The sequence below is a fragment of the Apium graveolens genome, chromosome 4, assembly GCF_009905375.1.
Source record: "Apium graveolens cultivar Ventura chromosome 4, ASM990537v1, whole genome shotgun sequence".
In the NCBI taxonomy this organism is placed as follows: Eukaryota; Viridiplantae; Streptophyta; class Magnoliopsida; order Apiales; family Apiaceae; genus Apium; species Apium graveolens.
In genome coordinates, this window is record NC_133650.1 from 195,268,807 (window position 1) to 195,340,895 (window position 72,089).

Genomic DNA, 72,089 nt, shown 5'->3' on the forward strand with positions numbered 1-72,089 from the left:
TCCTCGGTCGTTACATTCTCCCCCCCTTTAACAAGATTCTGTCCTCAGAATCACATTATGCAAATAACTGAGGATACCTTTCTAACATTTCACTCTCAAGCTCCCAGGTTGATTCTTCAACCACTGGGTTTCTCCATAAAACTCTCACTAATGACACAGACTTATTTCTTAATACCCTCTCTTGCCTATCTAGAATTCTTATTGGCTGTTCTACATACGACAAATCTGCCTGAAGTTCTACTGGTTCATATTCTATTACATGCCTTGTATCAGGATTATACTTCTTAAGCATAGATACATGAAATACGTTGTGAATGTGCTGCATATGGGGTGGTAGAGCTAACTCGTACGCAACCTTCCCAATTTTCTTCAAAATCTCAAATGGTCCAACGTATCGTGGCTTCAATTTCCCTTTATTGCCAAATCTGGTCAATCCTTTCCATGGCGATATTTTGAGCAATACGTGTTCTCCTTCCTGATAGTCCATATCCTTCCTTGCTTGGTCTGCATATCTGCTTTGTCTGTTTTGTGCTGCCTCGATTCATTTTCGAATAAGTTTAATCTTTTCTTTTGTCTTTTGAATTAATTCTGGACCCAAAATCTTGCGTTCTCCAACTTCATCCCAATGCACTGGTGATCTGCATTTCCTTCCATATAATGCTTCATACGGTGGCATTCCAATACTGGCGTGATAGCTGTTATTATAAGAAAATTCCACTAGGGGTAAATGTTCATCCCAACTACCTTCAAAATCGATCGCACAAACTCGTAGCATGTCTTCAATCGTTTGAATTATGCTTTCACTTTGACCGTCAGTTTGCGGATGATAGGCTGTACTCATATTCAACTTCGTTCCTAGACATTCTTGGAATTGTCTCCAAAATCTTGAATTGAAACGAGGATCTCGATCCGATACAATTGATACTGGTACTCCATGACGCATCACAATTTCTTTAAGATATAAGTGCACTAGCTTGTCCGATGAAAATCTCTCATTAATTGGAAGAAAATGTGTTGATTTCGTCAATCGATCAATAATAACCCAAATTGCATCGTGATTGGCTTTCGTCCTTGGAAGTCCCACTACGAAATCCATCGCTAGATGTTCCCATTTCCATTCTGGAATGTCTAATGGTTGCAATAACCCACTCGGACGTTGATGCTCTGCTTTAACTCGCTGGCATGTGTAGCATTTACTCACCCATTCTGCTATCTCCTTCTTCATATTCGGCCACCAAAAGTTTTCCTTCAAATCGCGATACATTTTCGTGCTTCCTGGATGAATGGAATACTTCAAATTGTGCGCATCTCGCATAATTTCTTCTTTTAATTCTGCCACGTTAGGGATCCAGATTCTTGACGCAAAACATAAAATTCCTTCATTATCTTTCTGAGTTGTAATATCTTCTCCTGTTAAGTTGTCGTCTTGACTCATCACTTTATCTTGACAATGGCGAATCTTTTCTAGCAACCCTGGTTGAAAAGTCATAGCGTAAATATTTCATGCAGATTCATGAGGAATACGAATCTCAATTTCCAATTTGTCGAATTCTTTAACCAATTCTTCACATGAAGTTAACCGATTCAATCTTTCTTTTCTACTTAGTGCATCTGCTACAACATTTGCTTTTCCTGGATGAGAACTGATTGTCACATCATAATCTTTAATTAATTCCAGCCATCGACGTTGTCGCATGTTTAGTTCCTTTTGCATGAAGATATACTTCAGACTTTTATGATCTGTGTAGATTTCGCATTTTTCACCGTACAGATAGTGTCTCCAAAGCTTCAATGCAAATACAATTGCTGACAATTTCAGATCATGCGTAGGATATTTCTGCTCATGAGGTTTAAGTTGTCTCGACGCATATGCAATGACGTTACCATGTTGCATCAACACACATCCTAAACCGCGATATGAAGCGTCACTGTAAATAACAAAATTTCCTTGCTCGTCTGGCAGTACTAATACTGGTGCAGTCACCAACCGATTCTTCAATTCTTGAAAACTTTCTTCACACTTACTATTCCATTCAAACTTTTCACTTTGCCGAGTTAACTTGGTCAGCGGTGTCGCTATCTTCGCAAAATCTTTGACAAATCTTCGATAATATCCTGCCAATCCTAAGAAACTTCGAACCTCTGTCGGCGTCTTTGGTCTTTCCTAATTCAACACAGCTTCAATCTTTGCTAGATCAACTTGAATGCCTTCTTTACTGATGATATGCCCTAAAAATTGCACTTCTTTCAACCAAAATTCACATTTTGAAAATTTTGCATAAAGCTGCTCCTTTCGTAATATCTCCAATGTCGTTCTTAAATGCGCTGCATGCTCTTCTTCCGTCTTTGAGTAGATCAAGATGTCATCAATAAATACAATGATAAACTTATCCAAATACTTCTTGAATATTCGATTCATCAAATCCATAAACGCTGCAGGTGCATTCGTCAATCCAAAAGCCATCACAAGAAATTCATAGTGTCCGTACCTCGTTCTAAACGCTGTCTTTGGAGTATCTTCGGCCTTGATCTTTAACTGATGATAGCCTGATCGTAAGTCGATTTTCGAAAACCATGCTGCTCCTTTTAGTTGATCAAATAAATCATCGATGTGAGGTAAAGGATATTTATTCTTGATAGTTAACTTGTTCAGCTCACGATAATCAATACACAGTCGCATACTACCATCCTTCTTTTTCACGAACAATACTGGCGTACCCTATGGGGATACACTTGGCCTTATAATTCCTTTGTCAAGAAGTTCTTGCAACTGCTTTGCTAATTCCCTCATTTCAACAGGTGCCATTCGATATGGAGCTTTCGAAATTGGTTCGGTCCCTGGCATCAAGTCAATAGTGAACTCGATTTCTCGATCTGGTGGAAGTCCTGGTAATTCGTTTGGAAAAACATCAAGAAATTCACAAACTACAGGAATATCTTCAATCTTCAAATTTCCCTTATCAGCATCCCGTACATAGGCTAAATAAGCTTGACATCCTTGACGTAGCAATCTTCTCGTCTGCATTATTGATAGGAATTTCTGCTTTTGCTTCTCACCTTTAAATATTACCGTTTCATTTTCTTCAGTTTACAATTTCACTCTCTTATTCGCACAGTCAATTTGAGCATTATTACTAGATAGCCAATCCATTCCTAAAATAACATCAAACTCCCCTAACCTAAAAGGTATCAAATCAACTGAAAAATGACATCTCCCTATCTCAATATCACAACTCGGGCATACTCGATCTACTGCAACCTGATCATTATTCGCTAATTTTATGACTAACACTTCATCCAACCACTGAACCTCACAATCTATCTTAGAGATAAAAGCTTCAGAAATAAAAGATCTAGTAGCTCCTGAATCAATCAATACCAAAGTATTTACGGAATTTACAGGGAGTGTACCTGCAACCACATTCGGACTCTGTACCGCTTCCTTCATTGACATGTTGAAAGTCCTTGCTCTGGGCTGATTTTGCTGTGGTAGTGGAGGTGGAGGTAATGCTAAAACTCTTGGAATACTAGCAGCCATTGCAATTCCTCTGCAGTCTCTGGCGATATGTCCTTTTCTCCCATATTGAAAACAAGTAACTTCTGCTTTTCCCATCGGACATTCTCCAGAATAGTGTCCCCTTTGCTTCCACTTGAAACATGTGACATTTGGCTTGTTGTAAATTCCCGTATGCTTTCTACCACACGTTCTGCAATCAGGTACAGGCGGTCGAATAAGCCTTTGCTGAGTTGGGGCAGGTAGTCGATTACCCATCCTCTGGTTGTTTTGTTCTGGCCTCCTAAAGTTTACTTTTCCTCGAGCTTGAAATCCCGGCCTTTTGTTGAAACGATTCTGAAAATTCCCTGGTCCTTTCTCTTTCTGAGCTGCTTCGCTTTCTCCTTCAATAATCATAGCCTTCTGAGCAACAGCCGTATAAGTTGTCAATTCAAACACAGCTACCCTGCTACGAATCCATGGTTTCAGTCCTTGCTGAAATCTCTTGGCCCGCTTCTCGTCCGTATCCACCTGCTCTGGAACAAACCTTGCCAATTCAGTAAACTTGGTCTCATAATCCGCAACCGAGAAGTTGTCTTATTTCAGCTCCAGGAACTTGATCTCCATCTGGTTCTACATAAAATGAGGAAAATATTTTTCCAAGAAAAGATCAGTGAATCTATTCCAGGTCACCATACCTTCTTCTTCCAAAGCTTTCTTCGATTCCCACCAGTAATTAACTTCGCCTTTTAGGAAATAGCTAGCGAAATCCGTCTTTTGCTCTTCCTCAACCTTTACCAACGAAAAAGCCTTTTCCATCTCTTTCAGCCAAGCTCTCGCTTTTGTAGGATCCGTGGAACCCATAAATTCCGGTGGCTTCACCGACTGAAATTGCTTGAAAGTAGTCGTAGGTGCTGCTGGTGGTATTTGATGTCCTGGATGAGCGGCTTGCTGTAACATCTGTTGCTAGAACTGCTGTTGTTGCTGCTGCATTTGTTGTTGCATCATCAACATCTGCTGTTGCATGAGATTAAACATCTGATCCATCTGTTTATTATTGTTGTGGCCCTCGGTGTTTCCATTCGATGAGTCGGGTTGTGCTTTTCTTTTAGGTGCCATCTTTCTGGTAAATAAACAATGAGTCTTCTTTAATAACAGTATATTAAACATGTATTAAAACAGTCGATTTGAGAAAATAAAACAGCTTATTAAATAACTGAATAGATAAAACAATATGATGTGCTTTTTTTTAAATTTTTTTTTTAAAACATAAGGGTACAACATGATCGTAAATAAAACAACATTTGTAAATATGCAATGGTACTGAAATAAATATAAATGCTTAAATAACTGGAAATAAAATAAAGAAAATATGCAAAAGATCATCTCGTATATATATAGGTAGAACACCAGCTACAGGTGTCAGTGCTTGATACAAAAACCTATGATATAACAGTCATACTGCTACTACTACTATCGGTCAAAGTCAGTAACTACACTCATACAAACTAGTCATACAATACTATACTGCCTCTATCTATAAAATATACATAATACAACACTCATCGATCTGCTAATCTCAAAATCCTGGTGGTACGTGGCTCAACTCCTCCTGCAATGCCTCTAGCACTGCCTCGATAAGTCCCAATGTTCTGCGATATGCTGTCTCCGCGCTAAGATCCTGCTGTCTCAAATCAATAAGCTGCTGCGAGCTAATCCGGTGAATCTGATGTAACCTCTCTCTCAGTATATAATCTGGTCGTAATGCTCTGACATGACCATCTGTATGCGTCTCATACAATCCAAGGATCTCTCTACACTAGTTCTTCCATCTAATCCTCTCCTCCCTCTCTGCCTGAAAACGCTGATAAGTCACGGTATGATGCTCACGAAGATCAGTGCTGGAACCTCGAGAAGGTAATGGTCCATCTACCACGATCTCATCCATAAACTCCGGCTAAGGAAACTGATAAACTCCCGGAACAGGTGCATAAATGGCTAATGGGGCAGGAAATAAGACAGGCTGCTCCATAGGCGCATACACTGGCGGCTCTGCCTCTGGCTCCATCTGTGGCATCTCTGGAATCTCGACTGGTGGCATTGGAATCTGAGGCTCTAAATCCTCCCACTGCGGAAGATCAACCATATCAGGAATATCAAATATCGGAAACTCTAATGGTGGAATATCTGGTATCTCTGGCTCAAAGTATGGAAAATAATCTGTAAAACCTGGTACCTCTGGGGGAAGTGGTATCTCTGGTGCTGGCTCAGGTGGCAATGGAGGTAAGATCTGCTCTGACACTGGGGCTACTACCGGTGCATCCACTGGATCTGTCTCGGTCCTCTCCGTAGATGATGATAAAGAAGCCATCTAATATACATAAAAATAATAACACAAAAACAATCAAATCACAATCCTACAACTCATAACTTCTAATCACATAGACAAACAATCCTAACACTCTTACTCTCATCCTATCTCATTTTCCTATCTTATCTTAACCCTAACGTTGTTGTTTTCAAAGGTCAAACATAAGCTCTGATGCCAACTATAACACCCTCCAAATCCGGGGTATAGATTTGGGGCATTATTAACAACAATTACCAACTATACCTGCACAAGCGGAATATAAATATAATAATTACCCCGAACTATCACTACTCAGGATCTTTTAAGGTCTGAGTTTGAAAACAAGAATCACGCACTACACTTTATTATAAACCCAACTAAATAAAACCTGTCTCAAGAACTATCTTTGATACAAAACTTTATTATATCTACAGTTTCACTACACAACTCTTATTCAAACTACACAAGACTTTTATTCAACCCAACATTACTACTTATCCTGCTACACCTGATCTGGCAATTCAAAGCTCTCTTTGGGAATAGGAAGGAACACTCTTGGTATAAGAGGGTCCCGCTGCTTGACTCGCTTCTTGACTATGCGGGTCCTGATGGGTTTCATTCTCTACCTTAACTGTAAAACAATAGGAGTAACAATAAAAAGGGATGAGCCAAAATTGCTCAACAAGCCTGCAAAAATATATATAGTATAGAGAAAGAGAAATGAGAGAAACAATAAGCTGCTGGTTGTAACAACCATCTGTATCTGTATCGAATAGTAATTTGCCAATGATGGCGAGTGCCAAATGAACAAGACTGGAAACAAGAACCAATATATGCACTATAATCTGCTGATCAGTCAGAATATAGTGCGGATCTATACCCAACTGCATAGACCCAACCAACATAAGGAGTACTCAGGCAACTATGGCCTATTAATTAATGGTCTGGGAAAAACCCAGCCTTTATAGTAACTATCCAGTCCAAGGCTGACCATCCGGAATAATCGGTATGCTATTGATATATCCCAACACCAGGATATATCAGAGTATATGTAGGGTAAATGAATTGAAATATGAACAGGGAATTCAATAAATTGGGTAAATCAAGAATTGAAATGAAACTGGAACAAGCAATAATAAATGGGTAACAGTGTATATGAATAATTATTATCAAAGAGAATTGATACGATAGAAAAGAAATATAAATCACTATTCTGAATTTAGAATAGGGGAAAAAACTTGCCCTGCGCGTACTTAACCTGGTTTAACTCACTGCCTTCTAACCCTAGCTTGCTCTGCCTTGCTAACACTGAACAAATCATGGAAAGATAGGTGTTTAGATAACTTACTATATACGTGTATCTTGAATTGATATCACGCAACCTTATCAGTCTACCCATGCGTTTTTATCTGACTCGCATATATATATATATACATTTATACAGCACATCTATTCACATAATCACATAAAGCACGTAGCACGTCAAGCACATAATTAATTTCTAGATTTATAATTATTTTTAGAATCAATTCTAGGCTTATACCTGCATTACTAGTCTTATCTGATTTTATTATAATTTTTCGGGATTTATTCGGCTCAATTATACCCCTATTAGGACTTACGAACTATCAATTATCACCAAACCACTCTTTTTCGGAAGAAATTATAACTTACAACTATTTTTATTGGATTCGTCTCATTTTTCTGATTCTAGGGGTCTTCGTTTCACTTAAATCGGACTAACGGTTGAATTGTTATGAATTAAACACTGATGATTCAATTTATTATTCAATATAAATAATTATTACAACCTTTTAAATCCTAAAATAATTTTTAAATAATTATTTAAGAAAAATCAAAGTCAAAAATAATTTTTTTATAATTTTTGGAGTTAAAATGAAGAAGTTATGATTTATTGAAAATCATGTGATTAATTATCGAAATAATTAATCATTTTTATTAAATATTTAATAAATAAATAACTAATAAATAATTACTTCAGCTGAATCCCTTCTCATCCTTGTTTGTCAAGCTTCTTGTACTGTTGTAGCAAAACCCCTGATAGTTACTTGACACATATGTCTTGTCAAACCTGTAGCTATCAAATCTTGTTTATGTCCCATCCTCAGTCTTGTAATCACCTCTTGAACTGAATCTGTAAGAGTCTCTGCTTCAGAATAGATAGGCTTGATCCTTGGATATAGCTTATGTACTCCTACCTAATCTAATGTGACTAAACTTCCCTGACAAGTGAAATACTGCCCTGACGTCCAGCCCCTCAAGTATTTCTACCTAAGCTTCTTCTGATTCAGCTATCAGTAACTCTTACATTCTATCCTGAGGTTCCAACCTTAATGCATGTAACTGAGATGTTTGTTTGCCCTCGCTATTCTCTCTGACCTCCACAATTCCTGTTCTCTCTGACCTCCACAATTCCTGCCTGTTTGATCTCATTGATTCCCGGATAAATATAGTATTGGTACAAACCACTGTGTGACTGTATAATCTGGAATCATAGAGTTGTCTTAAAATCTTCGAGAAAAATTGTACCCGTAGAAATTTCATTCATTCCCTGCGTCTGAAAACCCAGTGGTATCATATGGAGTAAGCCTTTGAGAAAGTTCCACAATTTTCGTCTATAGGTCTTGAAATCATTTACATTGGAACAAAAAAACCATTATCTATAATTTCCGTATACGGGAATTTTCCGTCTGAATAGGACATGGTCTTCGTTTTCTTCGAAAGATTAAAAACCACTTTAAAAACCCGGAGGAATCTTAAGTCTACCAATCCTTGAGTACCCTTAATTTAATATTTAAGAGAAATTTAAATTTTCAATATATTTAATTTTCTTAGAAAATAAATTAATCAAAAATAAATATTGACATAAAATCTAATTTTTAAGAATTTTGAATTTTTTTAAAAATTAAATGAAACGTAAATTATTATCTAAGAAAAAATTAAATTAAAGAAATTTAAATTTTATAGAAAAAATAAATAAATCAGAAATAATAATTAAGGGGTTACAAAATTTCTAAGTAAGGCTGTGGCGACTCAGGGCATAAACTCCTGTGGCGATCATCTGTATTGCGACAAGGAAACACGGCTGTAGCGACTACAGGTATTTGCCTTGGTCCCAGTTTACCGCGCGAGGCTTGTGCGCGAGTTCTGTTTCTCCGCGCGTTACAGCCTAACCAGATCCAGGCGCGTACAGCTTGCAATCCGAGTGTACTGCACTGTACCTCTCTTTTTTTCTTTGTTTGCCCACGCAGTATACCCCCAATTGTTAGTTTTTTTTATTCCTACGCACGAGCCAAACTGAGCTACATGTTCAAGTTTTGTACACCTGCTCTCTTGTTCAAATGCAGAACTAAACCTGGCAGCTAATTTTTAGTAAAATTGCAGCTATAATTCACTTTAAAAAGAATCGAAAAAATTATTAAATTAAAAACTTTTATTTACTAAAATTTAAATAGTAAATTACTTTAGTTAAACTTATAAAATAAATTTATTTAAATTAAGTTCATACAATAAACTTATTTAAATTAAATTTATAAAATAAGTTTTCTAAATCAGATTTACAAAATAAATTTATGTAAAATAATAATTTTTAAGGATCCTGGTTTGTGTATCAATCAGCCTGCTTAGATACCAATTGTTAGGTTCCGAATTATCGTAGAAGGGGGGTTGAATACAATAATCACTAAATTAAAAATTCTTTCGAATCTTTAGCGGATAAAATATTTAGTGCTCGGTTAGTGTTTCGTGTTCTTGAGAGGAATAGTGTTTGGAACGGTAAAAATAAGGAATACAAGATATTCGGGGAAATATATATTCGTATATAAATCATCAAGGGTGTTGCTACACTCCGGTAAATAAATTAACCAGTTACAATCTAAGAACAATAAAGTTCCTAGCTATTACAAAGATTTACAAATCAAATCCTATACAATAATCTGGCTTCTGTTTGTACTAGGATTTAATTACCGTATAACGATTATAATGCCCCTAAGAATATACAAGAATTAAATCGGGTATTATAACGTTACTCCGGTGAGAAGTTAAACGAATATTCAAGTAGCTTGAACTCCTCTGTAAATCTCCGCTGCCATTTTCATTACTGTCGGTAGAGAAGATGAACATAAAATAAAATTAATAACTCTATATTTTTTGCTGCAAAGTGTAGATTTTAACCAATAAAATATGTGGCTGAGAATTGAGTACTTCTTGATGAGAATCTCACTAACAAGTATAGCAACATAGAGACAAGTGTATAAAGAATTTAACAAGTTTAGGCCAAGACCACAGTTAACAAAACAAAACATGCAGGTAAACAAAATCAGTAACTGAAATAACGTAGAGAGAAAGAAAGATGTACCCGAAACCATAGCTTTCAACAGTGACTGAAATAAAGGTTTACAGATACAAAACGCCAATAAAATGATTACAGCTGAGTCACCAGACCTTGCTCGAAGTCCTGGCTGCTCTTGAAGAGATTATTGCCCCCTACCTGCTGCGTTTGGGATGTGCGCAATATCTCCACCAGGATAAAACAGCTCGGAGTTTATGTTAACAGCAGCAACAAAACCTCCACTTCGACCAGCACCTCAGTCGCCGGAAAATATCAGCACTTCAGTTCTTGTGGGAGAGAAATGCAGAGAGGTTGAAGAGAAGAGATGAGAATGTAGTGTGTTGTATTATTTATTCATTCAGTTTAGCCTCTATTTATAGGAGAGGAAAAATGAAACTGTCAACACACTTAATGTCTGAATTAAACTGCTTCATTAATAAAAAATAAAAACTGATCAGATTTTGAATTCATTAATGAAAAAATCAAAACTGATCAGCTTTTGAATTTAAATTATTTGTAACAGCTTTTCACATTAACACCCACATTATTATCAGAACTTAAGTTAAGTTCTGATTTAACTCATCAGTACTTAAGTTCTGATTCGACTCATCAGTACTTAAGTTCTGATTCTGATATCAGAACTTGTTAAGTTCTGATTTTATTCATCAGTTCTTAAGTTCTGATTCTAATATCAGAACTTGTTACAGATCAGATTATTTGCAGGTTCAATATATTTAGACTACTTAGCCTATTTCAGAACCCAGCCCAATAATCCAATCACCGATAAATAAATTCGAATTAAAATAATTCTCAAATAAATAAAATTCTCGCCCAGGTCGCCTCGCGTACGCGAGACGCCGAGACATTCGCCCTTCGACCCGACCCGGCCCGGCCCGGTCCGGTGCGGTGCGGTGCGGTGCGTGGCGGGGCGGGCGCGCGCGTGTGTGTGTGTGCGCGTGAAGCACACAACAACACAATGGACCATCACACACCTTAGTAGTTGTATACTACTCATGTGGGTAATACCATATAAAGCACACAACCCCCTTTATTTTTTTCAATGTGGGACAAACATTCTCAAATTTTCCAAGCTTTTCCAAGCTACTTTCAACTCTCATTTCATATGGATTTCATTAAGAAAATTCTTAAAACCATACATGAAAATTTAAGTTCAAATATCATTGAACAATTTCCAATCATTAGAATTTAGGATTAACATCAAGAACATAATTAAATTAAGCTCTAAAATCCTAATTTTCTAACAATCCCCCACAAATCCATACAGAAATGTGATCAATTTCCCATCATGACTTGTTTTTCAGAGTCGGTACCCTTCCGGGTTTGAACCCTCCTAATTCCTCTACTTCAATGGCTATCGGACTCAGATGGAATGTTTCACCTTGAATCTTAATCCGTTTAGTATAACCATATTCCATAGACGATGACAAGTCAAAGGTTATGGTGCCAATCTACGGCTTTGAGACATTAATGGTCATGTCTCGATCCTGTTCGTCGAATGCTTCAAGGATTAACCCTATCCTCTAATTGTGACCACACAATTACATTCGCTTAGCTGGGCATCTCCAGAGATATACTGCCTCTATCTCGTCAAATGACTTGATCCCATTCAGAGTTTTAACACTCTTGCTTTTCTGGAAGTGTCAGTACCTTCTAGGTTTACAGGGGATAGACTCAGATACTATAGTATCATCTATGTAGCAAAGGTACTACCAACTCATCCTTACAGCTTGTTATTACCCATTGAATACACTTCGAGGGATCTCATCTCATGTGTATTGGGTTCCCACTGTTGATGAATTATGATGGGTTGACAATCCCATCCCCAACCTTGACTTAAGGACCACTGCAGGTTCCAGTCCTTTAGTAAGAGGATCAGCTATATTATTCTGAGTTCCTATGAACTCTATAGCTATGATCCTATCAGTCACTAAACCCCTTATAGACTTGAGTCTAACTTGGATGTGTCTCTTAGTTTTAGCATTATGCTTTTTACTGCTAATCTTGTCGATAGTTGTTCGACTATCACAGTGAATAGCAATAGCAGGGAGCGGTCTGCTTACTACAGGTATTGCAGACATAAGTCCGTGTAACCATTCAGCCTCCGTCCCTGTGGCATCAAGTGCACACAACTCAGCCTCAAAAGTAGACCGAGTAACAATAGTCTGTCTGCTTGACTTCCAGGATATTGCTCCACCAGCCAAGGTGAACACGTATCCAGTCACTCCATTGGAACCAGACTTCTTAGCTATCCAACTTGCATCACTGTACCCTTCAAGCACACCAGGAAATCTCCTGTAGTGTAAACTAAGGTACATTGTGCCTTTTAGATATCTAAGTACTCTATCAAGAGCATCCCAATGAGTTCTGTTTGGACAGCTTGTATATCTCGCCAATTTAGACACAGAATATGAAATATCTGGTCTAGTACAGTTAGCAAGATACTGCAAGCTCCCAATAATCTGAGAATACCTTAACTGAGACACAGGCACTCCTGAAGTATTCTTGACAAGGGCAACTTTCGAATCATAAGGTGTACTAGCGATTCTACACTGTGAATAACCATATTTCTCAAGTATAGATTTCTCTATATAATGAGATTGAGTCAAGGTTATTCCTTCAGTGGACTGAATCAATTTGATTCCAAGAATCACACTTGCCTCACCCATATCCTTCATTTCAAAATGCCTTTTCAAGAATTCTTTAGTCTCGTTAATAATCTCAATATTGGTTTCAAACAATAAAATATCATCCACATATAGGCACAAGATAACACACTCATTACCTTTAACTTTAGTGTATGTAATAACCCCAATTTTTGGGAAATTTTGAAACCCTTATGAATAGTGTTTTTGCTGAATGAGAAAAACTTTTCATGCCACACTATGTAGGGGTTCTGATATGGATATTCTGGGATATTATTAGTACTCTATGTAGTATATAAGTGTATGTAAAGATCGTCAGAATCCAATTCCAAACACTTTGGTTTTTCCCGGAAATACCCTAGATGCGGAAAGAATTGAGTATAAGGTAACAGGATAAAAAGGATTTAAATTAAAGGATTATAATAGAGGATCATAAAAAGGAATATAATGTACTGAGAAAGGTTAAGGGAACCTAAGTAATAAGATCCCGGGTATGATCCTTCAAACGATAAACGAGAACGAAAGTTAAGCGAACCGTATAACAGATCAGCGGTCATTAGGCAAATGATTAGGAAGTTAAGCAAAGGGATTAGAGGGAGTGATGTCACCCAACCAATGAGAGGAGGACAAGGAGGGAAAGATGACATCACAACATGACATAGGCATGACATGGGAAGGAAGGAGGTGTGGTTGAATGAGAACCACACAAAATCAAGGGCAACTAGGTAATTTACTAAAATAAACACAAAAATCAAACCAACCAAGCCAAGCAAATCATTTTTCATCAAAATCAAAAAGAAACCAAGGCATTGTTCTTCATGCTCTCGGCCAAAACAGAACCAGCACATTAAAACTGCTGTATCTCCTTCATTTCGCACTCAAATATTGTGTTCTATAGCTCATTGGAAAGGTATTGAGATGGCCTACAACTCTTGTTCACAAGTCTCGTCCAAATAATCATGGTAAGACCCTCATTTTTACAGTTCTTTAAATCGGACTTTTAGAAACTTCAAAGCCTAACTTTGTGTTCTTGATTTCTTTGGAAAGATCAAGCTTGTAGGAGGCTCCCTAAGGCTTCCTAGCAACTTAACACCTCCCAAGGAAGGTATAAACTTCAAACCCTAGCCTTTACTTTATTTGTTAGTAAGCTTAATGGTTGGTTTTGTGAAATGAGAAGCATGGATTGTGATTATTAGTAGTTTGGTTTGATTTGGAAGTGTTTTGGTAATTGAAGCTTGATTATAGTTCATAGGTCTTGATTGTGGTTGTTTGAGTTGAAAACCTTGGAGATTATGGACTGACGTGGTATGGTTTAGGTAAAGTTTTGTTGTATTGATGGTTATGAGTTGGTTGGTGGTTAATTGGAGTAGTTTAAACATTGGTAATCGCGTAAACATAGCCGTCGTAATGTCCGATTTACTTTAGACTGCTTTTGTTCATAACATTTGGACCCGAGAACTCCCTGCTAGATTATGACCATTACCATGTTTAGATAGTTCATGTTACGAGCTTCGTTTTGATATGTAGTTCGTTTGATTCCGATGTACGGTTTAGGAGAAACGACCGTTTCAAGTAACGGCGTTTCGCGAACGAAACTTTTCCCCTCGCTTTACTTTGAAACATAGGTTAAAGACCAAAAAGGGTTAATTAATGTATGAAACATTTATGGTAAGTGTGTTAGGCAGTTGGTAAGATACTTGCGAAGGAATCGCCTTAAAACTCGTAAAGGTTAAATTATTAAAAATGGTGGAGCCGAGGGTACCCGAGTGACTTAAGCAAATCAGTAAGCGCAAAACAAGCGTTAGAGTCTAAGTTAGTTAAAGTATAGATTTACAAGTGACTTTGGTTTAATTCCAACTTACTTGTTGTTTATAGGTTACCAGACTCGTTCCGAGCTTTTTTTTCACCCCAAGTCGCTCAGGCAAGTTTTCTATCCGTTATACTGTTGTTGTGATGTATATATGTATATGCATTATCATGCGATATATGCATGTTGGTTAATTAGCAAATATTGCGATATATTGAAGCATGCTGATATGGTATATATATGCATGCCTGTTTCGTATTCTTGCCAAATATATCTGTTGGTTCAGTTGATAATACCTATGCTAGAGAATAGCAGTAATTTGCATATACCCTTAGTATAGGGACCCAAAGGTGAAAACATTTTCTAAAACCGGGAGTCGAGGATCCCGAGTAGATTATATATATATATATTTATATATATATATATATATATATATATGTTTATAGTTTTCAAAACTATTAATCGAATAAGGTTTATTCGATAACTTGATTTTATTTAATGAATATTATTTATAATATTCATTCGAGGGCTTATGACTCAGCTTATTTATTTATTGAATATTATTTCGAATATTCATTCGAGGGCTTATGACTCAGCTTATTTATTTATTGAATATTATTTCGAATATTCATTCGAGGGCTTATGACTCAACTTATTTTATTTATTGAATATTATTTGAATATTCATTTGAGGATCTATGACTCCGATTATTTGCTGAGATATATTCTTTATTTTATTAAAGAATAAGGTGTCGATAATCAAACTCACTTTTGATTATTCAAATAAAGATAGTACTTTCGTATAGGTATATCTTTGGTTATTTAATATTCATTTCAAGTATAAGTTTTAAAACTTCTACTTCAATTATTTTTATAAAGATTATTCTTTATGGGAATATTATTTAAATAATAATATTCAGATATTTTCTAATATATTGGGACTGATTTATTTTGTTAAATCAGCATCACTCCAAACATTCTTAAAAATGTTTTGCGAGTCTTCAAAATGATTTTAAAAGTTAGAGCGGATCCCAAAACTCATTTTTTTATATTTAAGATCCTCCTTTCAAAGGGGATTTAAATACTCGCTCAAAACCTGAGGGATCCGGCTCTGTGGTGTGTTTTATATTCGCAACAAGGTTGCTGTTTTGATAAAAGAGTTTTTGATTACTTACCCAATACTCGGGAAGTAAAATTCGTGGAACAAGTTAATCCATTAACAGGCATCGCCTGGGAAATATCGGTGAGTTTTCCTTTCCAACTAGATATGACTTCTTGGTGGAGCCGTATCAACAAGTTTCTACTTGGGGAAAGTGGGGACGAGCTTTACGTTTCAGAGTCATGGATTTCATCTGAACTAGGAGTGGCGTAAGTGGTCGAGTAGCGCCGGCACAGCCTTATTATATTGGCCCAAATGGCCTGGAAGTTCCGCTAAGGCGGTCCATTCCTTAGGAGTTCAGTGTTCGGTTGACAACTAAATCCGACAGGTTCTCCTCTACATGTAGAAAATGGTGGGGTTGCACTACTACGACTGATCATCGTAAGTGGTCTTCCTGGCGCGGCAAACTCCCGTAAAGAGTTTATCATCTAATTGGATATTTCTGCAACACTACCCAGAGCACTTCGATAGAAAGGCTACGGCTGGGCGATTGTTGAGTGTTGGCAGGGTCAAGTTTTCAAAATGATGTTTGCATCAAATGAAGTATCTCGTAACTTCATTTTATTTTGATGATATTTTAAAGATTTAATCTATTCAAATATGGTCTTGTAGTCTCATCTACGTGATGAACTTTTGAAACTAATTATAACTTGAACGGTGGTAGTTCAAGTAGTATTTGGAAAAGATATAAGTATATTGGAGTATCTTGTAACTTCATCTTTTAAACTTATATCTAGTAAATGATTATCTTATGCATGACAAAGATTTTCAGAAAAATGTTGAGACAAGGTTAGATATATGAGATCACCTTGCAACGATATTTTTATACAGTTATACACTGGAACTCTGTGTGTATTATGCATGGAAGAGGACTTCCAATATTTTGAAAAGTATATATGTATATATATACTGAATATTTTGCGACTTCATCGCATTAAGATATCATCTTGGTTCATTTCTTTTGACCAAGACCTTCATGAGTACTATGAGAAGGCTCATATATTGTTAATCATTATACATATTATTTTGGTGGGCTTGCTGCTCACCCTTGCTTTCTTCTTTCATCACACAACATCAGATAGACAAGATGAACAGGACCAAGCTCCCAATTTGCGAGCGGATAGGAAACGTTCCGCAGCTTTCTATAGGTGTTGATGTCGCTGTAGCTGAGGTAGGAACTACCAATAGGCTAAGCTTTCAACTTTTGATGTATCAGATTATGTATATTTATGAATTGTAATAATGGCAAAGAAATGTAAATTTATTCAGAAACCTGTTTAAGGTGTATTGGCATATAATTGTGGAATAAAACGACTTGTGATTATTTTTGGATATTCATCTCTGAGACTATAACTTGTGGTGTGTGTGTTTATTGTGGGGTCACAGTACAGAGTAGTTGATTATTTATTAAGAGTGGGTGTTATTAAGGGAAATGGAACTCGTGACAACCCGGATCCCCGACCCCGGATTTGGGGGTGTTACAGTGTAGACACACTTATCACTTTCATTAATCTTATAACTGAAAGGCAATATAGTTTCATCAAACTTTTTATGCCAATCTCTGGGAGCTTGTTTCAAGCCATAGATGGACTTGATCAACTTACATACTTTCCTCTCATTGCCTGATGCAACAAATCCATCAGGCTGATCCATATAAATCTCTTCCTCAAGTTCACCATGAAGAAAAGCCGTCTTTACATCCATCTGATGAATGATAAGACCATGGACTGAAGCCAATGCTATAAGCATTCAGATTGTTACCATTCTTGCAACCGGAGAGTATGTATCAAAATAATCAATTCCTTCCTTTTGCTTAAAACCCTTAGCTACCAGTCTAGCTTTGTACTTATCTATTGAGCCGTCAGGGTTCAACTTCCTTTTAAAGACCCATTTGCACCCAATAGTAGAACACCCAGGAGGGAGATCAACCAACTCCCATGTTCCATTGGAAACAATAGAGTCAATTTCACTCTTGACAGCGCCCTTCCAGTGCCTTGACTCAGAAGAATCCATAGCTTGCCGGAAAGTTAAAGGTTCGTCCTCGATATTGTAAGTGATGAAATCACCTCCAAAATCCTTGACTATTTTTGCACGCTTACTTCTCCTTGGTTCCTCTAATTCCTTAGGAATAGAGCTACTACTAGGTTCTGCCCCCACATTTGTCATCTTTTCCATATGATCAGGAATAGAACTTGATGTGTGAGTAGGATCTTCCTCAGAAGTCGTTTCAGGTATTCCAGTCTTCATAGGGTAGACATCCTCAAAGAATGTCGCATCTCGAAATTCAACTATCGTGTTTGCCACTATACCATCTATGTCAGATTTTAACACTAAAAATCTCATAGCTGTAGTGGTTTCAAGATAGCCCAGAAAGATACAGTCAACAGTCTTTGGACCTAGTTTTTTTCTCTTGTGTTCAAGAACAAGCACCTTAGCAAGGCACCCCCACACACGAAGATACTTAAGACTAGTCATCCTGCCTTTCCATAACTCCAAGGGTGTTTTATCCATGTGTTTCAGAGGGACTCTATTCAAAATATGGCAAGCCGTATTTAGAGCCTCTCCCCACATGTATTTAGGCAACCCAGAGTTAATAAGCATACTATTAATCATATCTTTAAATGTTCTGTTCTTTCGCTCAGCAACCCCATTAGACTCAGGTGTGTATGGTGGAGTAACTTCATGAACTATACCATTGTTTGCACAAAATTCATTAAAAGCATTACTCGTATACTCACCACCTCTATCAGATCTCAATCTTTTAAGTAACTTACTAGTTTGTTTTTCTACTTCAGTTTTATATATAATGAATTTACTAAGTGCTTCATCCTTATGTCTAAGTAAATAAACATAACAATATCTACTACTATCATCTATAAAAGTAATGAAGTATCTAAACTGGTCCTTGGTCAACACACCACCAAATTCACAAATATCAGTGTGTACTAAATCTAACAAGTCTGAATCCCTAACAACATTATGAAAAGGTTTCCTTATCTGTTTAGCAGACACACATACTTGACATTTAGAATTCTTTTCTATGGTATATTTTGGAATCAACTCTAAGTTCATCATGTTCTTAAGAGCACCAAAGTTTAAATGACCTAGTCTAGCATGCCATATATTTGAGGATTCAATACAATTAACAGTAGGAATAACATTATTATTCAAACTTCCCAAAACGGGATCCGCATTAATAACAAATAAACCATTTGACAAGTAACCCTTGCCAAAGAATGTACCAGTGTGAATAAGAACTACTTTATTACACTTAAACGAAATTTCAAAACCACTAGAAACTAAACAGCTTCTACTTATTATATTTCTACGCATGTTGGGAACATGATGCACTCTCGTCAGAGATAGAATACGTCCTGAAGGGAACTTCAGATCCACGTTTCCAACTCCATGTACTTGAGCAACACTAGCATTCCCCATCTTCACAGTCAAGCTATGACTCCGTTGATAAAATACAAATAAACTAATATCAGCACAAATATGTACATTAGCTCCAGTATCTATCAACCATTCATTTGACAGATAGGTAGAAAATATCACAGGGTTGTAGGATACATACCGGTCAACGTTGGTTTCAGAAGCCATAGCCTCACCAACAACCATGTTCACTACAGGCCCACTTGCGGTTCCAAGCACAACATTTGCTTGTGCTATCTCGGTTTTCTTCGCTTTCTTCGTAGGGCAGTCCTTACTCCAGTGCCCAACCTGCCCACAAGACCAGCATGGTTTGTTTGCCTTGGGTTTCTTGGCCTTGTCCTTGTCACTCTTAGGTTTATTACTATTAGCTTTCTTAGCAAAAGCCTTCCTCTTTTGTCCTACAGTTGCTATGTTTACCTTCGAGGTACCGTGTTCAGTTGGCATCACATGTCCCTGTTTGGACTTGTGTTGTTCTTGTACCGAGATGTCCAGCATAAGGTTGGTCCAGGTGATCTCTCCTTTTTGTCTTTTCAGGGAGAGAGAGAACTCTTCCCAAGACTTCGGGAGTTTTTCAATCACACTCATCACCTTGAACTTCTCCGGGAGATTCATTCCAGACTCCTTCAAAGCATGCACTATCATCTCGAACTCATGCACCTGCTCAGTCATGGACTTATTGTCCACCAGCTTGAACTCGAGGAACCTTGCCACAATACTTTTCTAGACCTTGTGAGTCAGTATTATGTGTCTGGTCCAGCTTCTCCCATAGGAGTTTTGCAGAGTAGGCATCAGAAGAATAGACATCAAACAAAGTGTTTGTTAGTGCCGCAAGAATGGCCGCTCTAGCCACTCCATCCTTCTCAGCCCACTTCGCAAAAGCCTTAACTGTGTCAGCCTTCTCTTGATCCACTACTGGTTTCTCATATTCCACAACCGGCCACAGACCCTTTATAGTCAACCACAGCTTCATCCTTTTCTGCCAGCGAGAAAAGCCAATGCCACCGTTGAATTTCTCCGATAAACCGGTTAGTTCAACAGCCTGTGGGAAACTATAGGTGGTCCAATCAATGGCCCCAGCAGTTACACCCGAACTGCTACCACTACCAACGATAACCTCACTTTCGTTAACCATTATGCTAAATTCTAAATAACCAATAATCTCTTCAAGAGCAGCCAGGACTTCGAGCAAGGCCTGGTGACTCAGCTGTAATCATTTTCTTGGCGTTTTGTATCTGTAAACCTTTATTTCAGTCACTATTGAAAGCTATGGTTTCAGGTACATCTTTCTTTCTCTCTACGTTATTTCAGTTACTGATTCTGTTTACCTGCATGTTTTGTTTTGTTAACTGTGGTCTTGGCCTAAACTTGTTAAATTCTTTATACACTTGCCTCTATGTTGCTATACTTGTTAGTGAGATTCTCATCATTCTAAATTCAATACAATTAACAGTAGGAATAACATTATTATTCAAACTTCCCAAAACGGGATCCGCATTAATAACAAATAAACCATTTGACAAGTAACCCTTGCCAAAGAATGTACCAGTGTGAATAAGAACTACTTTATTACACTTAAACGAAATTTCAAAACCACTAGAAACTAAACAGCTTCCACTTATTATATTTCTACGCATGTTGGGAACATGATGCACTCTCGTCAGAGATAGAATACGTCCTGAAGGGAACTTCAGATCCACGTTTCCAACTCCATGTACTTGAGCAACACTAGCATTCCCCATCTTCACAGTCAAGCCATGACTCTGTTGATAAGATACAAATAAACTAATATCAGCACAAATATGTACATTAGCTCCAGTATCTATCAACCATTCATTTGACAGATAGGTAGAAAATATCACAGGGTTGTAGGATACATACCGGTCAACGTTGGTTTCAGAAGCCATAGCCTCACCAACAACCATGTTCACTACAGGCCCACTTGCGGTTCCAAGCACAACATTTGCTTGTGCTACCTCGGTTTTCTTCGCTTTCTTCGTAGGGCAGTCCTTACTCCAGTGCCCAACCTGCCCACAAGACCAGCATGGTTTGTTTGCCTTGGGTTTCTTGGCCTTGTCCTTGTCACTCTTAGGTTTATTACTATTAGCTTTCTTAGCAAAAGCCTTCCTCTTTTGTCCTACAGTTGCTATGTTTACCTTCGAGGTACCGTGTTCTGTTGGCATCACATGTCCCTGTTTGGACTTGTGTTGTTCTTGTACCGAGATGTCCAGCATAAGGTTGGTCCAGGTGATCTCTCCTTTCTGTCTTTTCAGGGAGAGAGAGAACTCTTCCCAAGACTTCGGGAGTTTTTCAATCACACTCATCACCTTGAACTTCTCCGGGAGATTCATTCCAGACTCCTTCAAAGCATGCACTATCATCTCGAACTCATGCACCTGCTCAGTCATGGACTTATTGTCCACCAGCTTGAACTCGAGGAACCTTGCCACAGAATACTTTTCTAGACCTTGTGAGTCAGTATTATGTGTCTGGTCCAGCTTCTCCCATAAGAGTTTTGCAGAGTAGGCATCAGAAGAATAGACATCAAACAAAGTGTTTGTTAGTGCCGCAAGAATGGCCGCTCTAGCCACTCCATCCTTCTCAGCCCACTTCACAAAAGCCTTAACTGTGTCAGCCTTCTCTTGATCCACTACTGGTTTCTCATATTCCACAACCGGCCACAGACCCTTTATAGTCAACCACAACTTCATCCTTTTCTGCCAGCGAGAAAAGCCAATGCCACCGTTGAATTTTTCCGGTAAACCGGTTAGTTCAACAGCCTGTGGGAAACTATAGGTGGTCCAATCAATGGTCCCAGCAGTTACACCCGAACTGCTACCACCACCAACGATAACCTCACTTTCGTTAACCATTATGCTAAATTCTAAATAACCAATAATCTCTTCAAGAATGTTGAGAATCTCACTAACAAGTATAGCAACATAGAGGCAAGTGTATAAAGAATTTAACAAGTTTAGGCCAAGACCACAGTTAATAAAACAAAATATGCAGGTAAACAAAATCAGTAACTGAAATAACGTAGAGAGAAAGAAAGATGTACCCGAAACCATAGCTTTCAACAGTGACTGAAATAAAGGTTTACAGATACAAAATGCCAAGAAAATGATTACAGCTGAGTCACCAGGCCTTGCTTGAAGTCCTGGCTGCTCTTGAAGAGATTATTGCCCCCTACCTGCTGTGTTTGGGATGTGCGCAATATCTCCACCAGGATAAAACAGCTCGGAGTTTATGTTAACAGCAGCAACAAAACCTCCACTTCGACCAGCACCTCAGTCGCCGGAAAATATCAGCACTTCAGTTCTTGTGGGAGAGAAATGCAGAGAGGTTGAAGAGAAGAGATGAGAATGTAGTGTGTTGTATTATTTATTCATTCAGTTTAGCCTCTATTTATAGGAGAGGAAAAATGAAACTGTCAACACACTTAATGTCTGAATTAAACTGCTTCATTAATAAAAAATAAAAAACTGATCAGATTTTGAATTCATTAATGAAAAAATCAAAACTGATCAGCTTTTGAATTTAAATTATTTGTAACAGCTTTTCACATTAACACCCACATTATTATCAGAACTTAAGTTAAGTTCTCATCAGTACTTAAGTTCTGATTCGACTCATCAGTACTTAAGTTCTGATTCTGATATCAGAACTTGTTAAGTTCTGATTTTATTCATCAGTTCTTAAGTTCTGATTCTAATATCAGAACTTGTTACAGATCAGATTATTTGCAGGTTCAATATATTTAGACTACTTAGCCTATTTCAGAACCCAGCCCAATAATCCAATCACCGATAAATAAATTCGAATCAAAATAATTCTCAAATAAATAAAATCCTCACCCAGGTCGCCTCGCGTACGCGAGACGCCGAGACATTCGCCCAAATCGCCCTTCGACCCGACCCGGTGCGGTGCGGTGCGGTGCGGTGCGTGGCGGGGCGGGCGCGCGTGTGTGTGTGTGTGTGCGCGTGAAGCACACAACAACACAATGGACCATCACACACCTTAGTAGTTGTATACTACTCATGTGGGTAATACCATATAAAGCACACAACCCCCTTTATTTATTTCAATGTGGGACAAACATTCTCAAATTTTCCAAGCTTTTCCAAGCTACTTTCAACTCTCATTTCATATGGATTTCATTAAGAAAATTCTTAAAACCATACATGAAAATTTAAGTTCAAATATCATTGAACAATTTCCAATCATTAGATTTTAGGATTAACATCAAGAACATAATTAAATTAAGCTCTAAAATCCTAATTTTCTAACACTTCTGTGGCGACCAAATCTTTCTGTGACGACAAGGAACTCTGTGGTGACAAGACCTCTGTGGCGACACCTTGATCACATCCTGTGGCGACAGGGGGGTTATTTTGCTGTGTGGCGACAACTACTAATACTAGTATTTATTTACTTAACCAAACTTATGTACCCGTTTGGTTTTATTTGTTTTCTTTTTCTTTTTCAAAATCCTTTTTGTTTTTTTTGTTTCTTTTTGTTTTCTTTTTCCTTTTTCCTTTCTTTTTCTTTTTTTGTTTTCTTTTGTTTTCTTTTTCTAATTTCTTTTTCTCTTTTTCTTGTTTTCTTTTCTTTTTCTCCTTTTTTTGTTTTCTTTTTGTTTTCTCTTTTTTTTTGTTTCTTTTCCTTTTAAGTTTAAATTATAATTAAATTAATTTATAAAATAAACTTAAATATAATTTTATAAATAAACTAATTTAGATTTATAAAATAAACTTATTTAAAGTTTATAAGATAAATCAATTTAAGTTTATTAAATAAATTATATTAAAATCCATTAAATAATTTATTTAATTTAACAATTAAACTTTGAGTTTCGCCAGTCCCCCGAGCTGTTAGACTGTATACCCCGCGCACCTCTTCTCGTACTTTAACAGATAGACGTTCAATCCAAGTACGTTCCTCAACTTAACAATCCTTCTATAAATAATACCTAGATTCCTTTCACAAGCTGTTGACGCCTAGTGCAACTGGTCTGGTTCACAGACGACTAACCCCGATTCAGGTCTTCGTATTATAGCCTTGATTACATTATTAAGCTTGCCTCAACTTTATTGCTTCGAACACTGACTGTCAATAAACAATTGTACTTTCACTGGAATCCATTCTGGTACTCTAGACAATGTCTTTATTAACCTCTGTCTATACCCTATCTTCAATTCTTCAGATTTCTATGCTTCGAACACTGTCTATCTTCAATCAATGCAAATACACTGAAATTTTCCAGTACACTTGTATACTGAATCTTCAACCTTTCTGAAACCCTGAAATTCTTTAACCTTTGTTCTTCACTGAGGCATGATCATATTAATGAACTTCTTTCAGTGATCTGTAGACAGACTTCAGGCCTTCTTCTAATCTTTTAATTCTTTGTATTTGCCTTGTCTTCATTCTTCCTGATTTCTTGTGTAGACGTAGTATTATTAACCTGTCATGTTCTAGTGTTGTTATCGTGTTGAGTTATCACGTAACTGTTCATACAGCTACTGTAAGAACCCTAAATTTTGTAATATTTTAAAACTTCAGTGAATAATAATTGGATGTGATTATGCAAAAATTTTGAGTTCACCATAAATGAATAGTGGAATCTTGAGAATCCGAGAACGTATTCTGGTTTAACGAGCGAAATAAGTGAATGCAAAAGCCTTCAAAATTCAAAGATTCCCACCCATACTACGTGTTTTAGAACCCGTAAAGAATGGTGTAGATACGGGAATACTACGTTAAATAAACATCTCATCAAGATGTGAAAGGCATATGTCATAGCCTATTTGTTTATTCGAGGATTTAACTCAACTCAAATAAGGATGTAACAAGTAAATAGTGCTTCTATCGTCAGAGAGATCTCTCAAAGTAACATATGTCAAAGGATTAAGTAACATTGTTCGTCTACGGACTTGAGGACTTAATTCACTGGAAGAAGCTCAAGAAATTGATCAAGCCTCAGTGATATAAATCAAGATTGTGGATTTAATCAAGTGACCGAGATCTCGTCAGGGTATCAATTGATTACAGGGATTTAATCTGAAGAAAATCAAGACATGAAGAAACATCACAGAAGGTAGTCATTCATGAGTGTCAACATTGAAGTGGTGAAATGGATTCAGTGATTTTCAGAAGATTGTCAGAAGAGTGGTTGCTGTTCAAGATTAGTATTAATTCTCTAATTAATTAATTAAGTCATATAATTTAATTAAGAAAATAAATTATATCTGCAAAGATTAATTTATTGATTAATTAATTTTGAATTAATATTTTGGTTTTTCAGAATTGATTTTGAATTTAAATTCAAAATTAATTCAGCAAGACAATCATTTGTATTAGTATGACAATCGGTATGACAATCAATAGTCATACCGAAAGTCATGCCAGTTCATTTAGATTGTCTTGCCGAAAGTCATGCCAGTTCAATGGATTGTCCTACCGAAAGTTCTACCAGTTAAAATGATTGTCTTGCTGAGCTAAAAGTCTTGCCAATTAAAAACACAGGATTGAATATAAAGAACAACAGCTGTTTGTTTTTCAATAGAGCATTGAATATCAAAAGAAAAACAAAAGAACACGGAACAAAGAAAACAGCAGAGAACTTATTGCAATTTCTCAGAACATTTATTTCTAGTATTAATTGTTAAATCTAAACCACTAGAAATACTCCTCTTGTTCTTGTGTAACTATCGAGCGGATCAAAATCCCTAGAACTTAATATTAAATTGCATTTAGCAATTGATCCTTTTTATTACAAAAATAGAAAAAGTTCATGTCGAATTTATTCTAGATTTGGAATAATTTATTTGAGATTAATCCCTTGTAAACGATACCGTTGTTGTAACACCTTTCAAGTTTAATAATAGTTTTATTTAACTTGAATTTTGTTTCACCTTTTTATTCCACATTTTATTCGATTAAACGGTATTGTTTGTATTCAACCCCCCTTCTACAAACATACTGAGACCTAACAATTGGTATCAGAGCCTTCTGATTAACGAACAAATCAAGATCCTAGACTTTTGTGATTCTTTCACTCCTTGAATTTTTATTTACTCAAAAATTCATAATGACTACACAAAAAGTTGGAACCGTTAAAATTCCACTATTCGATAAAGAAAATTATGTTATGTGGAAGAAGAAGATGCTATTGTTTTTACAAGTTGCAAATCCCAAATATCTGGAAGTGTTAAAGAAGGGTCCAAAAATTCCGATGGTTATTGAACCAGAGGTAATAGAAGATGATGTGGTGATTACCAAAGCTAGAACTTATGTAAAGAATCCTGAGAATTTTTCTCCTGCTGAAAAAGAAGAAGCCTCCCTGGATGCTAGCCTTCAATTAATTTTAGTAGATTCCCTTGATCCCTTGATGAATAGACATGTGATGAACTGTAAAGATTCCAAACACATCTGGGAAACTATTGAGGTGATTAATGAAGGCACAGAGGAAGTTAGGGAGAACAAGTTAGAAATCCTAACCTCTGAGTATGAATACTTTAAATCCAATCCAGGAGAAGGAATCACTGAAGTGTTTGAGAGGTACAATGCATTGATCAACAACCTGAACATTAATGGTAAATACTATTCAATCAGGGAGGTCAACAAAAAGTTCCTTTTAACACTGCCAACTCATCTCAAACATAGAATCACTGCCATAAGAGAAGCAAGAGACCTGAGTGAGATTTATTTAGAAAGGCTCTATGGTGTGTTAAAAACCTATGAGTTGGAGCAGATTCAGCAGAAGGAAGTCTACGGGAAAGGAAGAGTGGTCAGCACGTCTACTGCTCTAGTAGCTGAAGAACAACAACAACAACCACAACAACAACAACAATCTCAACAGTCAGAAAGAATGGTACAGTCTTCCAAGGCTGAAGAAAATGTGATAGTAGCAGAATTTGATCCTCCTACTACAAATCAATCAGGAGATGATTTTTATTCCTTGGAAGAACTGGAGCAATTGGAAGATGAGTCAATGGCCCTGATTGTCAAGAGATTCTCCAATGTCAGATTCAAGAGGAATCCCAAGTTCAAGTACAAGTCCAACTACAACAGATTCCAGAAAGGTGGATCTTCATCCTCTAACACCAGCAGTGATGGGTACAAAACATGGATGGTTGATCGAAGCAACATTCGATGCTTCAACTGCAATGAGTTGGGATACTTTGCCATAGAATGCAGGAAGCCAAAACAAGTTAGGAAGAACTCTTATGATTCTAATCAGTAGAGTAAATCTGAAAGGGCTTACCTGGCAAAGGGAAGAAGCTGGGATGATACTGACAGTGAAGATGAAGAAGTTGGGAATCTTGCTCTCATGGCTAGTGATGCAAACACCTCATCGTCAAGAAAAGAGGTAAAATTTACTGATGCTGAATTAGTTTATCATCTAGGAGGTTCCTTAGATTGTGCTCGTCGTGATAATGAAATGTTATATCAACAAATCAAAGACCTTGAGAAAGAGGTCAATGAATTAAGACTTGTGCACATTAATCAAGATAAATTAAAAGAACAAGTATCTTTTCTAGAGAATAGAGTTGACTGTTATAGACAACTCGAAACTATTCTCAAAGACAAGATCACCGGTCTTGAGACTAAGGTCAAAGCTTACTTTAATTCTTGCTCTAAGGCTAAAGAGTTCTACAATAAGCAAGCTATTAATCAAACATCTGGAGTAGGTTATGATTATAATGTTGTTATTGGAGAATTAGGCATAAACTCCCCTCCTTATGTCTGTGCTAAAGGTAGGGAAGTACCACATGTGCTTAAGGGTATTGATGAACCCCTCTATAAAAAATCAATTGCTGAACCATTTGATGAGACCTCATTTATTATTCAAGAAGAAATCCATGCTGAAGATCTTGCTAATGAGAAAGTTGTTTCCAAGTCAAGTGTGTCAAAGGTTCCAGTCAAAGTTGTGAAAGCAACTGAGACTAACTCAGACACACATGAGTTGGATAACAGAAATGCCATGTTTACCATGCATAAGTTGCCTGTTGTTAATCCCTCTCATAAAGCATGTGGTGTTCCTGATTGTATGTCTTGTGCTTTTAATTTGATGTATGCTTATTTTAATGGTAAACATGTTTCTAATGATAAGACTACTCCTCGTCAGCATGTGAATAATAGGAAGCATGATAGGTCTAAGACTACTAGTCCTCCTAAAGCTAGAAAGGAGACATTTGTGACTAAGCCTAAACAGAAATTTGTCAAGGCTGTTTACAAGGTCAAATGTCCAGTCAGTGAGAAAGTTGAGAACATTAAAGTTAAGAATGTTGTTTTGCCTGATAAAGGCCAATTTTACAAGTATGCCGGACCCAACCAAGTTTGGGTTCCGAAGAAGGTCTAATCCATTTGTATTGCAGGGCATTAAACAGGTACAACCGGTAGTGTGGATTCTTGACAGCGGATCGTCAAGACATATGACCGGAGATAGAGCCCTTCTATCAAATATGGTTGAGAAAGCTGGCCCAGTGGTTACCTTTGGAGATAACAGCATAGGTTTAACTGAGGGATATGGCTGTTTGCTAGTTGGTAATGTTATCATTGAAAATGTGTATGTTGTGCAAGGACTTGAACACAATCTGCTTAGTTAGTTAGTTCTGTGACAACGACTACAATGTTTTATTCGACAAGCTGAAGTGTCAGATTCTGCACAAGAAAAATGAAAAACCCTCCTTGATGGGAATCCAGAAAGGAAATCTGTTCGTAGCTGACATGAACTCTGGAAGCAATCCTGAAGTCAATTGTTTCTATTCAAAGGCATCGTCAGATGAGAGTTGGCTATGGCACAAGAGACTTTCCCATCTCAATTTCAAAATAATGAATTCTCTTGTCAAAAGAGAATTGGTCAGAGGTCTGCCTCAGCTGGAATTCTCCCAGAAGGACTGTGTGAGGCTTGCCAGAAAGGAAAGTCAAAGAAAGCAAGCCACAAAGGCACTGACACATCCTCCATAACTGGTGTTCTACAATTATTGCACATGGATTTATTTGGACCAGTTAATGTTCTTTCGATATCAAAGAAGTGCTACTGTCTTGTGATAGTTGATGACTATTCCAAGTATACGTGGGTTTTATTCCTTCACTCTAAGGATGAAATACCACAAGTTGTGATTGATCATATCAAGTTGATCGAGTTAGATTCTAATGTCCCTGTTAGAGCAATAAGGTCAGATAATGGAACAGAATTCAAGAATTCACTTCTCAATGGATTCTGTACAGACAAAGGGATTACCAGACAATTTTCAGCTCCTAGAACCCCTCAGCAAAATGGAGTGATAGAAAGGAAGAATCATACATTGATTGAAGCTGCAAGAACGATGTTAAGTGAATCAGGTCTTCCAATGTACTTTTGGGCAGAAGCTGTCAATACTGCATGTTATACTCAGAATCGAACTCTAATCAGGAAAGACTTCATGAAAACTCCTTATGAGATTATGAATGAACAGAAACGTTCTATCAAATACTTTCATGTATTTGGTGCCAGATGCTTCGTGCTCAAGGATGGAGATGATCGTCATGGTAAATTCGAGGCAAAAGCATATGAGGGTATTTTTGTTGGATATGGAAGAAGATCATACAGGGTGTATATCATTGATTAACACAAAGTAACTGAAAGTGTAAATGTTACATTTGATGACACTAAACTCCCTAGTATCCAAACTGAAGATCCTTCTGAGAAACTGAAGTTTGATGATATGTCAGATTCAGAATCAGAACATGATCAAGAACCTGAGGTTGTTGCTGGTGAAGAACCTGTTAATCATGATGATACTCAAGGTAATGGTGATGGAAACATTGGCAATAATGGAGATACCACTGCTACTGACGAAGAATCATCAAGTCAACCTGACAACAACTCCGGGGGAGATGCTGAAGGATCAACTAGTAGGACACAACATCCCAATATGTTTCGAGGAGAATCATCAAGATCAAATCTTCCAAGACAGACTGTCTGGAATAAAGCTCATCCTTTTGAGTTGATTATTGGTGATCCAGATGTTAGAGTCAAACTAGACGTGCTACTCAAAATGAATGTCTATTCTCAGGATTTCTTTCTGAGATGGAACCTAAGAAGATTGAAGAAGGACTGACTGATCCAGATTGGGTGATTGCTATGCAAGATGAACTCAATCAGTTTAAACATCAACAAGTCTGGAAACTGGTACCTAGACCTATACACAAGAAAGCTGTTGGTACTCGGTAGGTATTCAGGAATAAACTAGATGAAGATGGTGTGGTTACAAGAAACAAAGCAAGACTGGTAGCTAAAGGGTATTCTCAAGCTGAAGGCATTGATTATGATGAAACCTATGCTCCAGTGGCTAGACTAGAGGCCATCAGGATATTTTTGGCATTCATAGCATTCTCTAACTTTAAAGTTGATCAAATGGATGTCAAGAGTGCCTTTCTGAATGGAAAGCTGGATGAAGAGGTGTATGTAGAGCAACCTCCTGGTTTTGAAGATCCAGATAATTTGGATTTTGTCTACTTTCTTTTCAAGGCTATCTATGGACTCAAACAGTCTCCGAGAAAATGGTATGACACTCTCTCTGATTTTTTTTATTGAAAATAGCTTTATTAGAGGTGTCATAGACAAAACTCTCTTTTCTAAAAAGCATAAGAATGATACTATATTAGTCCAAGTCTATGTGGATGATATAATATTTGAGTCTACTAATGATAATCTCTGTAAGAGATTTGCTAAGTTAATGCACATCAAATTTGAAATGAACATGATGGGAGAGCTGAAGTTCTTTCTTGGATTACAAGTAAATCAAAGGTTAGATGGAACTTTTATTTGTCAATCCAAGTATCTCAAGGAACTCCTCAAAAAATACAATCTAGAGGATTCTGCATCAGCAAGGACTCCGTCAACTACAGCTGTCAAGCTTGGACCATGTGAAAACTCCATTAAGGTAGATGTCACAAGCTACAGAGGTATGATTGGCTCGTTACTCTATCTTACTGCAAGTAGACCAGATATTATGTATGCTACATGCTTATGTGCAAGGTTCCAAGCGGATCCTAGAGATATTCATCTCGTTGCTGTTAAACGAATCTTGAGATATCTTAAGGGAACACCAAATCTAGGTATTTGGTACCCTAAAGAATCTGGTTTTAACCTTGTTGGATATACAGATTCAGATTACGCAGGAAGTGTTGTTGATAGGAAAAGCACCTCAGGGAGTTGTCAATTTCTAGGTAGCAGACTAGTCTCATGGTACAACAAGAAACAGCAAACAGTTTCTAATTCAACGGTCGAGGCTGAATATATTGCTGCTGGAAGCTGCTATGCTCAGATCTTGTGGATTAGGAATCAGCTACGGGACTATGGCTCTGTATTGAACAAAATACCTATTCTATGTGACCATACAAGTGCAATAGCCATCACCAACAACCCTGTGCAGCATACAAGGACCAAGCACATTGACATCAGGTATCATTTTATTAGAGAGCACATCATGAATGATACTGCTGAACTATCTTTTGTTCCAACATAAGAATAAATAGCAGATATTTTCACTAAACCTCTTGATGAATCCATATTTACCAAATTAGTTGGTAAATTGGGTATGTTGAATAGCTTTAGTGATTAAACTTGTGAATATCTGAAATCTGTTCTTGAATGAATTTACAAATGAATTTTTCATAAATAAAAAATTCATTTGCAAATTTATTTTATCATATTTTCCATAATTTCTTGCTTATTTCTATGTAAGTTTTATTATCTTATCTTATTTATTTATTCTACTTGTTAATTTTAATATCTCAGAATATTTTATTTTCTCTAAAAATAATTTTCTATGAATTTTATTTGCTAAAATTCAACCGAAATCTATTTTTGGAATAAAATAAAATTATTTCTGAAATATTGCTTTTGTTTTTGTAAATTTATTCTGTAACTATAAGTATTAATTCTGTGTATAAGTTAATGTTATACTAGAATGACAATCGGCAAGACAATTGAAATTTTCTTGCTGAAAGTCATTTCAGTACATATATGTGTTTAATTTTATTTTCAGTTTAATTTTATACCGGCAAGACAATCGGTATGACTATCAATAGTCTTTCCAGTAATAAAATTTATATCAGATATATTTATTTTATTTTGTACTAGAATGACAATCGGTAAGACTATCGATTGTCTTTCTAGTTTATTCTGTTATATTCATGTATTTTATACAGGTATGACAATCGGTATGACTATCAGATTGTCATACCAGTTATATTTTTATTTGTTTTTATTATTATTACAGTTTGCCTGGTATGACAATCGGGAAGACAATCGGTATGACTTTCCTCGATTGTCATACTAGTTGTCTACTTAAGTTTTTTTGTGTTTCTTTTATTTGTAATCAGTTTTTTTTTCTTCCTTTCAAATTCCAGCAGTTTGTTTCTCTCTCTCAATTCGATCAAAATCAACCTCCATTGATTGTCTTCTTGCTCGAGTTTTTACTCAGCATAACTTTTTCACTCCTGTTTTATATACATACACGTATATGCATACAGAAGTGCTGCCAATTTTTTTTTTAAAAAAAAAATATATTTTTTCAAAATCAAATCTTTCATTTCATTGGCTGTTGTGTTGTGTGTTTGAGTTATCTGTTTGCATATCTGATTTTGGTGGTCAAGACACATTTGTTTCAAAATTTTTTGGATATAATTGAATTAATTCGAATTATTAATTAATTTTTAATTCGAATTTTCTTAATTTAATTCTTAAAATTCTGACAGTGTGTGTCTTTTTGTATTTGTTTTTAAAATGGCTCTCAATTTCCAAATTGTCTAGCATAATCTTGTTGGTTATTTTAATCCAGAAAAATGTGATGTGGAAAAATTTAAGCCGTGGATTAGATTTTTAAATGACCATTCGATTGTTAGCTCTGCTATTAAATCAAATGTGCTTTTAAATGTCGATCTGCTCAGACTGATTTGCACAACCTCTACTGTGGCCGATGATTTTAAATCTTTTTCATTCACCGTGGCAAACACACAGTATGTAGTTGATGAAACAATCATCAATCGAGCGTTAAATTTTCCAATGGACAATTTCTGTAATTTACCCTCTGAAAATGATATTTCAAACTTTTTCCATGCTATTCACTATCAGGGGGTGATTAATTTAACCAAGTTGTCTAAATCCAATTTGGTTTCTGAATGGGATATTTTCTTCGATACACTTTCCAAAGTGTTTTCCAACTGCACTAAATCCAACTTTCACAACATCACTTCCACTCTGCAGTATATTGGTTTTGCGGTGTTTTCAATCAAAGGATCAATTTTGGCAAACTACTTTTACCCATTCTTCTGAGACGTCTCACTACTGCTTTACGTGATCATTCTACAAATCGTAGGGTTTCGTACTACTACGCTCATTTTCTCATGCTCCTAGCAGAACATCTTCTCTCACCTGAGCATAAAGCTCTTTTTGCTAACTCTTCAGTAACTGAACCCCCTCCAGTAAGCAAAAAGATTTACACTCGCCAAGACACAACCTTTAAATTCATGCAAGTTCCAGTACTTGTATCTGCTTTTATGGACACTTACATTCCTTTACCTATTTTCAATCTTCCCGGTCATGAACAGCAACCTCAACCTCCAGTGGTTCAAACCACCCAGGCTCAAACATCAGATGCTCTTCCTCTGCAGGTAATAATTCCTCAAACTCAAACTATTCTTACTTCTGTTGAAAGACCCCCAGTGGTTGATAGGGCTGACCATGAAGTTGTAGAACCGCAGCTTCAATCCCAGGTCATAGAGCCAAACACAGAGTCACAACCTATCTCAACCTCTCCCCCACTGTCTAAAATGTTGCCTAGAAGGTTAGTAGGAAGTAGTATGGTGGTGGATGTGAATGAACTCTCAGATCTTCCTCCTCCCAAGAAAAGAAGAACATTTACTGAGGCATCTGAAAGCCCATCCTTGTCCTCCCAACAGGACATGGACTTTGATATGACCAGTAAACAGTTACTAGAGACATTCTATCAACAGGATGAATCTATTGAAATTCGCCATAGGGCCATGACATCCTGTACTGAGTCAAGCACACTTCCATTACTCATAATGGAAGCATACAGACCAATAGATGATACTCAGGACATGGAGCGAGGAGTGCACATTGAGTCTGTTACAGTGCCTGCCATAGTTATGGCAGAAGAGCAGTCACATGCTTCTGAGGGAAAATCTCACTCTCAGCCACCTTTAATAGAGTCATTTTCTCCCCTCCCAGATCCAACACCTTTGGCTCCCTCACGGGATTATCCACTCGAAGATTTATCTGGAAAAAGTGGAGGGCAACTCGGTCAATCTATCCCTGAAGCAATTCAGACATCTATTTCACATGAAAAGATAGGTTTGACTGAGGATCGGGACTCGCGAATTCCCATTGCACCACCACTAACCTCTCTTGAAGAGGCTAGGGTGATTTCAAATGCAGGTACAGAAGATCAGCATCAGGAAGACTCCTCACGAGCAATAATATTGAGAGATACACAAGCACGTGAGTTGAGTGAATCAAACAGGAGAGATATTCAGGTGAACGCACACACAGACACAAACACTGAAAATCTGTTAGCATAAATTACTGAACTGAAAGAACAACTTGCAAAAAGTCAGGCTGAGGCTCAATCATTCAAAGCACAAGTGGTTGAACGGTCTTCTTCTTCCACCTCTGTCAATAATCAGCTGGCTCTCATCAGGAATGAAATATCAGATTTGAAGACCTCTGTTGTACCAAAGCTTAACTCAATCCAGGCATCTCCAATGTTATCAGCTGAAGATATTTCAAACTTCTGCTCTCTCCATACAAGAATGACTTCTCTTGAAGACTTGGTTGAAATGAATCATTTACTAGATTCCTCCAGATTTCTGAAGATAGAGACGGGCATGGAACATCTCAATGAAGGGATGAAGCACTTGTACTTCATAATCAAAAATTCTCACTGCCCTAATGAAGAACAAAGGACTTTCTTTGAAGGGCCTTTTAGTGGAGGCTCAGGCTCTGGAGGTGATGGAGGTCATGGAGGGTCTAGAGGAAAGTCTGTAGAGGATTCCTCAACTAAGGGGGAGAAGAAAGGGACAAGTGGAAAGGGAAAAGAAAAAGATTCGTCTGCTGGAGGCACAGGGAAGGCTGATGATGTCTACTATAGTGGAGAACAGGATGACTTTGATATTTTTGACATTCCCACTGAACCAGTCTTGGAAGATAAAGATGGTTTCTTTGAAGCTGAGGAGGAAAGTGATTTTGGAGAATGGGAAGAGGAAGCTCAAGTGAATCCTGTTTTTGAGAAAGTGTTTCAGCAGCAGCAGTCAGAGTTGAAAAAAAAAGAAGCTGAACTCAAAAAGGTATCTGATAAGTGGCATTTTATACCACTTAGAACGTCTTAAAATGGCTTAAATTGGTGTCTTGAAATCAAGTATTTTGTGTATTTGATACATTTTTCTAGTGTTTATGCATTTCAGGGTTTTAGTTGCATTTCGGGGGAGGAATCATCAAGAATAAGCCTTGGCATGTGTTCACCATGGCGAGAGGAAAGAAACGGGCAGATTACGGCGAAGAAACGGAGCAAAATCATTTTTTTTCCAGTAGAGGTCTGAGCGCCCGCTCAGCATTGCTGAGCGGCCGCGCAGCAAGCTGAGCGCCCGCTCAGCTATGCTGAGCGGCCGCGTAGGGTCGGAAAAAAAGACAAATTATTTTAGGACTTCTACTTCTGTTTGGTTTCCACTTCTATGTAATCTGAGTTTTATGGGACTATTATATAAGTAGATTTGAGACGTTTTCACAAGGGTGGATTAAAAGAAGATTGTGTTTTTACGCAAGGAGCGAAGGAGATAAGGAAGAAGACCGATTTAGCACACCGCAACGAAGAGGAAGCATATATTCTTGTGATTCTTGTTTCGTTGTAACGTTGGATGCTAGTTTTCTTGCTTTGAACTTATTTATTCTTGTGACGTACTCTGTTTTAATATAATTAGTTTAGTTATTATTTTCTTGTGTTTGTTTATCATGATTTTATATGAACCCATGATGACGATAAATGATATTATGGGCTAATCGTGATCATGGGGTTGCAACGGATTTATTATGGAATTCTTTAGTTAATTGTTTAATACTTTAGTGTGTGATGATTGTATGATATCTAGTATTGGTTGTGCGTATTCGTCTTATATGCGTCGCAAACATATAAGATAGGGTGTTAATCTCTTGTGAAGCGACGGTGGATCTTGAGATTTAGAACTTGCCATGCTAGCATAGGTTCATGTATGTTGTGCATGATTAGTGGGTAACTCTAACAGTTTTATTTACCCTATGTAATCAAAAGGAATAACTTGTGCTTAAATCGTTGTGTTGTCAATTTCTGTAGACATATAGGAACTCAACATAATTGATGACTATTCAACTTCTATATTAATTGTGGATGCTTGGTAGAATGGTGTTAGTACAATGAAAGTTGGCTTTTATCAGTTTCGTGTTATTCGATTAATATCATGACTGTCACATGCTAAAGGTAATAACAATGGCTATAGAAGGAAGTAATAATGAAGTTGTGATCTCATGAGTGTTTTATTATTGATAAATTGAAGTGTTAGTTAAGTGGTTAATTAAGTAGTTAATTGTAGTTAATATTTAGTCAACAATTTTAAGTGTTAGTGTCTTAATATTGAGAAGTAATCATACATTGGTGAGTGAGTTTAATTAGACAATAATTTAGTCTGAGTCTCTGAGGGAACGAACTAGAAAGTATTCTATATTACTTGCGAACGCGTATACTTGCGTGAATATTAGCGCGTGTTTTCGCCCTAACAAGTTTTTGGCGCCGCTGCCGGGGACTCGGCGTATTTGTTTAGTTTATGTACTTACCATCATTGGTCATTAGGACTCAGTGATTAGGACGTAGTAGTTACTTATTTTTTTCCGTTTGTGTTTCAGGTACTTTAGCAAGCGTTTATGCAAACTCGTTCTCGTGCTCGCAAGAGGACTTTAGATACAGCTGAGGAGACAGACGAAGTTCTTGATACTCCGGAGAAGTTAGATTTTGAGGATTCGGATTCAGGAACTGAGCAGAAAGAACCAGTAAATATGGGAGATCGTATTGTTCAAGCTGATCCAGCTCTTATGGATTTTTCTCGGCCTAAAATTGATGACATTCAGTCAAGCATCCTTCATCCGGCTATTCAAGCTAACACCTTTGAAATCAAGCCGGGCACTATTCAGATGGTGCAGAATTCTGTTTCTTTTGGAGGAGCGGCAACTGAAGACCCCAACATGCACATAAGGAATTTTGTCGAGATCTGCAGCACTTTTAAGTATAATGGCGTGACTGATGAGGCTATCAAGTTGAGGCTTTTCCCATTCTCACTGAGGGACAAGGCTAAAGACTGGTTACATTCTGAACCAGCTGGGTCCATCACTACGTGGCAAAATCTTGCGTAAAAGTTTTTGGTGAAGTTTTATCCGATGGCAAAGACTGCTGCTATGAGGAGTGCTCTTACTCAGTTTGCGCAACAACCTACAGAGTCTATGTGCGAGGCTTGGGAACGCTACAAGGAAATATTGAGAAAATGTCCACATCATGGAATGCCGGATTGGATGGTGATCACTGGTTTCTATAATGGTTTGGGGGCCCAATCTCGGCCCATGCTCGATGCAGCAGCTGGAGGCGCCTTATGGGCTAAAAGCTATACTGAGGCGTATAATCTTATAGAGATGATGGCTGCGAATGAGCATCAAAACCCAACTCAGAGGATGACGTCAGGCAAGGTAGCAGGTATTCTGGAAGTTGATGCAGCCACCGTTATTACAGCCCAGCTCCAAGCGCTATCAATGAAGGTTGATTCTCTGGCTACATATGGAGTTAATCAAATAGCTATGGTTTGTGAGCTTTGTGCAGGTTCTCATGCTACAGATCAGTGTTCTCTTGTCAACAAATCTGTTCAGTATGTGAATAATTATCAGCGACAACAGCAGCCTGTGCCAGCGACCTATCATCCTAACAACAGAAATCATCCAAATTTCAGCTGGGAGAATAATCAGAATGCTATTCAGCCACCATATCAGCAAGGAGTGAGTAAACAGTTTAACCCACCTAGATTTCAGCAACCACAGCAGTATGTTACAAGGCAATCATATCCTCAATAGGGAAGTACAACTGCACCTACTAGTGCTGATTTTGAGGAACTTAAGCTGATGTGCAAGAGTCAGGCGGTTTCTATCAAGACCTTGGAAAATCAAATCGGTCAATTAGCCAATGCAGTGCTCAATCGTCAACCTGGCACTCTTTCCAGTGACATGGAAGTACCAGGCAGGAAGGAAGCTAAAGAGCAAGTCAAGGCTATTACCTTAAGGTCTGGAAAAGTGGCTGATGCTGAAAAGGCAAAAGAAGTAGAAGCTGAAATTAGAGATGAAGAATCTAAGCAAAAGGAGAAAGCGGCGGAACCAAGGAAGACTACTGTTGAACACACTCTGCCTGAGGCTAATACAGGGGAGAAATAGCTCTATCCTCCACCACCTTTTCCTAAGAGATTGCAGCAACAAAAGCTGGATAGACAGTTCGGAAAGTTTCTGGAGGTGTTCAAGAAACTTCACATCAATATACCTTTCGCTGAGGCTCTGGAACAAATGCCTAGTTATGCGAAGTTTATGAAGACTATTCTTTCAAGGAAGGTGAAACTGGATGACCTTGAAACCGTTGCTCTCACGGAAGAATGCAGCGCTGTTCTGCAACAAAAGTTACCACCAAAACTGAAAGATCCAGGAAGCTTCAACATTCCTTGCACCATTGGCAAACTGACTTTTGACAAGTGCCTTTGCGATTTGGGAGCAAGCATTAATCTGATGCCGTTGTCGATCTTTAAAAAGCTGGATCTGCCTGATCCAAAACCCACATACATGTCGCTACAATTGGCTGACCGTTCCATTACTTACCCAAGGGGCATAGTTGAGGATGTGCTCGTCAAGGTGGATAAGCTCTTCTTTCCTGCAGATTTTGTTATTCTGGATTTTGAGGAAGATAAGAAGATTCCCATAATCTTGGGAAGGCCTTTCTTGGCTACTGGCCGTACCTTGATAGATGTGCCAAAAGGGGAACTTACTATGCGGGTCCAAGATCAGGATGTGACCTTCAACGTATTCAAGGTAATGAAATTCCCTACAGAAGATGAGGAGTGCTTAAAATTGGATGTGATTGATTCTGCGGTTACTTCGGAACTCGATCGCATGCTAATGTCCGATGTATTGGAAAAGGCCTTAGTGGGGGATTTTGACAGCGATGATGAAGATGGCAACGAGCAATTACAATATCTGAACGCTTCTCCCTGGAAGCGAAAGCTGGACATACCATTTGAATCTCTTGGTACTTCTGACCTTAAGAATGCTGAAGGGAAGCTCAAACCATCAATAGAGGAAGCACCTACCTTGGAGCTCAAGCCATTACCTGAACACTTGAGGTATGCTTTTTTAGGTGATTCATCTACGTTACCTGTTATTATTTCATTTAACCTTTCAGGTAGTGAGGAAGACAAGCTCTTAAGGATTTTGAGAGAATTCAAATCGGCTATAGGATGGACCATAGCAGACATCAAGGGGATAAGTCCTTCATATTGTATGCATAAAATTCTGCTAGAGGAAGGTAGTAAGCCAACTGTGGAACAACAGCGAAGACTGAATCACATCATGAAGGAGGTGGTGAAGAAAGAAATTCTAAAATGGCTAGATGCAGGCATCATTTATCCTATTTCTGACAGCTCGTGGGTGAGCCCCGTACAATGCGTACCTAAGAAAGGAGGTATCACTGTGGTCGCAAATGAAAAGAATGAGCTCATCCCTACTCGAACAGTTACAGGATGGAGAGTATGCATGGATTATAGAAAATTGAACAAAGCCACAAGGAAGGATCACTTCCCTCTTCCATTTATTGATCAGATGCTTGACAGATTGGCGGGTCATGAGTATTTTTGTCTTCTGGATGGTTATTCCGGGTATAATCAGATTTGTATTGTACCAGAGGATCAGGAAAAGACTACCTTCACTTGTCCATTTGGCACGTTTGCTTTTCGCAGAGTTTTGTTTGGGTTATGTGGCGCCCCGGCCACTTTTCAGAGATGTATGATGGCTATATTCTCTGACATGATTGGAAATAACGTCGAAGTGTTCATGGATGACTTCTCCGTCTTTGGACACTCATATGATGAATGTTTGAATAATCTGCGCGCCGTACTCAAAAGATGCGTGGAAACTAATTTGGTGCTCAATTGGGAGAAATGTCATTTTATGGTGCGTGAAGGCATTATCCTTGGGCATAAGGTCTCTAGCAAGGGTCTGGAGGTGGACAAAACCAAGGTGGGAGTTTTTGAAAATCTTCCCCCACCTAATTCTGTGAAAGGAATCCGTAGTTTTCTTGGTCATGCGGGTTTTTATCGGCGATTCATCAAGGACTTTTCAAAGATATCTAAGCCGTTGTGCAATTTGCTTGAGAAAGATGTGCCTTTCAAATTTGATGATGAATGTTTGGCAGAATTCGAGACTCTCAAGAAGAGTTTGATCACTGCACCAGTTATTACAGCACCAGATTGGACAGAACCGTTTGAGATGATGTGTGATGCGAGTGATTATGCGGTAGGTGCAGTTCTGGGACAGCGCAAGAAAAACCTCTTCCATGTGGTCTACTATGCGAGTAAGACTTTAAATGGTGCCCAATTAAACTACACCACTACTGAGAAGGAGCTTTTGGCTATAGTCTTTGGTTTTGAGAAATTTCGATCGTATCTACTTGGTACAAAAGTAACAGTATTCACTGATCATGCGGCTATTCGTTATCTGGTTTCCAAGAAGGATTCGAAGACGAGACTCATTCGTTGGGTACTTTTACTTCAGGAATTTGAGTTAGAGATCAAAGATAGAAAAGGTACTGAGAATCAAGTAGCTGACCATCTCTCTAGGTTGGAGAATCCCGATTCTACTTCACAAGATAGGACGTCAATCAATGAATCTTTTCCGGATGAGCAGTTGTTTGCAATTCAGGAGGAAGAACCATGGTTTGCAGATATTGTAAACTATCTCGTCAGCAATATAATGCCTCCTAATTTGACATCCGCTCAAAAGAAGAAGTTTCTGCATGAGGTGAAGTGGTATATGTGGGATGAACCATATTTGTTTAGACAGGGAGCTGACCAGATCATCAGGAGATGTATCCCGTTCTGTGAGACGGAGGGGATATTATAAGACTGCCATTCCACGGTTTATGGTGGACACTATGGTGGTGAGAAGACGGCAGCTCGTATTCTGCAAGCAGGTTTTTTCTGGCCTACTTTGTTCAAGGATGCTCATCAGTTTGTTTTAAGGTGTGACCATTGCCAAAGAGTGGGAAATTTGTCAAGGAAGGATGAGATGCCATTAAATATGATGCTTGAAGTCGAGGTCTTTGATGTGTGGGGAATCGATTTCATGGGGCCTTTTATCTCGTCTTGCAATAATCAGTACATCTTGCTAGCAGTCGATTATGTCTCAAAATGGGTCGAAGTTAAAGCTTTACCGACAAATGATGCAAAGGCAGTGCTAAATTTTCTTCATAAGCAAATTTTCACAAGGTTTGGAACACCTCGGGTAATCATAAGTGATGAAGGATCGCATTTTTGCAACCGTAAGTTCACTTCTATGATGCAGCGTTATAATGTGAATCACCGAGTAGCTACTGCCTATCATCCGCAAACAAATGGTCAAGCGGAAGTGTCTAACAGAGAGATAAAGCGCATTCTAGAGAAGGTTGTTTGTCCGTCAAGGAAGGATTGGTCTTTAAAGCTCGATGAAGCTGTTTGGGCTTACAGAACAGCATACAAAACTCCACTTGGGATGTCACCGTTTCAGTTGGTGTACGGTAAGGGATGTCATCTACCTGCGGAGCTTGTGCATAAGGCCTACTGGGCATTGAAGAAGTTGAACCTGGATTTAGCTGGTAAGAAAAGAATGCTTCAGCTTAATGAACTTGATGAATTTCGACTTCAAGCGTACGAGAATAACAAAATGTATAAGGAAAAGGTGAAGAGGTGGCACGATAGGAAGCTACATCCTAAGTTATTTTTTCCAGGGCAACAAGTTCTTTTATTCAACTCTCGGCTCCGACTTTTTCCTGGGAAGTTGAAATCAAGGTGGTCTGGACCTTTTATTGTCAAAACTGTGTTTCCACATGGAGCGGTGGAAATTTTTGAGAATGATCCGGACCAAGCATTCAAGGTTAACGGTCAGCGGTTGAAGCACTACTATGGGGACATGGCAAACCGAAAAGTGGTTAGTGCCATTTTGTTGACTACTTGAGAAGGGTACGAAACGTCAAGCTAATGACGAAAAAGAAGCGCTGCGTGGGAGGCAACCCATGAATTGTTGTTACAGGAACCCTTAGAAGTTAATAACCTATCCAAAAACACAAAAAAATCAGAAAACAGCGGCTGGAAATTTTTTTTTCCAGTAACCCCCTGAGCGTCGCTCAGCAAAAGCGCCCGCTCAGCTTTGCTGAGCGACCGCGCAGCAAGCTGAGCGCCCGCTCAGCTTTGCTGAGCGACCGCTCAGCTTTGCTGAGCGACCACTCAGCTTTGCTGAGCGACCGCTCAGGGGTCGAGTACCAGAATTTTTTTTATAGTTCAGAAAAAAAAATACAAAAACAGTTTTAGCCCATAAACCCACGATTTGTTACCACTACCCCATCATTTTACCCCTTAATTCCCAAACCCTAATCTAATCCACACCCTATATATACATACACCTATCCTACATATCTCCAACAAAACTTCCTACACTTAAACCCTCTCACAAACATCAAAAATCAGTTCATACACACTTTTATTCACGAATCAATGGCACCCAAGAGAGCACACACTATTGACAGCAGCAACACAGTTCCTACTACTGATTCATCGAGGGGTACTGCTGCAAGGCCTTGGTTAACTGACAGAGCCGCGGAGGAGGAGTACACTAGGCTGTTGGGGAAGCCAATTCTGAAGGAGAGGGGGTTTTTACCATCGGGGAGGGATGGTGAGTTGCTGCCCATGATTGCAGAGAAGGGGTGGATAGCTTTTTGTGAGTCACCCGAAGCGGTACCGATGAGCGTTGTTCGCGAGTTCTACGCGAACGCGAAGGCCAAAAAAAATGGGTTTTCTGTGGTCCGAGGGCTGACGGTTGATTATCATCCTGCGGCGATTTGCCGTGTGATTGGACAGCGAGAGAGGAAGCTCGAGGAGGAGAACTGGAATGAAAAGACTGCTGAGGATTTTGACTTGGATTTGATTTGTGCGACTCTCTGTCGACCGGACACAGTTTGGACCTGCAGGACCGGCACTAATGAGTATCGTCACTTTCCGGCGATCGCCATGAACAGGTATGCCCGTGCATGGAATGCATTTATTTGTGCTAATATTTTGCCTTCTTCGCATGCACACGAGGTCACAGTTGAGAGAGCACAGTTGTTGTGGGGAATTCTGAATGAGGAATACTATGTGGACCTTGGTGAGTTTATCTACCAAGGAATTCTGAAGTTTTTGAGGGGAGCGAAGCATATGAACATCCCTTATGCATCTACGGTTACGAAGCTATGCCGAGCAGTAGGAGTGAACTGGCCGGCTCATGAGCAGTTGCAGTTGCCAGCAGCTCTGATTGATTCTGGCACTCTGAATGGGATGCAAGAGTGGACCGGTGGTGAGCCTGAGGAGCATGGGCTGGGTTATCGTCTTCCAGGAGGGTGTCCAGCACGAGGTGCTACTATGGCTAGGCCAGGGCATGATGAGGCTGGTTCTTCGAGAGCTCAGGAGGGTGCTGGGATGGTTGATGCCCAGTATAGGAGGCTTTCACGGCGGATGGATGCCATGTATGAGACGCAGAGTAGGTTTGCTCAGGAGCTCACCCTTGCGTTAGGGACTGCTTTTCGAGGCCTTGGAGCTGATATCCAGTGGCCAGTTTTTGGTGAGGACTCTGCATACCCGCCGCCTGATACTCCACCCACTGAGGGTGATGATGATGATGACTCCGAGTAGGTATACCCTGTGTTCCTTTCTACTACTTTCACTGAGGACAGTGACGATTTTTAGTTTGGGGGTGGTAGTTAAGGAATATTGTGTGTGTGTCATTTAGTTGCATATTCATGATAGTTTAGTTTATATAGTTGCATAATTTATGCCATATAGTTTTTTTTTGTTATGAATGTCATGTAGCTCATGCATTTACCATGATCCCTTTTACAATGATTTATCGACTGAATTGTGATATTGATACGAGTGTAGTGATAGCATTAAAGTGATATTAAGTTGTGTAGGTTGATATGCATGCTAGAAACAATTATAAGTCCACTAAGTCTTAGAGAATGCGTAAGGGCTAGATTGTTGTTATGATTTGGTTGTTTTCAAGATCAATCTACTTATTATGCTTAGAATTCGATTATAGGTTCTTAGTGATAAAGGCATGAAAAAGAAAAATTTTGGAGAAAAAATATGGAAGTTATTGCTAGTTGTGGCTAGGCGTCAAATGGCTAGTAGCCGGCTCGCATATGGTGCGAGTAGTCTAGGGTTGAGCAAGATGGAGCGAAACGCACTTGCTCAGAAAAAAATAAAAAATAAAAAATAATTTATGCATAATTGATCAAGAGTGTGCTCTTTGGTATTCGAGTTATTAAGTTCTTAGGGGACTTTGTGCCTAGTGACCTAAGGCTTTTAGAGTCTGGGATCCGCTAACCTAACGCTCGTTACATGGATACCATTGTATAAGTCTTTTGTGGATCTCACTCATTGCACGGTCAAATAAGCATTTGAGTTGTAAATAAAAAGCACGATTCCGTAATAAGCTCCAGAGTTCTTGTAGTATTGTATATCACTTTGTGCCTAAAAATTTTTATTCTTTGTATAATCGTAGGATTGCCTTGAGGATAGTCTAGTCATAGTAATTGGTCTAGTTCCGAAGCATATCTGTTAAGCATTTGCACACACCACGTTTCTAGCTGTATGTCCGTTTGCATGAGTTTATTGATCTTTAGTTGTCTAACTGCATTCGTTGAGATGTGACAATTTGGTTGGTTAATTGTAGTAAGGGGGATCGCTGCATTTTCATTTAGATTGCATTCATGCATGTTTTTATTTGTTTTTGAGTCTGTGACGCTTGAGGACAAGCATCGATTTAAGTTTGGGGGTGTGATAAGTGGCATTTTATACCACTTAGAACGTCTTAAAATGGCTTAAATTGGTGTCTTGAAATCAAGTATTTTGTGTATTTGATGCGTTTTTCTAGTGTTTATGCATTTCAGGGTTTTAGTTGCATTTCGGGGGAGGAATCATCAAGAATAAGCCTTGGCATGTGTTCACCATGGCGAGAGGAAAGAAACGGGCAGATTACGGCGAAGAAACGGAGCAAAATCATTTTTTTTTCCAGTAGAGGTCTGAGCGCCCGCTCAGCATTGCTGAGCAGCCGCGCAGCAAGCTGAGCGCCCGCTCAGCTATGCTGAGCGGCCGCGCAGGGTAGGAAAAAAAGACAAATTATTTTAGGACTTCTACTTCTGTTTGGTTTCCACTTCTATGTAATCTGAGTTTTATGGGACTATTATATAAGTAGATTTGAGACGTTTTCACAAGGGTGGATTAAAAGAAGATTGTGTTTTTACGCAAGGAGCGAAGGAGATAAGGAAGAAGACCGATTTAGCACACCGCAACGAAGAGGAAGCATATATTCTTGTGATTCTTGTTTCGTTGTAACGTTGGATGCTAGTTTTCTTGCTTTGAACTTATTTATTCTTGTGACGTACTCTGTTTTAATATAATTAGTTTAGTTATTATTTTCTTGTGTTTGTTTATCATGATTTCATATGAACCCATGATGACGATAAGTGCTATTATGGGCTAATCGTGATCATGGGGTTGCAACGGATTTATTATGGAATTCTTTAGTTAATTGTTTAATACTTTAGTGTGTGATGATTGTATGATATCTAGTATTGGTTGTGCGTATTCGTCTTATGTGCGTCGCGAACATATAAGATAGGGTGTTAATCTCTTGTGAAGCGACGGTGGATCTTGAGATTTAGAACTTGCCATGCTAGCATAGGTTCATGTATGTTGTGCATGATTAGTGGGTAACTCTAACAGTTTTATTTGCCCTATGTAATCAAAAGGAATAACTTGTGCTTAAATCGTTGTGTTGTCAATTTCTGTAGACATATAGGAACTCAACATAATTGATGACTATTCAACTTCTATCTTAATTGTGGATGCTTGGTAGAATGGTGTTAGTACAATGAAAGTTGGCTTTTATCAGTTTCGTGTTATTCGATTAATATCATGACTGTCACATGCTAAAGGTAATAACAATGGCTATAGAAGGAAGTAATAATGAAGTTGTGATCTCATGAGTGTTTTATTATTGATAAATTGAAGTGTTAGTTAAGTGGTTAATTAAGTAGTTAATTGTAGTTAATATTTAGTCAACAATTTTAAGTGTTAGTGTCTTAATATTGAGAAGTAATCATACATTGGTGAGTGAGTTTAATTAGACAATAATTTAGTCTGAGTCTCTGAGGGAACGAACTAGAAAGTATTCTATATTACTTGCGAACGCGTATACTTGTGTGAATATTAGCGCGTGTTTTCGCCCTAACAGTATCCCAGATCATTGATATGAGGAAAAACATTGAACGAACAGAAACTCTTGAAAAGCAACGTCTTCATGACATTAAAGCTAAAGAAAGGAGAAGAGATGTCAAACTGAAATTGGTGAAAAATGGGATGAAGCTAGGAGAGTACTTGATATGCCTCAGCTGAGCACAAACAATGATAGGCAGTTTCTACAACTTCTGGACAAGCTGGAGATCTCTAATCCAAATAATGACGTGTACATGAATGCTATAAAGACTGAAGTCTCAAGGATCACAGCTGTCTTTGACAGATCTCTAAATGAAATGAGCATATTTCTATATTGTCAGAGCGAAGGATCTTTCAAGGTATCACTTCATCTGTTTGAGAATCGTTCTTTATCAGAGATTTGGGTTCTTCTCAAAAAAGTCAAAAGAAGCTCAGAATTGAATGAAGTTCTTCGAGAAAGGCTCAAAGAGTTTGCCAGCAGGGCTAGTCCTCAAGTGGTCAACAATCCTAATCAGGTAAGATTCTTTAAGTCTGACTGTCTTCAAATCTGACAGCTCGATTTACAATCTCTTAAAGACTACTCTGCTAAGCATCTTGTCTGGATGGAACATCACTTAAGAACTGCTGGATATTCATCCATGTTGAAAACTCAAGCAGCTGATCTGATTCAAGCTTATTGTGAAAAGAATATTAAAAGGTACAATCAGTTCAAGAATAAGCTAAAGTCAGTTGGAGTTCAACCAGTCAGACCAGCCAGCTTCACTTCTGAAAAGGATCGTGTCTTTGACAAGGAGTTGCTTCAAGATTTGGAAGAAGGTGAATTCGGAAGGGAAGACAACTGAATTCAATTAGCTCAAAACTTAATGTAATATGATTAGAGCTTTATGAATCAAGATAGACTAATGTAGTTATATGTTCAGTCTAGAGGAACATCTATCTTGTATTCACTTGTAAATTTCTTTTGGAATCTGGAAAATGTTAAATATAATCCAGAACTTTTCTGCTATTTACTTTGCATTACTGTTTATATCTTTTTCTTATTTGTTAGTTGAGTTATCCTCTAGGTATTTGTTGTTATTGTCTAACAAACAAATAAGGGGAGATTGAAAGGCATATGTCATAGCCTATTTGTTTATTCGAGGATTTAACTCAACTCAAATAAGGATGTAACAAGTAAATAGTGGTTCTATCGTCAGAGAGATCTCTCAAAGTAACATATGTCAAAGGATTAAGTAACATTGTTCGTCTACAGACTTGAGGACTTAATTCACTGGAAGAAGCTCAAGAAATTGATCAAGCCTTAGTGATATAAATCAAGATTGTGGATTTAATCAAGTGACAGAGATCTCGTCAGGGTATCAATTGATTACAGGGATTCAATCTGAAGAAAATCAAGACATGAAGAAACATAACAGAAGTTAGTCATTCATGAACCAGACAGTACATTGAGTGTCAACATTGAAGTGGTGAAATGGATTCAGTGATTTTCAGAAGATTGTCAGAAGAGTGGTTGCTGTTCAAGATTAGTATTAATTCTCTAATTAATTAATTAAGTCATATAATTTAATTAAGAAAATAAATTATATCTAAAAAGATTAATTTATTGATTAATTGGATTAATTGATTAATTAATTCTGAATTAATATTTTGGTTTTTCAGAATTGATTTTGAATTTAAATTCAAAATTAATTCAGCAAGACAATCTTTTGTATTAGTATGACAATCGGTATGACAATCAATAGTCATACCGAAAGTCATGCTAGTTCATTTAGAATGTCTTGCCGAAAGACATGCCAGTTCAATGGATTGTCCTACCGAAAGTTCTACCAGTTAAAAGGATTGTCTTGCTGAGCTAAAAGGATTGTCTTGCCAATTAAAAACACAGGATTGAATTAAAGAGCAGCAGCTGTTTGTTTTTCAATAGAGCATTGAATATCAAAATAAAAACAAAAGAACACGGAACAAAGAAAACAGCAGAGAACTTATTGCAATTTCTCAGAACATTTATTTCTAGTATTAATTGTTAAATCTAAACCACTAGAAATACTCCTCTTATTCTTGTGTAACTATCTAGCGGATCAAAATCCCTAGAACTTAATCTCAAATTAGCATTTGATCCTTTTTATTACAAAAATAGAAAAAGTTCATGTCGAATTTATTCTAGATTTGGAATAATTTATTTGAGATTAATCCCTTGTAAACGATACCGTTGTTGTAACACCTTTCAAGTTTAATAATAGTTTTATTTAACTTGAATTTTGTTTCATCTTTTTATTCCGTATTTTATTCGATTAAATGGTATTGTTTATATTCAACCCCCCTTCTACAAACATATTGAGACCTAACAAGATGTTATTAAGTTCAAGAGAAAGGAATGGAAGTGATTAAAGGAATATAGACGATAAACGAAATCCTTGTGAAAAGAAACATTCTACGGGAAAACTATCGGAATAAAACGATAAGTGCATGAACGATAATTAAATGAGGAAGCAATTGGAAGCCATGCAAGTTGGCCATGCATAATCCTACACCCAACTAGCAGTTATAAGTGTAACTAGTAGTTAGTCAATCAAACTAGAATAATGTTGTGAATAGTAAAGGGGGAGACAAGGAGTACATGCACCATACCTCCATATTTCTCTCATTCAACACACAATCACAAGCCATACTTATATTATTTCTTTGTCCAAGTGCAGCTCTTATACATATATCCACATATGTATACTTATAACCTAACACACTTTCAAGAGCCAAGCAAAAGAAAGCCATTCTCTCCATCCTTCTCCATTTCCGAATTTCCAAGAACCCCCAAGAAATAAAAATTCATAACTTAAGATCTACCCACTCAAATATCATGAAATTTTAACCGTAGCTGATCCATATCATAGGTAAGCTTCATACCAAATTTCAGACTCAAATAATTGTTTTTTAATTTTATAAAAATGTTTGAAGGAGAAGCTGAATAGTAACTCCGAATTTTACTAACTCGTTTTCTTGATTTCTCTTGTTAGTCTAAGGCTTGTTAGGGATAGATCAATCTTCTACAAGGTTAATACACTCCTCCTAGGTGTTCTAAGGATCCAAGAAGGTATAACCCTTCACCCTTAAAGATTTTATGGTTGGATTTTAAGGATTATTGTTATATGGTTTCAAGATTTAAGAGATTGTGAATGCTTAAGGTTTATATGTTTAAATCTTGTTAAGTTTTAAAGATTATGAGATGTGGTTCTTGGATGTTATACTAGATGATTTAAATAATGAGTAGAGGAGTAAATATTGAATATTTTATGTGTTGATGTTGGTTACAAGTAGTGGAAATGGCAAGATCTTGTTGTGGTTGTTAAGTAGTGGACTTGTTGCACATGTTCTGGTTTGTGAAGAGAATTTGGACATGAAATAATCTGTAAAGTGTGAACCACTAGACATGAAAGTCTAGATATTTTTTTTAGTTTCGGTACATATAAAGTACGTCGCGAGGCGATTTACGGTTTATGAGTTATGGCCGATTTAGTGAAAAGCATTTCTGTGAGAACACAATTACGGATTGTGGAGTTGTGTGATAATTTTGGAACCCTAAAAATTATAATTTAACAATGGAAAATCATGGTAACTGGATATTACAGTAAGGAAGAAGACCCAAAAAGAATTTGATTAAAATATTAATTTTCCAATTTTATAAAAATATTGGAACCAAAGTCGCGCGGTAATGCTACACGACGCGTAGCCACTGCCTAGCTACTGCCTGATTTTGATTAAATCTGGGAAATTTGTTTTCTAAAAAGGACAGAGTTTGTGTTTGATTAAAAAGTAGGAGTTATCTAGATCGTGTACGTAAAGACGGCGTGTCGATTGATTTAACGGTTTGTGTGTTATTAGCGTTTTAGTAAAACTAGCGCGAATAGTAGAACTCCATAGTCGACCGAACTTTGGAAATGTTTTCACCTATTTAAATTCATATTTTCAAATCGTAACTCTTGTGATAATTATCAAAAAACACTCAAGAAGTCCTTGAGGTGGTTTCGCATTTAAATCTTAATTTTTTCGATTTATTAAAAATGCTAGCGTGCAAGTCACATAATAGTAATTCAGTGAAAAGTCAACTATGGAAGTACTACTTTGACCGCCCGTTTTGGCCAAGTTAATAATATAATTTGGAGATGATCAAAACATGAGAGTTGTTAAGGATTGTAAGAAGAACACATAGGTGTGTCGAACGAGATTTTAAATGGACAGTAACGAGGTGTGAGATGTCGTAAGTTAAATGAACCTGAGAGAGTGAAGATCGGGTAGAGTGAGTCTACTTAGAATAAGTCGATCATTGGTTAACCCGACTAACCGAGGTCGACTAACCGAGGTTATATTATGTCTTGGTAGAGGTTCCAGGACCGAGAGGGATACATCAAGGTAGAGCTTGGACATCAGGCAAGTTTTCGAAATCTTATCTTATGATATCCATGCTTTAATTACTGTTGTGATTATGATGCCATGTTTTACAGTTTTAAATAAACGAATGATATATGCTTGTCTATGATTTCAATACGCCTATAATGTGCGTTTGTTTATGAAATATAATTTCATTCCATACAAGTATGAGAAGTTGGAATTTATTTCCGAGATAATATGTTATAGTGGGAGTCGAAGATATTTTTAATAATGATTTAATCCGGGGATTAGCCATATTTGAGATATTTCGATTTTATTAACAAAGTAAGTTCGCGTGAGATATATCGAGCGAACGTTTGAGATTTAATTTGAATCAATATCTTTAATAAGTATTTGAATATTCATTTAAGGGATATCCTTATTTGATTATTTATTATGTAAAATAATATTTAAAGGATTATTAAATATCCAGAAAGTATTTAAAAATACATTGAATAGATTATAAATCATTTCACTTTACTTAAAAAGTATTTAACTATTAAAAGGTATTTATAGGGTATTAAATCCTTTCTTAACTATTTATTTAAGGTTTATTAATTAATTAAACCTTATCTAAAAATATTCCGATACTCTAAATATTTAATAAAAATATTTTTCCGGACTTCTAAAAATTATTTAAAAATAGACGTAGTTCCCGAAGGTACTTTCTAAATTATTCAAACCTCAATAAAAGAATCAATCAATTGAAACTTATCAAAACCTTGGGGAACTTGGTCTACAAGCATAAGAGTTTTGCTACTTCGCTCAGTGAAAAACAAGAAGTCAATATATGTATCACCCTACTATAGTTAGGGATTTGAAAATGATTTCAAGTCAAAACTCCGACAACTCCCAAGGATCAATTGAATTAAAAGTTGAAAAACAAATCATCTGATTAAAGATCAACTCTAAGCGATCTATTCCGTGAAAAAGTATTTTTAAAATAAAGGTTAGCATTGTTTTGGGACTGGAATGTGGCCTGCCCGGCACAGAGAGGTATAGGGCGTGGAGTGGCGCAGTGTACGGTTATATGGTCTATGTGACCATTGACTTTCAGACTTGCATGGCAATGGGCAACCACCGTGTAGTGTCTTGATAAGCCCAAAGGCGGCTAGGTTTGATTCCTTCTACTAGTAGAGAAAATTTCGTACTCGGCTGATCACCGGTACGTGGTTTATTCCAGTATAGTCCCTTTCTTCCATTTTGGAAAATTGTTGTGCAATCTACAATAGAAGGCCGATAAGGCTGAATTTTAAATCATGAGGTACATGATGTGAATATCAAATCCAGTTTATAATTCTGGTTCGAGTAAAATCTTGAAGTTTGAAAAAGAGATGGATACAAGTATAAAGTGGATATAATGTTACAGTTGATTTTGAGAATATTACAAGTTTGACAAGCATATATGTTTTCAGAAATCTTTGAAAAATATGAAGTACATTTATTGTTATATTATATATATATATATGTATACATATAAATATATACGTACCTTGCTGAGCCATAGTGCTCACTCTTGCTTCTATATATCATATTACAACAGATAGCCAGTATGCTGGAGAGAAGGCAATTGCATGGAGAATACGTAGACCGCCCATAAACTTTTTGCATCTTTGTTCATGTGGACCAGAGTATTCAGATAGGATGCTGTTCGAGTTAGAAATATTCATAACTTCATGTAGAGGTTATGAGTAATAGTGTGAGATCCTGAAAAGTGTATTTGATGTGTAATAACAGATTTTATTGGTTATGTATTGTTTTTAAGATTATAACGTGTATGTGTGAAGGATTGGGGTCTATGATGTGGTTTTATTGGATCATGGGGATTAACACATGTGACAAAGGATTGGATAGATATATGACGACCCAGATTCCTAACCCCGGATTTGGGGGTGTTATAGAAGTGGTATCAAAGCTTTAGGTTATAAATCTTGGAAATGATAGGAGTAAAATCGGGTAGACGTAAGGATAAAAATGAATTAATGAGAACTCTCATCAAGTTCGTAGTCGGATTACTACGGAGTAGTCGCGACGGTAGTACCCCAAGGGAACATTTGCCTTAAGAGTAGAAGTATCGGTTGAGTTATTAGCAGTCGATTAAAAAGCCGACATTAAAGGAAGAGAATGAGTTGTAGTACTCAGAGACAAGTGTGCTAAGAGTTATGTGTAAAAGAGAGTCTATCGGTTGAGCCGATAGAGTTTGTTAATGGACTACCACGAGTTATATTGAAGTATTTATGTGAAGTGTTACACGAAGACTGTTGGAATCATTTGAGATCGACAGGATGAGGAAAGGAGAAAATTGTACAGGATTTTTTAGTAATATTGATATAGAAGTGGAGCTGGGTCTCCGAAGAAAGCGGAATGAAGACGATACCTCCAATACCATAGGTTGATTGGATAACCCGAGTCTTGCTACTTATAGCTCTTTATAGATTGCCCTTGAGGAGACATATCAGGCGAGAATCAAGATGCTTAATTCATTTTACTATTAAGGTTATTAAGTTACCTGAATTTTTTGAAAATATTGTTCCGACAATAAGGGCCCAATATGCGACGAGCAACGATTGTACCAAGAAGGGTATTCGCTATACCATTGAGAAATCTATGTCCTATGAGGAAGATTTTAGCGTATCCCAATACGAGCACGCTATGCGATAATACGAAATTATTTCATCCGTTAATCCATTATGGTTCAGCGCGGAAAGTGAGAATCGACAGTATAACTTCTGAAAATTTCATGCTCCTGCAATCAATGCAGCTAGCTCCGAACTACTGGAGGAGAAGACCAGGGAGTCTGATGCAGGATTCCAAGAGTGGGATCTCACTAGAAGCTACGTGTATATTCTCGAAAGGATGCCATCCTTTGCTAACGTATCAAATCAGGCACGTGGGCACAACATTTTGCGAGTAACTAAAGAGGAATGAAGAATGTATTTGCGAAAAAGCAAGTTATTAAGCGACTTTAAAAAAAATGCTTAGAGACGCGAATATTGGTATATGGAATTACGAAGATGGGGAGGTGAGATCATCCCCGGGTGGGTAATGATGACGGTTAAGGATAATCAATGACCAATCGTGTTGTCCACTTGCTGTCACGCGATTCCCTTCAAACTATCCATCATCATGTCACCTTGATAAGCTATATCAAGTAACATTGTTGATTCCTACTTTAGATTCGTAGGATAACGAACCGTTGATATTTTTCTCTAAACTGGAACTTATCTAAAGGTCTTTTATTCGATCAATATGCTTCATTCTCAAATCTTATGATTATCTTATCTGGCTTAAGCTTATCCATATTTTTTCGATTATCCGAGTAATGTTTGATGAATTATTTTCTATCAAATTAATGAATAAATCTTGCTGGATATCGATTACTTTCTTTCATACTTGGACTCTTCCCTCGAGTTCATAAATAAGTAACAAGTTGTTATGCTCATAGATGATCAAGTGTTCAAAAATTTCTCGTGAATTATTTTTCCCTATTCCAAAAGGGGGTTGTACATCGAATGTTGTAATTGTAATAAAACTATCAAATTGATGTTGGTATTCAAAGTTCAATTCTATTAAATGCTTTTCTGTTTACAGAGACACCTTTGGGTGGAACGCTTTTTTTGGTATGAAATATTTGATGAATGGCTATCGATTATTTCGATGCCAAGAACACTCTATTCAGAGTCTATAGTTACTCTCGCTCCAGAACTCAATGACTCTGTATTCTTAACTCGATTATCCTGGTAGCCATAACTTCTTTAATGGCTATGGTGTTGAGATTTTTGACTTACAGACTAAATTGGCTAGTTGCATATAATTTCTTGAAAAACTAGCCAATTGTTCTGACTAGTTGAAATTTTAAATGATGTAAGGAAAAGTCTAGCTAATCGTTCTACTCAGTTATTGTATATCCAAAAATTAATTGAGCTAGCCATTTTGTTTAGCTAGTTGTTAAGGTTTCTTGAGGTGGACTAGGTATTGTTCCACTAGTTCACCCTTCAATTTAATTATGTAAGCGAATTCATAAGCATTTTTCATGCAAGAACGCATGATCAAATCTTAATAAGAATGTCTAGATGATATTGATATCTTGGGAATCGTTCTTCCAAGGCTGATTACCTTGTGGATAACAGGAAGTATAGATGTGAACTGTTGTTCTGACGTGAGATTGAAAACTCAATACTATGATTACGTGGCCGGAGTACCGTGATGAGTAAATTATTTTAGAGTGGGAATAACGTGTTTAGAATCTACGATAAGAACCTTTAGTATGATGGTAAAGGAACGTTAAGGAAAATGCTATCGTGATTGGGGTTACACCCTTGCAAGGTTGCGACGATGTTAGTGGTTAATGAATTAGAGAACGATCAAGCCTGTGAGACCTTGAGGTAATAAATTTTCGTGGTCTATTGGAAAGATGAGTAACAGATCGATGTTAGGAATAATTGACGATGAGGGAAGACCTTTGTGCGAATTATGATGAGGCATCCTAAGCATGACCTAGAATAACCGCGATAAAGCTCGTGTTACAAGAAATAAATATTTTAACTTATGAGAAGGACTGTGATTATTTTTAGAATATATATATAGTATCATAAGACATGAGGTAAAATATATAATCAAGATTAATCAAGGAATAAGATTGCGAAGTTCTCCGTAACTGAGGGAGAGCTAGTGTGGTGGCCGACCCTGTAAGTAAAAGAAGGGACTTGAGATGCAAAAAAATTCAGGACAACTGGTAAGAAGAGTTGAAAGGGATGAAGTTGAAATTATGATAACAGAAAAGTAACTAGTAGAATTAATGGAAAGCAAGAGTCGATCAAGATTGACAAAGAAGCGAAGGTTATGATAAGAAGGAATAATGAGGAGTGAAAACTTATCTTGTAACAGGAAGAATTAATGTCATATTGAAACTTAAGAGAATATTGACCATGATTAAATAAGAAAAAGAATGCTGGTAGCTGAGCAAGAGAATACTCAACACGCCAGAGGATTAAGGTAGAAGATAAAAGAATTAGTGGACAAAATGAAACCAGCAAAGATTTTAATAAGTGCAAGGATTTATTTTGGTAACTTTGGAATAAGGATTACCAAGGACCCAGTCGGTCCATGGTACTATTTGGGGTTATAATTTATAGGTTAAATAAGCCTGCTTATTATCGTATCATAAACGCGAGATCTTTCCTTGACAATTTTTTATGAAGACAAAATAAACGATTAGTGACAAGGAACCCCAATAGTGTTTGTACCAAATAAGAACCCAAGGTTGATTCCATAATTGAATTAATTTCTAGTTATTTTGTGGATAAGATCGAGCGTGCACTGCTTAAGGAACACGGATCGACAGGGAGAGTGAGGAAAACTATCGCCAACAGGAAGTTTTGTGTAGTGCACTTATTATGCAAGCATAAGAAAGAGACACCGATACCCTGATGATGGGACGCAGTGGAAAGTTGAAGAAGAAGCACAATGGAGGACGAAGAAGGTCATCCAAACCCTTAGAAGCGACTGATGGCAACTCCCAATACATGTGAATACGTCCAAGATGCTAGAGAGGACACGAAATATGACAATGATAAAGACGTGTCATATTAAGCATAGTATGTTGGAATCGTTTGACGCAGGTCGACCAATAGTGGAAACTAATTCAAAGGTCATCGAACGTTCAATATTCTAAAGCGCATCGATCAGTACATGCAAGATGGTGTTTCCTTCAAAAAGGTGACGAGACCATGGGGTGTTTTACATGTCTATAAGAAGAGGTGTTAAATCTGACGCTAAGTGTGTGATAAAAGACAAGTGCACTGAAATATGATCATATTTTGGTATATAGATCAATCGACAGAGAGTGTATATCCGAATAGGTAAAAAACTAAGAAATGAAGCATTAAGCACGAGTAACAGTGCTGTAGAGGAACCAAAGGGTGAAAGAACCATTCAAGCAATAAAGGACGCGCTAATAGTCCGTGCTATGGATTTTAGAGGAAGTTGGAATGACTAGCTTTATTTATTAAAGTTAGGGACGATAACGAATTTTATGCAAACATGAAAATATATCTTTAGGAAGCATTGTATGGGAGAAGGAGTTGTTCTTCCTTGTGTTAAAAAAAATAGGTTGGCAAACGAAGAATACTTGGACCAAGTTGATTCAACAGATCAAAGGAACTAGAGATCTTATCAAGCTAGGCTTGTCGGTGGCAACCCAAGATAGAAAAAAAGAAATATGCTGAGAATACGAAGTAGGAGACCTAGTATTGTGGAAGGTGGTTCCCTGGCAGGGAGTGATGAGAGTTGGAAGAATAGGAAAGCTGAGTCTAAGGATTGTTAGATCGTTTGAGATCTTAAGAAGAATAGAGAACCTGGCTTACGAGTTAGCACTAACCCAAACCCTTGACAAGTTCATAACGTATTCCACGTGTCTGTGATAAGGAATTAAAACAGCGACTTCAGACGTATGATCGAATTTGAGCAGATAAACTTCATCCAGACTTAATTTATGAGGAACAACCGATACAGATCATAGATCGCAAGAAGCAAATGCTCCAAGGCCAAGTGGTCGAGTGCATGAGAGTTTATTGAAATGATTGATATATTAAAGAGTCGACATGAGAGCTAGAAAGCACATGCAAGAAAAGTACCCCCATCTATTTTTGGACTGATTCCGGGACGGAATCCTTTTAAGGGGGGGAGGCTGTAAGAACCCTAAATTTTGTAATATTTTAAAACTTAAGTGAATAATAATTGGATGTGATTATGCAAAAATTTTGAGTTCACCATAAATGAATAGTGGAATCTTGAGAATCCGAAAACGTATTCTGGTTTAACGAGCGAAATAAGTGAATGCATAAGTGAATGCAAATGCCATCAAAATTCGAAGATTCCCACCCATACTACGTGTTTTAGAATCCGTAAAGAATGGCGTAGAACCGGGAATACTACGTTAAATAAAAATCTCATCAAGATGTTATTAATTTCAAGAGAAAGGAATGGAAGTGATTAAAGGATTACAGACGATAAACGAAATCCTTGCGAAACGAAACGTTCTACGGGAAAACTATCGGAATAAAACGACAAGTGCATTAACGATAATTAAATGAGGAAGCAATTCAAAGCCATGCAAGTTGGCCATGCACAATCCTACATTCAACTAGTAGTTTGAAGTGTAACTAGTAGTAAGTCAATCAAACTAGAATAATGTTGTGGATAGTAAAGGGGGAGACAATGAGTACATGCACCATACCTCCATATTTCTCTCATTCAACACACAATCACAAGCCATACTTCTATAATTTCTTTGTCCAAGTGCAGCTCTTATACATATATCCACATATGTATACTTATAACCTAACAAACTTTCAAGAGCCAAGCAAAAGAAAGCCATTCTCTCCATCCTTCTCCATTTCCGAATTTCCAAGAACCCCCAAGAAATAAAAATTCATAACTTAAGATCTACCCACTCAAATATCATGAAATTTTAACCGTAGCTGATCCATATCATAGGTAAGCTTCATACCAAATTTCAGACTCAAATAATTTTTTTTCAATTTTATAAAAATGTTTGAAGGAGATGCTGAATAGTAACTCCGAATTTTACTAACTCGTTTTCTTGATTTCTCTTGTTAGTCTAAGGCTTGTTAGGGATAGATCAATCTTCTACAAGGTTAATACACTCCTCCTAGGTATTCTAAGGATCCAAGAAGGTATAACTCTTCACCCTTAAAGATTTTATGGTTGGATTTTAAGGATTATTGTTATATGGTTTCAAGATTTAAGAGATTGTGAATGCTTAAAGTTTATATATTTAAATCTTGTTAACTTTTAAAGATTATGAGATGTGATTCTTGGATGTTACACTAGATGATATAAAGAATGAGTAGAGGAGTGAATCTTGAAGATTATATGTGTTGATGTTGGTTACAAGTAGTGGAAATGGCAAGATCTTGTTGTGGTTGTTAAGTAGTGGACTTGTTGCACATGTTCTGGTTTGTGAAGAGAATTCGGACATGAAATAATCTGTAAAGTGTGAACCACTAGACATGAAATTCTAGATATTGTTTTTTAGTTTCGGTACATATAAAGAACGTCGCGAGGTGATTTACGGTTTAGGAGTTATGGCCGATTTAGTGAAAAGCATTTCTGTGAGAACATAGTTACGGATTGTGGAGTTGTGTGATGATTTTGGAACCCTAAAAATTATAATTTGACTATAGAAAAATCATGGTAACTGGATATTACAGTAAGAAAGAAGACCCAAAAAGAATTTCATTAAAATATTAATTTTCCAATTTTATAAAAATGTTGGAATCAAAGTCATGCGGTAATGCTACACGACGCGTAGCCACTGCCTAGCTACTGCCCTGTTTTGATGAAATCTGGGAAATTTGTTTTCTAAAAAGGATAGAGTTTGTATTTGATTAAAAAGTAGGAGTTATCTAAATCGTGCACGCAAAGACGGCGTGTCGATTGATTTAACGGTTTGTGTGTTATGAGCGTTTTAGTAAAATTAGCGCAAATAGTAGAACTCCATAATCGACCGAACTTTGGAAATGGTTTCACCTATTTAAATTCATATTTTCAAATCGAAACTTTTGTGATAATTATAAAAAAACACTCAAGAAGTCCGTGAGGTGGTTTCACATTTAAATCTTAATTTTTTCTATTTATTAAAAATGCTAGCGTGCAAGTCGCGTAATAGTAATTCAGTGAAAAGTAACCTATGGAAGTACTACTTTGACCGCCCGTTTTGGCCAAGTTAATAATACAATTTGGAGATGATCAAAACACGAGAGTTGTTAAGGATTGTAAGAAGAACACATAGGTGTGTCGAACGAGATTTTAAATGGACATTAACGAGGTGTGAGATGTCGTAAGTTAAATGAACCCGAGAGAGTGAAGATCGGATAGAGTGAGTCTACTTAGAATAAGTCGATCATTGGTTAAACGGACTAACCGAGGTAATATTAAGGTAGTGCTTGGACATCAAGCAAGTTTTCGAAATCTTATCTTATGATATCCATGCTTGGATAGAGTGAGTCTACTTAGAGGGATACATCAAGGTAGAGCTTGGACATCAAGCAAGTTTTCGAAATCTTATCTTATGATATCCATGCTTTAATTACTGTTGTGATTATGATGCCATGTTTTACTGTTTTAAATAAATGAATGATATATGTTTGTCTATAATTTCAATACGCCTATAATGTGCGTTTGTTTATGAAATGTAATTTCATTTCATACAAGTATGAGAAGTTGGAATTTATTTCCGAGATAATACGTTATAGTGGGAGTCAGAGATATTTTTAATAATGATTTAATTCAGGGATTAGCTAGATTTGTGATATTTCGATTTTATTAACAAAGTAAGTTCGCGTGAGATATATCGAGCGAACGTTTGAGATTTAATTTGAATCAATATTTTTAATAAGTATTTGAATATTCATTTAAGGGATATCCTTATTTGATTATTTATTATGTAAAATAATATTTAAAGGATTATTAAATATCCAGAAAGTATTTAAAAATACATTGAATAGATTATAAATCATTTCACTTTACTTAAAAAGTATTTAACTATCAAAAGGTATTTATAGGGTATTAAATCCTATCTTAAGTATTTTATAAGGTTTATTAATTAATTAAACCTTATCTAAAAATATTCTGATACTCTAAATATTTAATAAAAATATTTTTCCGGACTTCTAAAAATTATTTAAAAATAGACGTAGTTCCCGAAGGTACTTTCTAAATTATTCAAACCTCAATAAAGGGATCAATCAATTGAAACTTATCAAAACCTTGAGGAACTTGGTCTAGAAGCATAAGAGTTTTGCTTCTTCGCTTAGTGAAAAACAAGAAGTCAATATATGTATCACCCTACTATAGTTAGGGATTTGAAAATGATTTCAAGTCAAAACTCCGATAACTCCCAAGGATCAATTGAATTAAAAGTTGAAAAACAAATCATCTGATTAAAGATCAACTTCAGTCGCGGTCTTCGGCCTTTCCCAATTCATTACAGCTTCGATCTTCGCTGGATCAACTCGAATACCTTCACTTCCGAAAATATGCCCCAGAAATTGAACTTCTCGCAGCCAGAATTCACACTTTGAAAACTTTGCATATAACTTCTCTTTTCTTAAAGTCTCCAAAGCTATTCTTAGGTGTTCAACATGTTCTTCCTCGGTCTTTGAGTATATTAGAATGCCGTCGATAAATACAACGACAAACTTGTCCAAATACTCCTTGAATACTTGGTTCATCAAATCCATAAAGGCGGCTGGCGCATTTGTCAATCTGAATGCCATAACTTGAAACTCGTAATGTCCGTATCTGGTTCTGAAAGCAGGCTTTGGTATGTCTTCCAGCTTAATTCTCAACTGATGATATCCCGATCGTAAGTCAATCTTCGAGAAGTAAGTTGCTCCCTTAAGTTGATTAAACAAGTCATCCATACGAGATAAAGGGTACCTATTCTTAATTGTCCATTTGTTCAACTCTCTATAGTCGATGCACAATCTCATACTTCCATCTTTCTTTTTCACAAACAGAACTGAAGCACCCCACGGAGATACACTCAACCTTATAACTCCTTTATCTAATAACTCTTATAGTTGCTTGGCCAATTCCTTCATTTGTGCTGGTGCTATATGATTAGGTGCCTTTGATACAGGTTCCACGCAGGGTGCTAAGTCGATAGAAAACTCAATTTGACGATCAGGCGGCAATCCAAGAAGTTCGTCCAGAAATACATCGGGAAATTCGTTAACTATTGGAATACTTTCTATATTCGGCGTCTCCTTAGATCTATCAATTACATGAGCCAAATACCCTTCACACCCATGTCTTAACAACTTGTTGGCTTGAATTATTGTCAAAAATGTTATAATTACTTATTTCTGCCCTTTAAACTCTACTTTCTTTCCTTGAGGGGACTTAAGAATCACTTTCTTCTTCTTACAATCTATTTGAGCACCATGTTCTGCTAAAAAATCCATTCCTAATATAACATCAAATTCTCCTAGTTGGAAAGATATAAGGGAAACAGGGAAACTATAGCCTGAAATATCTACTTTACACCGAGAGCAAATACTTTTAACAGATACTTGTTCTCGATTAGCCAAAATGATAGATAAAGGTTCAACTAACAGTTCAATTTCAAAATTCAACTTGCTAACAAAAGATTCAGATATGAAAGATCTAGTAGTTTCGAGATCAAATAGAACTTTAGCATTGATGTTGTTGACAGAAAGTGTACCTGCCACAACTTCAGAACTCTGAACAACATCCTTGATATTCATGTTGAATGTCCTGGCCTGAGCAGGATAGGAGGGAGGGAACACTGGAGTTGCAGATTCAAAAGGTTGATTTGAAGGTAGTTGAAGAGTTGGAACAGAAGATGTCATTGCTTGATTGTAAGGGGCGGATGTCAATTGCATCAACTTGTTGTTTCCGGGGTCTTCCAATCCATCGACATATGATCGGTCATTCCACACTTGAAGCATGTAACAGGAGGCTTCAAGTTTCGGCACTCATTCACATAGTTACCTTTCGAATTGCACTTAAAACAAATGATATCAGCCTTATTGCAGTTACCCGTGTGTCTCTTGTTACATAATTTACACTCGGAACTGTTGCTTGCTGGGATCTTTGACCACTTAGCCCTTGAATCCTATTATTTTCTGGCTCTTATTATCACCCTTCTTAAAACTTCGGGGTCCTCCTTGATTCTGGAATCCAAACTTCTTAAAATTCCTTCCACTTTGGCTTCCTTGAGCCGATCCTTCACCATGGTTTCCAAACTTTCTTTTCTTACTCTCTTTCTCCTTCAAGTTTTGATCACTTTCTCCTTCGATTACCATCACCTTCTGAACCACTTCAGCGTATATGGTCAATTCAAACGCAACCACTCTGCTTCGTAGCCAAGGCATCAATTCTTGTTGAAATATCTTCGCTCTCTTTTCATTCGTGTCCACATAATCTCCAACAAACCTAGCCAATTCAGTAAATTTCTTCTCATACTCTCCTAAAGTCATTCCTTCTTGCTTTAATTCAAAGAACTTTGATTCCATTTGAGTCTGCATATACCTCGGGAAATACTTGTCTAAGAAGATCTTCTTGAATCTATCCCAAGTGATAACTTCTTATTCTTCTAAAGCACGGGCTGACTCCCACCAATAGTTCGCTTCACAGAAATAAGACACATAGTCGACCTTTTTGTCTTCACTTAGAACAGCTAGCGTGAAAGCTTTCTCCATCTCTTTAAGCCAATATTGGGCTTCTACAGGGTCTTGAGTTCCAGAGAACTCTGGTGGTTTCACAGCTTGGAATGATTGAATGTTGTAGGGGTTGGTGGTGGTGGAGGTGGTTGTTGTTGTTGAAGTTGTTGCTGAAGGAGTTGTTATTGTTGAACAAGGGTAACAGATTGTTGGTGAAGTATCTGCATAAGTTGAGCCAAGTTGGGTGGTGAATCTTCATGATCCCTGGTATTGGTGTTGTGAGCTCTCCGAGGAGGCATGATTCTGAATGTAGACAAGAAAGGTTTATTCATAGTTCAATATTTGCATACGCCAGTTATAACAAGAGTAAATATTAAGTAATGAGGTTTTATTCAAGGTATGCTCAACAATGCAAAGGTCTATTATTATTGTTATTCCAGGATGAGGCACAACTTATTAAGGTACAGGGTATCACAACTAATAGATGCAATTATATAAGCAAAGGTACATTCACGGGATATCTTAGGGAAAGATTAAACATGATCAAGTTCTAAAGGGGTCAACATAATTTAACAACAAAATTCTATCTAAGCAAGCATATATCATGGTAATGAGATATCAATAAAGATAATCAAAGTGTGAAATTAACATTAGTTCGAATGAAAAGTGTGGATAAGTACGAACAGGAAATAAAGTGCAAATAAAGTCTTCCCGAAATAATCCGGGTACAAGGTACAAATGGAAATCAAAGTACTAATCAACAACGATGCTGGAAACAAGTGGACTATATGATAGTCTAAGAGGGTGGTGGGGGAACAGGGGAACGGAGACGTCTAATCACTCGGCGGAGCTCGTCATCAATGGCGGTAAGAGTGATCTGACTCTCTTTCTCACGGTGTGGAATCATCAATGCCAATCGGTCCTCAGCCATCTGAATGATCTCCTCAAGCCTGGCTATCAGTCGCGGTCAGTTGGGCTCATCATCAAGGTTCTCGATGTACAACTGGTCCACCCTATGTCAAAGATTCGTATTCTCGCCTTCCAGTCGATCAACCATCATTACCATATGCTTGTAGAGAGGGAATGGCATAGTAGTAGGGAATTTGGGAGTCGACGAGGATGATGCCTGTCAAACAGTTATATGTATATATACGCGGTTATAATTAAACGGTTAGAAAACATATAGATTCTAACATCCCAAAAACCCAAATGATCTAAGTTCATCCTATCCTCTAAATTCCTATCTCATATTCATTTATCCTATGTTGTTCAGTGACTCAAACATGTGGCTCTGATACCAAACCTGTGACGGACCCACATTACTAACTAGAAAAATATGCATAATATTGATGAAACAGTAAGGTGCTACAAATAGTTAGAATATTAAAGTTACAAGCCTTAACCACAATCCCCGAATCCACATGAATGAGTTTGAACAACATCTAACATCTTTTAATATTACAGACCAAAATATCTTAAGTCAAATTTCTTCCAAGTTTAATCCCAAAGATTATAAATATTAAGGAACTACTAGTTCCCTACCTGCTCCAACATCTGATGGTAGGCATACCCCGAGTCCCCACATGTCTTACGCATGGTTTGCTTGAAACGAACCATCTTCGGGTTTCACTAAAGGGATAACATCAATAACAATATTAATTAGCAAAATGCTCAGCAAGTGAATAACAGTGTATAAAAATTCATCATAAGCTCGATAAAACAATAACAGAAGGTAAATCAACAATATGAAACCTCAAATAAAAGTTCAATTCTTTGATAAGTGAATGGAATTGGGAAAAAAAATCTGCACAGCGCTACGAGCAATGAGGGGTGATCAGCCCACATCAAAGCTCCGAACCACATAACAAGTGATTCACAACTATTGAGGATCCTCGGCACACATTGGCCATATAAAACCATCAGGCTCCCCGCTACTGAGGTTTAAAAATTATCACAGTGACTGGCGCCTCAGTCTTATTAGAAAATACCATCCAATTCCTTTTTAATCAATTTATTTCAATTCAAAGGGTTCTTGATCAAGGACAAGATAACAAGTGTATGTATTGTCAAGATTCAATTGACAGGTTGTCTAAAATGAGGGAATGTTATTAAGATCAGGGTTCCCAAAAGAAATAATTCAAATTTATGAGGGGTTTAAGATTCATTTGGTATAGTTTGGGACTATTGTAGGGATTTCATGTGGGTATGAGGTAATATGTGGTGAAAAGGGACAATTCAAGTATGGAAGCGATTAACTAATCCAAGATCTAATCATTAGGTGATGTCAGGGACTGTTTAATTCGATTAAAACCGTGGTCATGAATTCAAAGGTTATTTAATCACAAGAAATAGAATTATAGAGGTAAGTTGAGAGTTCACTCTCCTTGACTATGCTTACTGAGCACTTGAATGGAATCATCTATGGGCTCCTTTCATGGCCTCCTACTTGAACCTATAATAAATAGTATCCTCGTCACAACACTTGCTAACTACCCTTTCACATATATTATATATATAGAGAGAGATATACACATATATATATACACTTAAACTTAATTTATTACAAGTAATATATGCATTACATAATCCACATAACACTTAGCAAGAAATGGCATGGCAATTTATCACTTAATTAATAGTACACTTAGATTTTACTACCTTAGACTCTTAGGAAATTAACCATATAACATATAATTATCTCAACTAATACCCCTAATCCTCCTTTACAGACCTCCACTCAACCTGAATTTAGTAAGGCACACTTGTGCCTCACTTCAAATGACTCACAAATGCAATGCACACTATTTAACTTACCTGAATGTACACCTTGGCACCACTTGTGTACCTTTGAAAAAATATGAAATTATACGTTGTGCCTTTGCTATATTCTGACTTCTATGGTTTTTTATGACTTAAGCTAACTTTTTCCATTGGTTTGACATCAAGGCCTCACTTAAAAGACACACAAAAACAATGCACTCCTCTAAGGTTTCCAAAGGCAACTCTAATGGTGACTCTCGGGTGTTTTGGTGGAAATAAGGTATCTCCACCTTGGGCCTTCACTCCAAAAATACTATAAAAGGTTATTAAGACTTTAAAATGACTCTCAAAGTTGGAATGACTCAAAGGCCTCACTCAGGCCTCCCTAGGCCTTAAGTGGAAGTTGACACAAAACTGCTTCCCCTGATTTCCAAACTGCCCTATTTTTACCATTTTAAAACTCATTTATCTAGTTCAATTATTGGTTTTAATGACTTGATCAGCTTCGTAAGACTTCATTATATCTATTTAGACCAAGGCCCCATGAAGGCCTAACCTATGACATAGTTATTATTGATCAAAAGTCCAAGTTTACTCAAATGTGCCCTGTTCTGAGCTGCTCTCGGGTTTATGTGTGTGCACCTAACCAAATACAAGTTTTTATTCAATCTAAAGATACTGGACTCAAGTATGAACCAAGTCCAAACTCCCTTGAGCTTAGGACTACCAAGGCTTCACTAAAACTCACCTAAAATGACCTAAACTTTTAGTACAAAAATTTGTCCGGCTATGACCAAGTGACTCCTTCCACCTTAACTCCCTTTATTACACCAAGATCAATCAAGAACCAACCAAGGCAAGTATTAATGTACACTAACACCTACTGACTAACAAAATATAAGGTCCATTTGCAATGCATTAAGCATGAAGATCAGTTATAAAGACAAGCAAAGTAACACATCACAAGACAAGCCATCACTTAATATTCAAAGCAAATTTTCGAAGTAAACATGCATGGTAAATTCATGATACCTACTGACCATAAGCTCATATCATCATATATTACCTAAAATAGCATTTTATCAAAATATTCATGGCATGCAACTCACAAAAATAAAGTATCAAGAGGTTAAAAGAACAACTATAATACCAATATCATATCTTCAAGTTTTTATGCAAAAATTCGAACTATATATTCAAAATAATCACTTGATAATACTGAATATAATCACTTATCATCATGGAATACTTCATCTAGCATTTTATAACCAAAAACCACAACACGCATCTCATATAAGTCTAGTACCAAAGCACAAAATCAACAAGTATGGTTTTTATTTCGAAACTACTTGTAAACCAACATGCAAGTGCTAAATCCTACATGCAAGTGCTAAATCCTACATGCAAGTGCTAAAATTAATTTATCTTGAAGGAAAAATGGCATGCAAGAATTTAAACTTCATAAAACAACATTTTTAAAGAACAAGACTTTCAAAAACAACATGCATGATCATTTTTTTATAAAAACTACCCAAGATCAACACTCTAAACATTCGGCTCTTAAGAAATCATTTCCAAATGTTTATGAACAAGATTATGACTTGGAAAAATAGAAGTGTAACACCTCTCCAAAATCACATATTGCTCATTTCTATAAGCTACCATGGTCGAAACCTTGAGTTCACAAGAACTAAGGCCTCAACTTCGGCTTTATCAACATGCACACACAAAACTCACCTTAAAATGAAGCTACTCCACTAAATGATAAAGGTCTTGGCTTGATTAACTTGAGAAGTGAAAGAAAATGAAAAGAAGTGAAGAAAAATGGCAAGAATGGGGTGGGGGTGTGCTTCGGCCGAGAGGGAGAGAGGAGAGGAGAGAATGAGGTGTTTGAGTGGGTGTGTGGTGAAATGAGAGCATTTACTTGGTTTTGATACTTTGATTTGATTAAAAGTGGTAGTGGAATGGAGAAATTACACAAGTGTCCCTCTTGCTAGTTGTGAAAAAAATGCATGCAAGTTAAAAGGAGTAAACTAGCAAGTTAGTGGGGTTAGAAGTTACGGTCTTAGCCTTGGACTCTATTATAAGCTAAAATGCATGCAAGGGTATACTAGTAATCTATTAATTAATAAAAGTATGATTAAAAAGAATGAAGTTTAGTAAATAAAATACAACTCCATAAATCACAAAATTAATACCATAAATACTATGAGATTTTAGAAGTTTGATAAAATTATTTTTAAAAATTTTGAACAAGAATATAATTTAAAAGAATTTTTCTAAGATCAATACTCGAATAAACAAGCCACAATAAATATAATTAACAATTCTAAGTCAAATAAGAGAATGCAAGAAATTTTAATTCTAAGCCGTTATTATACGAATGATAGCCTATCGTCTAATCGCAACTATTACAATTATTATCTAATCGTGATAACACAAATATTATTTAATCGTGTAACGAAATTTTCTTGCATATAATTAATTATACGTTTGTAAATAATCTAATAATATTCGCAATGCCACACAACAAAGAATATATGCGAACACATTGAATTCTCATAATTTCTGACATCTAATGCATAAAATTATATAGTGCACAAAACGGTATATTATATTACATTCATATCAAATATTTACAGGGATTATAAAAACCATATTTACTCATATGTCTACATCTGATAAATTAACGGAAGATCCGAAAGGAATTCTCGTGGGCACAAACAAATATCGGGGAATGATCGGTAGCTTGCTCTATATAATTGCAAGTCGCCCCGATATTCAATATAGTGTTTGTATGTGTGCTAGATTTCAAGTAGCACCAAAATAATCTCATTTATCCATAGTAAAAATTATATTGAGATATTTTAAAGGAACCACAGATGTTGGTCTTTGGTATCCAAAAGGTATACCATTTGACTTAGTTTGTTTTTCTGATTCAGAATATGTCGGGCATTTAGTCGACAGAAAAAGTACAAGTGCTACTTGTCAGTTTCTCGATGGATGTTTAGATTCTTGGTTTTCAAAGAAACATAATTCCGTATCCATTTCAACAACCGAGGCTGAATATATAGTAGCTGCAAAGTGTTGTGCTCAAATACTGTGGAAGAAGCAAACACTAGCTGACTACAATATAAAATTTGATGTGATCTCAATCTTATGTGATAATACGAGTGCTATTGATCTTAGCAAAAATCTCGTATTACATTCAAGATCTAAATATATATATGTGAGACATCACTTTTTACGTGATCATGTCAATAATGGCGATATAAAAATGACTCATATTGATACTAAGTTTAATCTCGCTGACATATTCACCAAGCCATTAAATTCCGAAAGATTCAATAAAATCCGTTTAGATTTAGGAATGTTAGAATCTATAAAATAATAGTTCATATTGTTGCCCAGTAAAGTAATTGTATAAGGGGGGTTGGATACAATTACTAAACAATTCGATGTATTATGAAAGTAAAGTAAGAATATATGAATCAATTAACAGTTTATAATGATCTTTGAGTTATAAAACTCTCTCAAGAACAATATTCTTAAGAGCCTCTAGGTTATACGAATACTCGATTTCTGCACACCACATTGTGATAACCTATTCCGTGTTTATATACTACACAGCTACAAATTAGTCCTCTATCAATTACAAGATATGTTATAATATAACTCTAACACTTTATATATCTAAATCAACTACGATCCTATAAATCATCACCTTCTGATTTATCTCGCAGTCCTGACTTATCATCCAAGTCATTCTCAACAGATAGCCAGATTAACAGATAAATGATGTAGCTTCAACGAATGATCATTTGTATAAACCAACGGATGACTAAAGATCGTCAATGGATGATAACGAAGCTTTCAACGGATAATCGTATCACAGCAGTTAATCATATCCTGATTATTAGACAGATCATGATCTTAGACTTAACCAATTCTCAACAATCTCCCCCAATTTATGCTTTGCAGAATAAGCATGAATTCTAATGGAATTATCTAGTGCCAAAAATCAGATAGATAAAATTAGTAGTGTAAATCTTACTTTATTTCATATTTTGATATTCAAATTTCTTTATAAATTCTGCAGTATCTCTGAACGAAAGCTTTAACTCTGTAATCAATCTTTTTTAACAGAATATCTTCTAACTTGATCTTCAAATTCTTTTCATACTATATTTTGTCATATAATTGATAGATAGCAGCTCTCAGATTTCTTATTTGAGCTCTTTCTGCCATCATGTCTTCTAGTGAAACATAACATGTTTTTCTTCCATCAGGATTCATAGTTATATGCCTCTGAGTAAGAACATTTTCAAATGACAGCTTCTCCTTTCTTCATGTTGACTTCTTGCCCTCTAAAATTTATGTACTTAGGAACATATGATCCAAAATAACATCGACCATCATCCAGTATCCTTCTTCTTATATTTGCAAGAATCATATTTGACCATAACCTAGAAGTTTCATCTCCAACTCTTAGCAAATAGTTAATGTACTTCAATTCCTTTGTAGACATGATCATCAGTTCATCAAGTGAAAGAACCTGAACTTGATTATTTTGCAATAAGAGTAAGATTTTATGCTTAGATTCAGAACCATCATGTTTGTCATGATTCTTCACAGCTTCAAGTCTATCCATATGATCAGCAGTTATTTCCTGATCAGGACTATCCACAAGTGTGAAGTTTAACAACTTTAAGTTGACAAGTTTAGCTACATGATGTCCTATTCCAGCTCTTGTGAATGGTTCAATTAACTTAAGATTCTTCGCTTGTACTAACCAAGACTTCTTATCTCCCATGGTATTAGAACCAAGTAAACCATCCATCCTTATTCCTCCAGGAGTAAAACTCAATTTATCATTATAATTAAGATCATCAATTTTTCTCCATTTGTATTTGTTCTTGATCTTTCGAAATACTTGAGCTCTCATCTTTTCTCTTTTATGTAACATCTTCAAATCTGTACTCCTCTATCTATTCCTCTCAAATCTTTTAAGCATATTCTTGTATTCTTGATCTGCTTTGTCAACAACTATTCTGATTTTTCCTTCGTGTGCCCTTTCTTCTCTGTCAAAAACCATTTCTTCTTCCTTGAAGTTTTCAGCATTAACAGCTTCTACATAAGCAGAAAGAATTTGTAAGTCCATTCGAAATTGAATTTCTTCTTTTTCAGTCTTCACATAATCAGGAATCACTATCACTCTTTCAGTGTCAGAAAAAGAATCAGAACTTGTAACTTTATCATCAGGAATTAAACTAGGAGTAAAAAAAGCAGCTTCCATGTTAGATCCATGAGATCTATCCTTAGAGACTTGAGTTGGCTATGTCTTCTTTTGAATTTGAATTCGAGTTCCAATTTGAACTTTCACAGCATCAGATGTCTCATTTTCTTGTTCATCACCATCATCATCAGAATTGGTATTTCTCCTCAAAACTGATTCAGGTTGACATTTTGTCTTTGATACTATCTCCCCCATTTTGGCATCTAGACTTTATAGAAGAGAGAAAATAACATCCAACTTGGAATTTGTAGCATTTTGACCAGCCTCCAAAGCTGTCAGTTTTTCAAACATATGATCTTGTTTTGCTTCGAAGGTAAACATTCTCTTTAGCAAACCAGTTTGTTTATTTGTACCTTTAATAGTCACAGAAAGATCAACAAGCTCTTCTCTGATTTTAACTGTATCTTGCTTGAGTGCAGAGACAGAAGAATGCAGTCATTTGACTAAAACTATAATGTATTTGATTGATGCTTTCATATCAGTTTGTGAAACCAATTGAACAGCATGATCAGCTAAAGTCT

General features: G+C 36.9%; 1 long non-coding RNA gene and 1 other non-coding gene across 2 annotated transcripts; one reads left to right on the plus strand and one right to left on the minus strand.

Moving 5' to 3' along the window:
* Window positions 1–37,747: 37,747 nt before the first annotated feature.
* LOC141722610 (small nucleolar RNA R71) lies at window positions 37,748–37,854 on the minus strand. The gene has a single exon (XR_012575621.1). It is a non-coding gene; the product is annotated as a small nucleolar RNA R71 (small nucleolar RNA).
* Window positions 37,855–49,628: 11,774 nt separating this feature from the next.
* Window positions 49,629–52,926, plus strand: LOC141718837 (uncharacterized). Its single transcript, XR_012573993.1, has 3 exons — window positions 49,629–49,766; window positions 49,890–49,966; window positions 52,844–52,926. It is a non-coding gene; the product is annotated as an uncharacterized LOC141718837 (long non-coding RNA).
* The last annotated feature ends 19,163 nt before the right edge of the window (window positions 52,927–72,089 follow it).